The following is a 72,089-nucleotide window of genomic DNA, read 5'->3' as shown; positions in this document are numbered from 1 at the left end:
GGTTCATTGAGTAGGCGGGGTATGCGTGTCAAACGCAGCACACCCCATTCAAAATTAGCCAATACGAGGTAAGACAACCAATAGGAGAGCCATGGTTACATAGAGGACGAAGTAGTAAGATCAAGGCAATGTCAGGCAGGCGGCGCCACATTAAAAGGAGTACATCAATAAGCAACGGCGTAGAAAACAAGATAAAAAGATTAAAGATCAAAAAATAATAAGAACTTGATCATGGCTAAAATAAAGTCCATGTAAAATACGACGCACAAAAAATGTATATCTCACAGTTGTGAGAAAAATACAATGAAGTGAGGTAAGTAGTCATGAAAAATAGGTGATAAACCTTATATACTTATATAACACAGGTAAAGAGTATATAAATAAATATTGAAGATATCAAAGTGATAAACAGCAAATTGCTGAGTGTAAAACACCAGCCAAAACCAACGTAGATGATCCTGGTAAGAAAGAATATATAAAATGATGGGGTGTCCAACCAGTGAAAACAGTGAAATAATATCATGAAGCCGAAAAAATAGAGAAGCAAGTCACTATAGTGCGCAGAAACTGATGTATGGAAGGCGCCAGTACATACGTGCAACGGCGAAAACAGACTGGGGTGTGCTGCGTTTGACACGCATACCCCGCCTACTCAATGAACCGCATCAATCGTCCCATACTATGACGCACTTCCGGTCGAAACCGGAAGTGACGTCGCGCACCTCTCGCGTGCTGGCTTCACAGCTGAGTCGCATCAGGTTGCTGCCTGGGGCTATTTAAGGGCATCTTACTCATTACACCTTTATCCCCTGACGAAGCCCGCTAGATGGGCGATACGCGTGGGGTCCTCTACTCTCCCCTGATCTCCACCAATGGTAATGTATCGTGACCACTTGTTTGAGATTGTATCGTTTTACTATTTACCATCTGTATTTGTACTATTAATATTTATTCTTCTGCTTAAAGGAAACCTACCACTTCTGACGGTAGGTATGAGATACAAACACCGGGCACCAGCTCAGGGTGAGCTGGTGCCGGTGCTTAGTCTCGTTAGTGTTAAAACCGCGGTATCGCGGTTTTAACACTTTTGAAACTTTCTAGCAGAAACTGCTTCGGCGCTTCGTGCACACGATCGTGCGCGCGCCTACATTGGAAACGCCGCAGGCGTTGCGCGCGCACGATCGCGCGCAGCGCCGAAGCAGTTTCTGCTAGAAAGTTTCAAAAGTGTTAAAACCGCGATACCGCGGTTTTAACACTAACGAGACTAAGCACCGGCACCAGCTCACCCTGAGCTGGTGCCCGGTGTTTGTATCTCATACCTACCGTCAGAAGTGGTAGGTTTCCTTTAAACACTTCATTATTGGTTTACAATCTCTATTACCACTATACTTTTTGTACCTGGGGAGTTATTGTGATTCTATACCCTTGTGTTTTAGGGCTTTTAAATGTTTTTATCACTGCTCTTTTTGTAATTAATAAAGAACTTTTTCATCTATACACATCTACTTTCCTTTGTCTTCCTTTCGTCTACATACATATATATATATACATATATATATATACATACATACATCTCCTTTAAAGAGGATCACCTTCACCTCTTTGCATCTTTTTTGTTGCTTTACTGTTGAAGCTATCATCCCCATTCGCGAGAAACCAGTTGTGTTAGCTTCTCGTGCTATCTCTTTGACTTCAGCAGTCTCATCGCTTCTTCCTAATTGGCTAAGAATGTGCGCTACATGGTGAGATATTACACCTACGCATTTTCCCTCACAAAGATGGCGTCTGTCTGGGGCTGCTATTGCGATTATTTGCCGGTCTCCTCGCCGAAAGACTCACAATAGCACGGGACTTCGGCAATAGTATGTGCAGCCGCCTTGCGAGCCGGCGGCTGCACTATGTGAGCCTGAGATGCACATACCCTAGTGCTCATGAGCGCTCGGTGACGTCACCTGCTCTTGGGAGCGAGGAAGCAAGGGTGGGGGTAGGCGGGGACAGCACGCTACGTGCCTGCCCTATTATGCTGATGCCCAAGCGCCGATCGGCCTGTGTGACGCACACAGATGCACCGAGAGGGTGGTTAGCATAATATAAGAATCGATTTTATAACGAAGCAGGCGGTTTATGTGCTTAACCAAGATATGTTCCTGCATCTTCTTAGATACACCTATGTTCAGGTCAGAACGACCATTTCCAAATGGTAGGTTTCCTTTAAGTATCTTTGACACATAGAGGATTTGTAAAGAACTTCGGATACTACAGATTCTGCACCAAAATCCTCATCAAATCTGCTTAGGCTAAGTTCACATCTACATATGGCAGGCTTTGTTATGAACTACTGTTATAGCGGAAATAAAACACAGCAAAAAAACGTTATTTGTTCCGATATCAATAAGGGAATATTCCGTACATTGATGTCTATGAGGAACAAGATGAACACAAAAATTTCCTTTGTTAATTTTTGTTATGCAAAAAATGGAGAATGTGGAAAAGAAACCCCAACATATGGTAAACAAACTTGCTGAACTCAGCAGGTAGGTTCAGTTCAGCTTCTCTCAGTCAAGCTGGTATATATCTGGCAGACACTTGCTGTGAATTTGAGCAAAATCACTTGTGTGCAACCAGCCTAACATGACATCTCCAAAGCAAATGCATTCTGTGTGGAAAAGAAATAACGTATATACTTGTGTATAAAAATGTGCTGAAAAAAAACAACTCGGCTTATGCACGAGTGTATAAAAACAAAACTAACATACTTACCTTCCGACACTCCCCACTGCTCCTCTTCCTTCTATCTATGTGGTGACTCTGCAGTGTCATGGTGTGTGCACTGTATACGTGAAGAGAAAGAAAAAGGAGCCAACAGGTCATGATTAAGGAAATCTTCCAAAACCCGTAGACCCGTGAGCTGTGGCTGTGCGCTTCCCTCTGTCTTTTTGCATTCATGTTTTTTCAACTCTAAATAATAAAGTTTTCTACTGATTTTACCGACACTTTTGGAGTTCCCCCAGCTGGATATTTTTGCAATTTCTATACATCTTCCGGGCTTGGAACTTCATAGCTAATCAACAAGCTGTGCCCTTAGGTGAGCTGACTTTCCCTTTTCATATTATAGTGTCAGAAGGTTTTTTTTATACAACAAGGGGCTCCACAGGGCATTTCAGTATGGGGGGGGGGCTGCATGGGTCATTTAACTACTGGGAGAGGCTACTGTAGGGCATATCTTTATATCTTTACTGGGGGAGGCTGCATGGGGTATTTCATTACTGGGGGAGGCTGCTGGGCATTACATTACAGGAGAGGCTGCATGGGGGTTTTGTTAGTTGGGGAGGCTGTGACTAATGCATTTCCCACCATAGGCTTATACTCGAGTCAATAAGTTTTCCCAGTATTTTGTGTTAAAATTAGGTGCATCGGCGTATACTCAGTTCGGCTTGTACTCGAATATATATGTAGGTCTGAAATTTTTCTTGCCACCGTTTTGATGAACTATATGTAGGTCTGAGTTGTGTTTGACTTTCAGATCACCACTTAGAAGTTTCTGTCTGAGCGGCAGTAAACCCTGCGGTAACTTTTTCTTTGTCAATATTCTGCTTCCAGAGCAGCAACTCAAAACTGGAGCTCAGCCACGAGATAGGTGCAATCCCACAGTCTTTACCCAATCTTTTATGACTCAATGCTTAAGATTTCATTGCAGTGACAACCTAACAACCAGGCTTGAGACATTTCGGCATGAGTCTTCATTGTGACTATTCTGATTAAGGCGCATGCCAAAACGCGTCGATATTCTAGCTTACTCTCTGCTTTGTACCTTGCTTTGATGATTTTAAAGCTGCAATAAAGTATTGGGTCATCCTTTTCTTGGACGAGTGCTAGAAGTACTTCTCTAATATTACATCCTGAAGAAGGGAATAGACTCTTCCCAAAACGCGTAGTGCTGTTGTTTTGCCTTTATATATGTGATTCCTACATTTTGCATCTGATCATTCTCTAAGCAGCACTGAGCCAATATACCTTACCTGGTTTCCTTGTCTTCCCTTGTCTTGTCTTCCCATCTTTATGTAGAATTCTCTATTTACCAGCCCCTGAGAAGAGCTGACCTGAGGGGTGCTATGTGATGGGCCCCCTATCAATCTGATATTGAAGACCTATTCTATGTTATTCTGCTAAGCAAGTTTTCAACTTTTCTAACCTAAGATTACAGTGCCACACAGAGTTTCTACCACACAGTCTAATATATCTGTATCAAAAAATAAATTCCGGACTAGTAAAAGATGAAGCAATTTTTCGACCTGACCGTCCCAAGCAACATCCTTCAAGAAAACGGATCTGCTACCAGACTCCAGCCTTGTTCCTTACAATACAATTTAACACAAGTAGTTTTTGATAAATGCTTTGCGGGGAGTAATTTAGCAACTTTCTTTACAGGAAGCAAAAGCTTTGACTGCACTGATTGCTTTTTTATTACAAAGTAAATAACATTCTCGGCTACATCCATTTTACTATTTTACCCCGTAAAACACTTACAAACGGAGAAAAATGGTTCAAACCCAATACAGAACAGGGTAAAGTACATTTAATATTCTGGGCTAAGAGTTACAGCGCGCATAAAAATAATAAGGTGAGTGTTTCATATGGTTATACAGTGTAATAAATAACGGACGGGAAAGAGAACGCTCAGCAGAATGGAGGCCCAGGATTTCTATCATATAATGGAGGCCCTGGATTCTATCATATAATGGAGGTTCTGGATTCTATCATATAATGGAGGCCCAGGATTTCTATCATATAATGGAGGCCCTGGATTCTATCATATAATGGAGGCCCTGGATTCTATCATATAATGGAGGCCCTGGATTCTATCATATAATGGAGGTTCTGGATTCTATCATATAATGGAGGCCCAGGATTTCTATCATATAATGGAGGCCCTGGATTCTATCATATAATGGAGGCCCTGGATTCTATCATATAATGGAGGCCCTGGATTCTATCATATAATGGAGGTTCTGGATTCTATCATATAATGGAGGTTCTGGATTCTATCATATAATGGAGGCCCAGGATTTCTATCATATAATGGAGGCCCTGGATTCTATCATATAATGGAGGCCCTGGATTCTATCATATAATGGAGGTTCTGGATTCTATCATATAATGGAGGCCCAGGATTTCTATTTTATAATGGAGGCCCTGGATCTCTATCATATAATGGAGGCCCAGGATTTTATCATCGAATAGAGTCCCTGGATTTCTATTATAGAATAGAGTCCCTGGATTTCTATTATAGAATAGAGTCCCTGGATTTCTGTTAAAAAATACACTTTGGGTTGTCTGCCACCCGTATCTTAGTGCATCTGTCCAGCTGCTGTGAACAAGATTCAACAGACACAACTAACATGAAGTAACATCCCAGGACAGAGGTGTTATAGATGCACAACATTTATCAGACATCATTTGATAAAATTGGTGCACAATATGCAGTAATGCAGTCACCAGAAGGGCTGTGAAGTTGGAGTCGTAAAGTCAGTCATGCCCCGGAAGGAACCGAAAGGGGCAAAACCTGGGTCGGGCAACATGCTGTTGGCGTCTAAGACATCTGATTTTATTCAATGCTCATTTTAAACAAATGTTTGTGACTATATGGAAATAAAACTTCTTTTAATGATGATACTGAGATGATCTGCAATAGGTTGTGTATGTGCCTGTTTTTATAGACCTCTGCGGATGCTGTAAACTCTGTTGGAGGAGTACGTAGAAAACGCAGTGTGAATAACGGCAAAGGAGGGGATGTTTCCTTTTCCTGGAAAGTCTTTCAGGTCAGTTTCGAAGGGGGTGAGACCCGAATAATAGATCTACATCAATGTTAAGGAGAGTTGAGAATCTTTTTATTTAATACAGTATTGACTTGATGATTTGTGATTAATTTAATTTGTGATAAAGTGGACCTACAACGACTCCACAAGTATATAGTAAATTATAATAATTATGAAATTTACTTTTAAATATTTGTTTAATTACTGACGTAAGGATTTAGGCCATGGGTAAAAATAATTTATTGGTCCAAGGGCCATATTCTCATACTGCTCAACTTTATGGTGCCGCATCACTAACAAGTACCCTTGATGTTCTGTACACTATGGCCCAGATTTATCAATAGTGAGGCAACCTGTACAGGGTGCAGCAGATTATTGAATACTAGCGCATGGTATTCAATTATCTGGTGCACCCTGCACTACTCAGGAAGTGTGCACATTTTTTTAGATGCACCTTTAAAATACAGAGGTGCATTTACTTACCCATCCGGAGGAGTTCACAGAAAGTGCATTGTCCAACGATAATGGACTCTGCCGCAATTCACTAAGATCGTGCGCCCGATATCCTGCATGTGTCGCTTCCCCATTTGAAAGTTAAATCCTGCCCTCAGTCCGATTCAGTCGGATCGTCCTATGGCACACCCCCCAATTTCTGTTGCAAGAAAGCCAGCGCAGCTGCACCACAATCCGATCGCATGCGACACAATCCCCTGTTAAATATCTGTTACAGCCGCGCAAAACCCGAAAACGGTGGAAAGTCCGACAAAAGTGCGTCCGTGGTCCCTTAGTAAATAAGCCCCACAGTGTGCAACACGATTCGCTGTATTAAATGTGTCACAAACTCCACCTAAGCAGCAACTTAGGTGCAAGATTTTCCGTCTTGTCGGACATAGAGCAGCCGCGACACAAAACTGGCACAGACAATTCTCTGGACAATTCCAACTGGACAATTGGACTGGAGTTGGACAATTCCTTCTTTTCACTGCAAAGTCAGACAGAATAGATCTGGGCCACAGTGTTTGCAGATAATTAGTGTAACGATTGTAGACCAATTACACATGGGCTACCCCAAGGGTGCGGTCACGCGGTGTGTTCTTGGTTCATTCTTGGGGCATTCCTGGTGCGTTTTTGGTGCGTTTCCATTTTCACAGTTACTTACACTTCCAGGCACTGGAGTGTAATGAAGAAATACGGATTCAAACCAGTCAAATGCATGGTAAACATGAAAAAATGCAGTTTTGTAATGCCCCAAAGCATTACAATGTAATATATACAGTGTCGCCCCTTTATTTAAAATGTACAGTTGCTTCCAAATTATAATAGTGTCTGTCATGAATTATTATAATAGCAATTTACATACATAATTCACCAGACCTAAGCTTAATTCATAAATACAGCACCAGCATAGAGTTCAATACATTAGTACAGTACTTGAACTGAGCTTCATACAGAAACACAGCACCAGGACAAATTCCAGCTCCCTATATACATTAATATAGTATGCCAAATGATTTGACATATGTACAGAGCCCTCTAATTTACATGTATATACAATACCCCCACAATAAAGTAATACATGCATACCCCCCTTTTTATTTATACAGTCATGGCCAAAAGTTTTGAGAATGACACAAATATTATATTTTCACATGATTTGTTGCCCTCTGGTTTTTATGTGTGTTTGTCAGATGTTTTTATCACATACAGAAATACAAGTGCAATCATATTATGAGTAACAAAAGCTTTTATTGACAGTTATAAGGAGTTAATGCAGCAAGTCAATATTTGCAGTGTTGTCCCTTCTTCTTCAGGACCTCTGCAATTCTCCCTGGCAGCTCTCAATCACCTTCTGGACCAAATCCTGACTGATAGCCGTCCATTCCTGCACAATCACTGCTGCATTTTGTCACAATTTGTTGGATTTTGTTTCTCCACCCGTCTCTTGATGATTGACCACAAGTTCTCAATGGTATTAAGATTTGGGGAGTTTCCAGGCCATGGACCCAAAATCTCTATGTTTTGTTCCCCGAGCCATTAAGTCATCACCTTTGCTTCATGGCAAGGTGCTCCATCATGCTGGAAAACGCATTGTTGATCACCAAACTGCTCTTGGACGGTTGGGAGAAGTTGTCTCTTGGAGGACATTCTGGTACCATTCTTTATTCATGGATGTGTTTTTAGGCAAGACTGTGAGAGAGCCGATTCCCTTGGCTGAGAAGCCGCCCCACACATGAATGGCTGCAGGATGCTTTACAGTTGGCATGAGACAAGACTGGTGGTATCGCTCACCTGGTCTTCTCCAAACAAGCTGTTTTCCATAATGGTTCAAACAATCAGAAAGGGGATTCATCAGAGAAAATGACTTTCCCCCAGTCCTCAGCAGTCCACTCCCTGTACCTTTTGCAGAATATCAGTCTGTCCCTGATGTTTTCTGGAGAGAAGTGGCTTCTTTGCTGCCCTCCTGGACACCAGGCCTTGCTCCAAGAGTCTCCGCAGTCTCACAGTGCGTGCAGATGCCTCACACCTGCCTGCTGCCATTCCTGAGCAAGCTCTGCACTGCTGGTAGCCTGATCCCCAAGCTCAAACACTTAAGAGATGGTCCTGGCGCTTGCTGGTCCTTCTTGGGCACCCTGGAGCCTTTTTGGCAACAATGGAAGCTCTCTCCTTGAATTCCTTGATGATGTGGTAGATTGGTGACTGAGGTGCAATCTTTTTTCTAGCTGCGATACTCTTCCCTGTTAGACCAGTTTTGTGAAGTGCAATGATGACTGCACGTGTTTCTTTAGAGATAACCATGGTTAATGTGATGAAGTTTAAAAACATGATAATAATTCCCCCAGTATATATGTGTCCAGCACACTGCCCCTAGTATATAGGTATATACCATACCGCCCCCAGTATATAGGTAGCCAGCAAATTGCAGCCTCCTGGTATACAGGTATCCAGCACACTGCAACCCCAGTATATAGGTATACAAAACACTTAAGATAGGTAGCTAGCCCAGGGCCATCACCCATCCCAGAAGAAACAGGCCTGATGGTGTGCGTCAGATGTTCTTAAAGGGAACCTGTCACCAGGAGAGCCATTTTTAGCACTCCCCCTGTCCCCACAGAGCATAGTACATACACTGCCAAAGTGTTTTTGTATAAAAAATTGGTTTTACAGAAAAAAAGATATGTTATATTGTACCTTTCATTAGCATCTGCTGTGTGACTAGGCAGTTGTCTTTTGGGAGGAGCTGGAAAGGAGCAGTTCCCCCTTCACCCTTGGGATTCAGCTTCTCCATGTGACCTTTTCAAATATATGAAAACACCCATCACTGGGCTTAGTGACGCCCCCTGCTCCTCTACAGCCAATCCCGAGTGTGGAGAGTTATTTATATATTTGAAAAGGTCACATGTTTCCCAAAGGTGGGGGGGAACTGCCCCTTTCCAGCTCCTCCCAAAAGGCAACTGCCTAGTCACACAGCAGATGCTAATGATATATATATATATAACATATCTTTTTTTCTGTAAAACCAATTTTTTATACAAAAACACTTTGGCAGTGTATGTACTATGCTCTGTGGGAACTTGGGGGAGTGCTAAAAATGGCTCTCCTGGTCACAGGTTCCCTTTAAGTGTCAGGGTCCTACAGAGGGGACTATAATATTCATAGATTTTTGGCATTTTGGTTATGGACATTTAGTAGGTTGTGGATTGCTAATAATTATTGTAATAATAATTATGCTTCAAATCTTCTTCTGTGCCCAACATATGTACATTAGATCACAAGTGAATAAGATTATAGGTGAACCTCCAGTACACATAATATTAGAGCATTAATTCAGCCATTAATACTAAAAAACATATTATATAACATTTTTATGTTGCCCAATACATGGCAATTTTACATAGCATCCTATCTGCAGGCAGCATGTTAAAGAGCAGGGGGAGCTGAGTAGATACAATGGGGCCTATACAATGGGGCCTATTTGCAAGTAGCATGTTATAGAGCAGGAGGAGATGAGCAGAGTGTAAATAGTGTCCTATCTGCAGGCAGCATGTTATAGAGCAGGAGGAGCTGAGCAGATAGGGTTACCCAATGGACTCATATGCACACAATGAGCAGAGCCTTTTAAATGGGTAAATGACAAGTTGTACTGAATCTTTTCGCATAAAACTATTTCAACGTGACCGGTTCCCTTCAAACTACAGAAAATAAATTAAACAATGCATGAAATTCCATGAAATTAGACTTTTTCAGAAGTCATTGCATTTGAGCTGTCAGTCACATGTGACAGGTGCAGAGCAGTGATGATTTATTGCGTACTTTGTACTTTGTGCAGTATTTAGCAGAGTATACTGCCCCTTGCGCTCAGTAGCCAGTTCTTGTCTCCTATAGGTCATAATGCCCCAAAATAGCCACCTGCTGACTTTTTAGGTCTTTGGTGTTTTGTCCGATTTGCGTGACATAAGCGCTATTGTAAACGGAACGACACTGAGTTCTGCAAATGTAGTCTATGCTGCACTGATGCTTGAAATCAGGTACCATCCAGGGAAGCTGCTGTTAAAAATTTAATACACCTTCACTAATTATAGTTTGTGCGCCATTGTGTAAAGTTTGATTGCACGTTCCTTCCACTAATCGCTCCCACTCCGAAGAATGGAGAGCAGTCACCGGTTTCCTAGCCATGGATTCTTGGGTGCACCGCTCAACAGTCTCATTTGTATTCAGCTCTCTGAAAAACAGCGATAAGAAGCCAAAAACTCCCAGGAAACGGCACCAATGAAACCCGACACTCCAAAGGCGAGATATTTATAGAAACAAAATATCAGCATTTTCCACATTTACACACAGCAATTTTGCTTCTTTGTACGCTGTGAAAAGAGCAGTGGTGGCACGCATTCATTTACATCACGCCTCATATTCCAGTCCGGAACACAATGTCTGCGGGAAGCTTTTGAGTTTAGTCAAAATGACAGATTAACTAACCCCACTCCGAAATCCATACTGAACGTGGTGAGCAAAGACAATGAGCGGGGACAGAGAGGTTAATGAAGCGAGGGTTTTCTGGCTTCTTTAACAAAAGTTCGAGCCAATGACTGAAGGATATTCGCCGCAGCTAATATGGGCTCAGGCTTTATTCCTGGGATTGTCATTTTAAGATGAATAACTTATCCAAGGAAGCTGTAAATGGGCGAGAAACACGTAGGAAATAATGTGACCCAATTTCTTCTCTATAAGGATGTGATAAGGGCCTGGAGTTGAAGTGTAAACATAACGGTAAACGATACATTGACAAAGGTGACCAAAAAGATTTGATTTTCCCTTTATAATATGCATGATATGTATAATAATTCTTATGTTTTGGAATGTGGGAAGAAACCGGAGGACCCGGAAGAAACTCACACAAACATGGAGAGAACATACAAACTCTTTGCAGATGTTGACCTGGAAGGGACTTGATCCCAGGTCCCCAGCGCTGATAATCACTAAGGCACCGTGCTGCCCTATAAATATATAGAGGATGTGCACAAGTCAGCCAAAAGTGGCCCCTTTCTATAAATCCAAAATAATAAGATATTACCCGAGGACCACAAATTAATTTAACATTAAAAAAAAAAACTGTGAAATGGTTTAGTTTCCTGGGACATAAATGGTGCAACTTTAAATTATAGAAATTCCAACAGCCTCTGGCATGTTGTCAAAAATGCCTTTGTTGTGCATCTAAATAATTCCAGTACTTCCATTCTTTAACATTACCTGGCTCCCTGCCAGCAGCATGTGGTGAGTCCAGGGGTGGGCAGTTCAAATGAGAATTGCTTGTAGCAGTAACATAAGCAAGGAGAGAGTGTAGGGAAGAGGCTGAGGGTGGGGAAGGGCAATGATTGAGGATGAGAAAATGAGAAATTGAAGGGAAGATGACTCGTGCCATTTGAACTCCCCCCAGGGACTCACCACACACTGCTGACAGGGAGCCAGGTGATGTTAAAGAAACAGTTAAAAAGCTTTGGAATGATTCCTGACGACAGGTTGAAAAATTAAACTGAAGATTCTGTTTGGATTTGGGTACGGAACTGGAATACTCACCCCCACTGGTAACGCTATTTTCCTGATGACTATTGCTCCCTGATGGGCAGCATTTAAAGAGTTAACAATCAGTGCCAGCACTCATTGCTGCCTAAAATAAATTCTTACATGTGTTTTTTGAGCAACCTTTATTTCTATATAAAATAATAGACCTAAATAAAAATCACGCAGACGTCAATAAGCAATATCCAAATTTTTATGCAACTTTTTATAACCATCAAATTGTTTTTTCTTTTCGTTGAGTGAAGAAAAGCTTGACATTTCCCTCTAAATACAATCCATGTTGGATAATTAGCTTTTTCCTTTGATACATTTTTATCATCACTACCGTAGAAATATTCCGAGTTCCTTTGTCTCCATTGACGTAGGAGACTGTGAAAATTTTTAACATGAATGGCGCCAAGTATGGCTGCAGGAGCTATCTGAGATAAATCACTATTCCCCATGACGTGGTTGAGTAACCTTCAGGTGCAAGAAACCCAGCTATTTATATTTGTAGTGAAACCTAAAACCCCGCCATGTCTGTTTTTTCCAAACTCAGTCTTATGTCAGCAAATGTCCAGGTGGCTGAGATCTATAAAGAGGTGGAGAGTTACCCGTGCCAGCTGTTAGGGGACTATCTCAATTTTTGTTCTTGTTGAAAACTGTTATATCTTTAGAAAAGCACCCAGAGCAGGTGTCCACGAGCCGGCGGGAAGAGGGGAAGCTACATCCACATCACCGCACCTGGAGACCAGAAGAAAAGCATGCAAGGAATTAAAAACAGGGTCAAAGGGGCCCCGGATAACTCCTATCACAGGATATTGAAGTCCCGAGACTATGACATAGAGTTAGATCTGAAAAACCGCAATAAATATGTTTTTGTTTCTTTTATAAAAATGCCAAAATTATACAAAAACAGAGCCACAGCTAACCAGGCTATGAAACAAGTATTATATCATATTACAGGCGGTCCCCTACTTAAGAACACCCGATTTACATACGACCCCTAGTTACAAACGGACCTCTGCGTGTTGGTAATTTACTGTACTTTAGCCCTAGGCTACAATAATCAGCTATAGCAGTATAGACATCTCAGGTGTCTGCAGTGAAGGTTTATTGTTAATCCTGGTTTTTATGACAACCCAACATTTTTAAAATCCAATTGTCACAGAGACCAAAAAATCATTATGTCTTAGGCTACAATTTTAATATATATAGTTCCGACTTACATACAAATTCAACTTGAGGACAAACCTACGTACAGAACCTATCTTGTATGTAACATGGGGACTGCCTGTATATTAAATTTTTGCTCAATTTTAAAGGAAATCTACAATCATAATCCATCATGATAAACCAGGGGCACTTACTCATAGATCCAGGCACCGGGACTGTGGTAATCTTCTTATATTTGTTATACTTTGCCTCCTTCCTTCTACAATCAACTTTTATTATTATTCCAAAGAGCCTGAAAAAGGTTCTAGGGGGCTGTTACCAGAGCCCCTCCACTTTGCAGTTTCACCGGCTGTTTCCCTGTCTCCATTTCCTCCCTCTTACCACTTCCACGCCCTGCTGTAATCTCTACCAATGGGAAGTGGGAGTGTTGCTGCACAGTGTAGCAGCCTGTGAAGCTGCAGCGTGGAGGGGCTTTAATAACGCATCCAGAGCCCTTCTGGCTCATTATCTGCAGTTCTCAGTGGTAATTAATTAACTTATTGCTTATTTTTATCTATGATATTTCTTTCCTCCGTCTATTTTTAATCAGCAAGGTTGTATTGATTGCTGTAACAAGCATTTTATTTCCCTTTCACTGGGTATAACCACATATAATTATGGGGACATTCATCTAGGCAGAAAACTGACATACAAGCCTTGAAAGAATCCCTGCAAACTAGCAGGTATTGGGATTGAAGGGGATAGTGCAACAGAGTGAGGGGGTAAGTGGCGTTCCTGCCCGATGCCTGTTACCTGCTCTGGAGTGGGTTATAGTACAATTCAAAGCCACCTCCGTAATTCCAGATAGAGGAAAGTTGCTTATTTCCATCCTCCTCCTCTCCATCCAGGACTAGTAGAGGAGTATAATAAAAGTGGTTTAGTCGGTAGCCCGGGACCCAAGCCGTCCAGGTGGCCCATCGCCACCCCAACCATCCACCAAATTTAATACTAACAAACACTTTCATCCATGAATCCCTCCTACATCTGTTCCTGTTTTCAAGACACATGTACACAAGTGCCATTTCAGGACTTTTGAAGGTCCTCCAAAGGTCCTGAAACCACAAATTAAAAGCAGGCAGGAGGGACACATCCTCCATTCCCCAAGAAGCTGATTTTAGGACCAGATGTAGGAAGTGATTTGTAGGAGCTATAATATTCATACAGCCCAGGGTCCATGGCAGCCTTACTCCGCTCCTGTCCAGGACTGCATTTTGTCTGTGCTCTTCAGTCCTAATAGGAGGCAGCATCCCTGTGCGATACAACGACCTAGTGGACACAATAATTATCTCTCCTCCAAAACAGAGGGGAGATAATTATTGGAGTGTTCCCACTCGCGCTGCTCTACTCCTACGACTTTCTACACAACAAAACAGATTAGAGTCCAGCCACCTGCTCTGTTCTGCTTCACCCACATCCCTGGCTGGATCCAAATGAAAGCAAACCTATCACCAGGAATACACTAACCGATATTCCTGATACCTTTCTGTCTACTAATCCCTACACTGCCTTTACCCAAACTTTTAACCATAACTAACTAACTAAAAACTTCATGAAGATGAACTTCAGAGGCTACTGGGGCGTGAAGTAGCCCGGCAGAGCACCAGGGGCTCTGATGTCTTACCTCCGCGTGGCCCCGCAGCCAGGGGCGGACTGGGAATTTAAAATGGCCCTGGAAAAAACTGTAAAAGCGGCCCCATTTTATGGGCGGAGTCAAAGACAAGTGGGTGTGGTCAGACAATATGGGTGGGGTCATAACCGACAAATTGTTGGTATATATAGAATAACATATTTAATCCTGCCTTCTTTATACAAAATAAAACTACTAAAATACGTTTTCCCATATACAAGCTAACTATATATAATCCTGCCCCCTATGTACAAAAATAGAACTACCGTACTATAATACTGCCCAATATGTACAGGAATATAACTACTATAATACTGCCCCTATGTACAGGAATATAACTACTATAATACTGCCCCCTATGTACAAGAATATAACTACTATAATACTGCCCCCTATGTACAAGAATATAACTACTATAATACTGCCCGCTATGTACAAGAATATAACTACTATAATACTGCCCCCTATGTACAAGAATATAACTACTATAATACTGCCCCCTATGTACAGGAATATAACTACTATAATACTGCCCCTATGTACAAGAATAAAACTACTATAATTCTGCCCCCTATGTAAAAGAATATAACTACTATAATACTGCCCCCTATGTACAAGAATATAACTACTATAATACTGCCCACTATGTACAAGAATATAACTACTATAATACTGCCCCCTATGTACAAGAATATAACTACTATAATACTGCCCTCTATGTACAAGAATATAACTACTATAATACTGCCCCCTATGTACAGGAATATAACTACTATAATACTGCCCCCTATGTACAAGAATATAACTACTATAATACTGCCTCCTATGTACAAGAATATAACTACTATAATACTGCCCCCTATGTACAAGAATATAACTACTATAATACTGCCCCCTATGTACAGGAATATAACTACTATAATACTGCCCCCTATGTACTAGAATATAACTACTATAATACTGCCCCCTATGTACAAGAATATAACTACTATAATACTGCCCCTTATGTACAGGAATATAACTACTATAATACTGCCCCCTATGTACTAGAATATAACTACTATAATACTGCCCCCTATGTACAGGAATAGAACTACTATAATACTGCCCCCTATGTACAAGAATATAACTACTATAATACTGCCCCCTATGTACAAGAATAGAACTACTATAATACTGCCCCTATGTACAGGAATATACATACTATAATACTGCCCCCTATGTATAAGAATATAACTACTATAATACTGCCCCCTATGTACAAGAATATAACTACTATAATACTGCCCCCTATGTACAGGAATATAGCTACTATAATACTGCCTCCTATGTACAGGAATATAGCTACTATAATACTGCCCCCTATGTACAGGAATATAACTACTATAATACTGCCCCCTATGTACAAGAATATAACTACTATAATACTGCCCCCTATGTACAAGAATATAACTACTATAATACTGCCCCCTATGTACAGGAATATAACTACTATAATACTGCCCCTATGTACAAGAATAAAACTACTATAATTCTGCCCCCTATGTAAAAGAATATAACTACTATAATACTGCCCCCTATGTACAAGAATATAACTACTATAATACTGCCCACTATGTACAAGAATATAACTATTATAATACTGCCCCCTATGTACAAGAATATAACTACTATAATACTGCCCTCTATGTACAAGAATATAACTACTATAATACTGCCCCCTATGTACAGGAATATACATACTATAATACTGCCCCCTATGTACAAGAATATAACTACTATAATACTGCCTCCTATGTACAAGAATATAACTACTATAATACTGCCCCCTATGTACAAGAATATAACTACTATAATACTGCCCCTTATGTACAGGAATATAACTACTATAATACTGCCCCCTATGTACAAGAATATAACTACTATAATACTGCCCCCTATGTACAAGAATAGAACTACTATAATACTGCCCCCTATGTACAAGAATAGAACTACTATAATACTGCCCCCTATGTACAAGAATATAACTACTATAATACTGCCCCCTATGTACAAGAATATAACTACTATAATCCTGCCCCCTATGTACAAGAATATAACTACTATAATACTGCCCACTATGTACAAGAATAGAACTACTATAATACTGCCCCCTATGTACAAGAATAACTACTATAATACAGATTTCAAAAAGGTAGCGAAGAAAACATCAGCTCATCCCGCAAAAATTCACATCTTTACACAGTCCCGTACACCCAGAGGTCGCACTAAGATATTTCTAGAAGGGTAATAATACTCCTCTTACTACTTTTGAGGAGTATATTTGGCCGGGGAGGAGTATGAAATTTTCAGTAATACAAGTATATAACTCATGGCGGTATAGAATGTTGATAGACGCTATTTATATAATCATGTGTCAGTATCTTCTGTGTTTAAATTGAGGCAGTTGTAGTGATGTTACATTATGCATTGCCCAGACTGGAGCTGACGCCACCAACCCCCCCCCCCCCCCCCCAACCAGACTGGAGCTGACGCCAGTTTGAATTAAGATAATTGGTCAAACCTGTCAAAAACGGATGCGTTTTTTTTGATGGACTGGTGTTTCATCACCCTATTCATGTTTGCATATCTCTGTGGGTGAAGACACACATGGCGTTTTTGGGCCGTTTTTGGGCCGTTTTTACTAAGTGCGTTTTCAGATCGTTAAAACCGCATGCGTTAAAAAACGCATGCGTTTTTTAAAAACGCATGCGTTTTCCGAAAACGCATGCGTTTTTGTCAGTTTTTCCGAAATTGCGCAATGAAAAACGGACATAAACGCATGCGTTTTCAAAAAACGCACGCGTTTTTAAAAAACGGATGCGTTTTTTAACGCATGCGTTTTTAACGATCTGAAAACGCACTTAGTAAAAACGGCCCAAAAACGCCATGTGTGTCTTCACCCTGTGGGTGCAGGACTGTTCCAGAGCACATCTTTTTCTAAAGAAGTAGTGAGCTAACCTACTTTTTTTTTATCTCTTTTGATACAAGGATTCTCTTTTCAGTGTTATTAGAATTACTTGGTGATGTGCTTGGTGATCTTTTGGCACCTTTGGATAAGGCCCTGCACTATGCATAAATCATTGAAATGTGTAACAATTTTATATTTTAGCAAATAGATGACAGTGTTTCAAACAATGTTTTAAATTTTTGGTATTTTGTACAATATTCTGTCACATTTTACAATGTTTGTCTAATGGGAATATATTATTTTTGGAAACCTTCACTGTCAACCTATGTGTATCTAAAGTACAGCAGACCGGTGGAATTGCTGTGATACGTTCCTTCTACATTACAGCATGGAGGCAAAGACATACTCCCCGTAAGGCAGGCATTCTCCGGGACAGAAAGGGTTACACCTAAGACACTTAAAATAGCATCTGTAGCACATCAATTGGAGCTGAGACCCACAATAACATGGGCTAATGATATGTGTACAGACACCTGCTGCCAATAGCATCACTTCATTTCATGCTCAGGAAGCTCGCACACGGCAGGAATGAAAACATAAGCATTTCTGGCCAATTGAGCTGGCGGAGAAATACATTCAGGTAGCAAAAAGGAAATAGAACACAAACAATGTGCAAATCACTTGGACAATATTGTAATGTACAGTGGAAAAGTTCAATCTGAGAAAAAAATCAAATTAAAAGCTCTAAAAACCGCTGCCACTTGGTTGGCGGAAAGTTTGGCAAACTAGAAGTTGTTCCTGTAGCGGAAATGATGAGGGCTATGACAGCTTGTTATTGCTGGGATGATGTGGTGCTTGTATCCTATGAACGTGGTCGGTATATATACCGCGGGGGTGGGTGTTTGTTTCCGGCCTTCTACCAGTCACTATAAAGAATGGACTGGGGTAACCAGCTTTTAGTCTGGAAACTTTGCATTAAATAGTTTTTATTGTTTATAATAATAATAATTCTTCATTTATATAGCGCACACAGATTACACAGCGCTGCACAGAGCTTGCCAAATCAGTCCCTCTCCCCATGGGGCTCACAATCTAACCAACCTTGCAGTATGTTTTGAAGTGTGGGAGGAAACCGGAGGACCCGGAGGAAACCCACACAAACATCGAGAGCATACAAACTCTTTGCAGATGTTGACCCTGGGACTTGAACCCAGGTCCCCAGCGCTGCAAGGCTGTAATGCTAACCAAGCTAAAGCTAATTCTCTAAAGATAAAAGCCTTGGAGGATTGGAAGGTTCTAATCCCAGAGTTAAAGTAGGAGGATTTCACAGAGTATCATGTATCACCATCAGTGGATAATACATTTATACAGCTTTATAATGCCCATCAGAGCTACTTTACTCCCATAAGGCTCCACAAAATGGGCCGCATCCCCTCTCCTAGGTGTCATAGATGTAGTTTTTGGTACATGATTCGGGCCTGCTCTCATCTCCAATCATTTTAGGAGAAGGTTATCACTACTCTGTCTGATATTATAGGGTCCCCTATAGAATGCTCTCCTGAAATATGCCCGTTTTGGAATATCATACGAGGACTTTTCTTTGTGAATGTTGTTTATTGCGTGTAAAGCAGTGGCTATCAGGTGGATGGATTCAAGGTCACCTACCTGCTCACAATGGAAATCACTCATAAATGGTGTGGTTACCTATGAAAAAGTAGTATATCTTCACAGAAACCATCACAGTAAATGGTGTGACTCGCCCAGATCTGAGTTAGCTCCTGAGTGAGAGAAGAATTAAACACAAAACTGTCTGGTGGATGCCACACAACAGCTGAAGGAAGAGCAAGACAAAGTCACCAGGTAGGTACAGGGAGAGACCAAGAGGTCTACTATGCCAATTGTCTCTGTAGCTCCTCTAATCTTTTCCAAATTAAGATCCACACATCAGTTTTGTTTCTCATTGTCCATTGCCCAGGCATTTCAGAATTTTTGGTTAACAGAAAACCCTGCTACCTACAAGTCAGACCACAACCCCCTTGACCCATTCTAGATTTATTATATGCAAGGCAAGATTATGAATGGGGATGTGAGGGAGACTAATTTTAGCTAAAAGAAGGGCAGCATTTAGTTAATAGGGCTCTATGGGAACCTGACACTAGCTGTATTTGTGAAAATGTGGTGACAGGTTCCCTTTAATCTCTGCTTTTGTCTTCTGAAGTAAAAGAGATAATAGCAGGTCAAATAGAAATCCTGTTCCTGATATGGAGTACTTACTGCAATATCTACTTGAGAGTGGAAAGTGTGTTGGGATGTAGCAATAGACACCAGAAGGATATGGCAGATGGTTGAAAACAGGAGGCTGAAGCCCAAAATAGTTGGCTGATGGGGTTAGATGGCCTGTAGATGGCCTTCTCCACTTCTTATAATGCACAGGAGCTTCATGAGATAAGTAGGCAGTGGGACTCCACTCTGGGCCTAACTTAAGGTGATCTCAGTCATCAGATCCTATCTCTCTCTTGTTCAGTTGCTATAATTGCAGTATCTTTCAATTTACCACTATTCCCCAATATACAGCACCCAAGCCGACTCAGTCTTACAGACTTAGGCTACATTCACACGACCGTATGATTTCTCCAGTCCCGTATCTACGGGCCGTATATATATGTGATGTTTTTCATCTGTATGCAGAGCGTATGTAACCCGTATTTTATATACGTCCCCATAGACTTCTAGGGCATATGGAACTGAAATACGGGCGAAAATAGGACATGCTCTATATTTTTATACGGCTCGTATACGGTACGGTACGGAACGGAGTTAACAACGGCAATATAAATGGTCAGATGTATTGTCCATTGAAATGAATGTGGCCGTATGTAATCTGTAAAAAAACGGTATGGTACGGTACGGATACGGCCGTTTTCATACGTCCATGTGAATGTAGCCTAAGGCATATAGTAGCCCATATATTGATTTTTTTTGTGCTGATTGTATGTCACACTGTCCATGTTTTTTGTATGTTTTTATATGATGTATTTAATTGGGGTATATTTTAGGTCATTTTGTGTCTCTAATAAAATATTGATATTCTGCTATATGTGTGTATTGTATGGATTCAAATTGAATATATACCTAACATAGGGTCTGTGATTTATAGGTGATAAACTCACTAATTACCAAAAATAAAAATGGGCAAAAAAAAATGTTCAAAAATGGGGATATCTCCAGAAATACACATCGGATCAAAAAACAAAACAATATGTGACTGGTTCCCTTTTTTGCTGAAAAAACAATTATAAAATTCTGATAATGAGGCTCTGTCGCTCCTCTGGCTGCCCCGGTGCTCTCCTCACCCTAATTATGCACTGCTCCAGCCTTGTCCTGCTGAGAATAGTCATCACTATTTTGTTCCTGACAGGCAGAAGTAATCAATCGCTGCTCCATCCCCCAGCTGATGTGTATGAGTAATCCAGCTCAGGTTGATTAGTCCTTTCTGGACAGTTCAGGCAGCTCCCGTGTATGTGTACGGCAGCCAGCCTCCACCCAGCTTTCCCAAGGTCCTGAATTGTATAATTCTTTTTGAGCAAGACCACAGGGATTACACAAGATATGTTTCTGCATCAGTGTAGCTACAGCATTCTCAAGGTATGTTTGGCTCACAATGTATAAAAACAAATGGTAGATTTCTTTTAAGGTAAGTACATTTTCTCCAAAACAGCCATTCATAGTAAAAAGAACTAGATAAAATTATCATCAAGTCAACGGGAGACGACAAGTCAGAGATATTACCCAGCGACTTTTTTTTCCATTGGCATAAAATGATTTTAAGGTAATTTCCTTGGTAAAGAAGCGGATAATCTTATTATAAACCAACAAGTTTTAAACGTATCATTTTACATCCAAATGATCATGAAAAGCGACTGTGCCGGCCGCTTCATCACCCTGACAGGCTTCGAGCACTCTTCTGAATAAACACTCTATTTAAGCCACACAGTCAGCCAATCTCCAGGCTTTCCGAAACGATGCTCGACGCACTTTGTCATTCTTTTTCCTTAGTTCTACAATGTGTAATGATCCGTTTCATTGGATCATATCTTGAGGGAGCGGACCCTTAAATGTGTTAACTTTAATCTGGTTAAAGAGCATTTTGAAGATCATCACGGTCCCGTCCCCATCTGTTTAGAAAGTGTTATGTTCTGCTGCGACCATTAGTCATAAAAGTTGGCCATGCAATTAATCTTTCAATTAATCTTCAATTAGCTCTATCATTCCTTTAGCAATGAAAAATAGAAAAATTGCTGATGTACGGCGGAGTGGAGGAGTATGTAGGTCTCTGGACTCCAGCTGTCCCGAAAATGATGATTATACACTACAAATGACTTTTCAATAATGCGCTTTCAGTTTGTATGAGCTAAATTGCAATGCCAGCATTAACATTTGCAACATAATCTCTCCCCCCCACCCCCACCTACTGGGCTCGGGAGATTCGATGCATCTGGTTGCCCTGTTCCGTTCTCAGCAGCTACAAATTATAAAGTGCTCATTTCAACAAAAGCAAAACACAATTACACAGCAGATCATTCTGCCCTTTCCTTTTTCTACCTCCGACTGGGGTCTCTCTTAATTTTAAATCCAACTTTAATGTACCTTGACGGGATGTGAAGTGCTACAGAATGTGCAGCCACTCAACGCCGACTTACCTGGATATTTCATTCAACGTGGGCGCCAGACAGGTCATCTTCGTCACGCTTGCCATGTATCCGGAGGCCATTTCCACTCATTATTTTTTTGCTGATGGTAATTTGTCAGTCAGTATGAATTCCTTTGATATTCATGGTCCATGTAGGCTCAGAATTTGCAATTAAATGGGATACAGTTCTATAAAATAAAGTACAGTTCTTCGTAGTACTATATACAGCGTGTGGGTTACATATCCCTAAGTGAAATGACCTACACAAATTTATACTTTGTACTTACTTTGATGGGTACTTGTCTCTTGACCTATGCAAGGGCTCCCACCCGCTGCATTGAGCTAGGTCCTTGGATCTGGCCAGTACATGAGGTCCATTTCCATAGGCCGAACATGTTCGTATGCAGACGGCCTAACTTGTAGATAAGTGAAAAATGTCTTTTATTGAATAGTGTCACCTCATTGTCTAGTCCTGTATAAATTCTCATCACTGACTGTACAATGTTCTGTTCCCAAAATCACTGACCGATAAAAGGTCACATGACCAGACCTGTTCATCGATAAGACTCCCTCCAGTCAATTTCACTATTCCTTGTAGTGCACAGCTTTAGTCACTTTAGGACAGAAAAGGATGGATCTGGTCACATACACCGCCTCAATCAGCGGCCATGTTAGGATCGGAAAACTGTATAGGCAGCGAAGTTTTCTGCAGCTGAGAATCAGGTAGGTCGTGGACATTCAGCTGAAGAACAGCTTTGCTTTGCGGTTTTCAGTAAAATGTGGTATTCTCATCTTTTGACGGGAAAATATGGTTCATTGATGTAGTTCAAAATGCAGTTTTTTGTTCCCTTTGTGAGTTATATGCAAAATTCAACTCATTATTCTACTTGATCCTCTACTACCTACCTCATCTCTGGTGATCTCATCTCCACCATTACCTACCTACCTCATCTCTGGTGATCTCATCTCCACCATTACCTACCTACCTCATCTCTGGCAATCACGTCTCCACCATTACCTACCTACCTCATCTCTGGCAATCACGTCTCCAACATTACCTACCTACCTCATCTCTGGTGATCCTGTATCCACCATTACCCACCTCATCTCTAACTATCCTGTATCCACCATTACCCACCTCATCTATGGCTATCCTGGATCAGACATATACACCGAGCAAACCCTCCAGCTGGACAAAGGGTTTTACAAAGTGTAAAATACCCTGGCGCATATAGCATTTGTAGGAAAAAACAAAAATAAATAAAATTAAAAATCACATATACGCCCCTCCAAAAAGGATCTCTTTCCTCCAAATGTGCTACGGTCATCTTTTTTGTGCAGGCAATGGCTGAACCAATTACAGGCATCTGTGGTCACATGTGAAAGCCAAGGACAAAAACAATGACAGTCCAATAAGACCAGACTCTCAGGGACTGAAGGCAACAAGATGGACCTGGCGCTCTTTATTGGAAACCCTTCGTAAACCATGAAGCCCTGTCTACTAACTTTATTTATTAGACTTGTCTAGACAGATGCTATTCCTCATTTTCATTTCTAACACTATTCCCATTTTTATTTTCAAATTTTTCATGAAACAAATTGACGTAAAAAGTTTTATTTCTGGAATACATTGAAGCATGTAATGCAGAACCTGGCAATGAACATACTAAAGGTAAAGGCACTTTTTTGTAAACCCAAAATTAAAGATTTCTTATCCGAGTTACAAACAGAACACAGGACTCATTGACAGAAAGTGCTTTTTATATTCTTATAAATTGTGGAGGATTTAGCTTATCAAACTAATAGTTGTCTAGTGACAATCAATAGAATCCTTTGGTCAAATATAAAATCTAAACTTTGTTTGTACTTTTTAATAATGTAACAATTCACAATTGCTGATTAGAAATTACGCAGGCGAAGTGATGGGTTAAGTATTGCCAATATCCATCTTGTTCATTTAGTTTCCCCATATAGCCCACAATGAGAATCTCATTCTTACTTTGCTCTTCTCCAATCCACACTGTGGAAATTGGCAATACTCAACCCATTACTTTGCCTGCGTAATGTTTAATTGTGTACATGCTCACTTATGAATAGTTATGTACAGATAAAGGTTATATTTTATATTTGACCAAAGGATTCTATTGGTCGTCACTAGATAAGTATTAGTATGTAATGCAAAATTATAGACCCTGTCAAACCGAGTGGTTTAGGGCATACAAAACACTTTTTTTAAAGCCGGATTTAGCCGTAATTCGCATAATCACACATAATTCATGACAAGTATTGCAGTTTCAGTCCAGGTCTTCAGCTTCCACGTGCAGAGAGGCCGTCAAATCTTTGGTCAATTCTGTGATATCTTCGTCTGTAGTCGGTGGAGCACCAGAAGCTACAACCTCCACCGGCTTCTCCTTCCTGCATTGCCGAAGGCATTTGTCCAGTCTTTTGATGAACAGATCAATATCTTGCTTTTTAATGCCAATGGCTGATGCTGCATTCAGGTAAGCGCAAGGATAGTCATTGCTGTGGGACATGAAGCCCTTAAAAACATGGCCGCTGACTGTTTGGGATGTTCCAAGTGGCACGACCCTGCCGATAAAGTAAACAAAGTTACAACTGCACAAGAAAGAAAAAACACAAACACAAAACCCAAGGTTCAACACTTTACAGCACATTCATCCAGGCATACCCAGGCAAGTGCCGAGGTCCAGAGCTTCTAGGGGGCCCCCACAGCCAAATCTCAGCCCAGCATTATTTGGAGAGTGAGGCTGTATATAAAATAACAATGAGGGGGCTGTATATAAAATAATAGAAAAATTAATGTTTAATTCCGCCACATGAGTTCACTGCAAAGATGCCCACTAAAGTTCTGTTGCCCAGGGGCCTACTGAAACCTAGAGCCGACCCTGCAAGCGTCAGTCCTGTATTAATACTAAGCATGATATTCTCGCACTCTGGCGCGCTCACACTAAAAACAAGCAGGGAAATCCTTCAAGAGCATGGGACGAGATTATAGGACCAAACTCGCTTGTAGGTAACAGGCTCTAAATTAAAGACTAAATACACAATTATCGTGCCAGCCAGTTGGCTGGGCAGGTGGTGCACAAAAAAATAAACTTGCACTTATCCAGGGGCATGGAAGCTCTGCTCAGAGAACTTCCAGATGGCCGGGTGTGCGGACTGTTAGCATGTCCCTGCCGCCAAGAATATAGTAAACAAACGAGGGCACTATCGCGCGGGACATTGGTGCCGGATGGGGTAAAGTGCAGCCCCTCCCGGGCTAACTTGCAATTTTTTTTGTTACTCTCGGACAACCCCTTTAAAACCATTGCAAAAATATAATAAAGACACTTCTGAAGAAATCAGAAGCCCCTCCAGTCACCGTTACTGGTTATGTTATTGATGCGCTATTTATTTTTACATCAAAAACATAGAAACATATGGCTTTTATGTTCGCCAAAATAGTTATTAGGTTTATTATGCTGTTTGTAGACTTGTGCAGATTTATCAGACATTTCCAGTGCTTTACTAGAATATTCTCGGGAAACAATGGCAGGTCCTAGCGGACGTGGCTTTATTACAGCAAGAAATTAATCACCGGGGCTACCCCCAGTGATGAAGCTCTTGCATACCAGCTCTAGGGGATAGACAGCCACTCCGCTCACATACTGCAGCGCTGTAGATAAGTCCCCTATTGCTAGAGTCAGCATTTATTAAGATTGTATGATTACTGGGAACAATATATATTACGAGCCCGACCATGGGAGCCATAAATACTGTATGTTGTATCATTAACGTGGGACCCTCCTTATATGATTGCATATACAGCATGTATGATAGTACTCCAATGGCACATCACACACACACCACCAGGTGCTTGGGCATCTATAGCAATATTATACTGCCTTTATACCATTATTAAATAAATCTGAAGGTTAAAAACATACTACGGGAGTGGAAAAAAAAAAAGACAAATCACCTCTTTCGGTGCTCTGTATCTGTTTACTAGCGTTGAGGTAGGATGTGGATCAGCTGCTGTACTTCCCAGCAGTACAGAGACATTACCGTCTCAGCTGAATATGATCCTCCGTGAGGCCGCTGACGTGTGGATACAGCAGTTTTTACCTCTAGGAGCTAGTCAAAAAAAACTCAATAATCCAAAGTGAAAATGCATTCAGAACTTAAAGGGGATGTGTTCACTTCTCTGATCGGAATACACAGATCTATTTCTACGGTAAATATTCTTCTATACTCTAGAGCATTTTCTTATAGCTCCAAGTCATTCCTCTACTACATGTCGAAATTGTTTAATTTTTCAAAAAGGGGCGTGTCTATGACACTGACCAATTACTGGCAACAATGTCAAACGGTATAAGGCCCCACCCATTAAACGTGGAAAGGTAGGAGTGTATTCCCCATCTAAGAAACTACTTACCGGGCACCAGACACTTGTCTTGTGAAGAGCATCGATCCAAGCTGTGTGATGGCCGATGCGCCCTTGTCATTCATGTTCTTCAAAGACATTGCTTCATAGTTACAAGGAAGAAAGAAGAAGAAAAGACTGATATACAAGATACATGTCATACAATATTAAAGGATAAAAATGAAGAAAGTGAAGAAAATCTTTAATTTAATGCATATAACACAGAACTCAGATCCATAGAGCGTCCAGGAATCCTGGAAATCCAGGTCAAGGGTAACTAAACATCTGTGGATGCGCCATCCGGGGTCCTGTGACCCTAGTACTTTCCTGCCCTGTCGACAGTGCTGAAGAATAGGAGCCCAACACAACTTTGGTTACTCCTCTCCGGCTACCAAGGATTCCTGGAAAACCACTTTAAACTATTAGACAATGATATATTTTCCTGTTGATATTTAACAAGATTCTCTCCTATTCAACAGGATAGGGTGTAACTTGCTTATCAGTTGGGGTCTCAGATAGGGCCTAACTTGTTTGGTGGGAAAACCCCTTTAAAGGAATTTTAGTAAAGAGAGTTATGTAACCTACTACTAATCTACTTATCATTTCACAATCAGTAAGATCTCTTCTGGTTGTCAATGGGAGTAAACATCCTTGTTTACACGCAAACCTAACAATTGGAACTTTGCATTAAAGGGGAATCTGGAAGCTGGAAAGGGTAGCTGGAAATCTGTGAAACCATCTCTTTGTGTATGTTGTAGCAGCAGGACTGTGAGAAGTGAAGGTATAATCCAGCAAGGGCTCTGGGTGGGACTTTCAGCCTGAAGAGCTTTTAGCTCTTTGCAATGAATTGTTCCTGAGCCCCTCCCCTGTGGAATCGAAAGCTGGGCTGTGGAGCAGAAAGCTCTTCAGACTAAAATAATAGTGTTCTGCAAGGGCTCTGGGAGGGTTTTCCAGCTCTCTCTACTATTCTGCTCCACAGCCCCTCCCCTCTGTTATGGGTAGAGAGGAGGGCCTAAGGAACAGTTCATTACAAAGAGCTAAAAGCTCTTCAGGCCAAAATGGATTATAAGTTCACTTTTCAGTAATGCTGCTGCTAACTACATGCAGGTAATACTTACCTAGCACTGTCTGTAGTTTGTTATAGTTGAAACTGATGATGCATTTCCTTAAATTAAAAAAAGCATCTGTGTGGGCATAGCCACTCCTTGGGAGTGTAGCCACTCATGTCCTTTGCTTTACCAATGTCAACACTTGTTGACTCTTCTGGTTAGACCCCCACCAATAGAAGGTGAAAGTCCCTAGTGTCAATTTAATGATTAACTATGGTGATTTTGGTCAACAGTATAAATTAGATGGAAAACCCCTTTAAGAATGAAGTCATGGTGCTGGATCCCTGTGTTATAAATGATGGCACGCAGCGGGAGATGAAGGATTTACAATTTGTATACATATACAGATAATTTAATGTACAGGAAAAAAAAATATGAACTACGTAAATTGAATCGCAGTCCTTGCATCTTGAGGCACAATCAAGACATCTTAAAATGAAAAATGTGTGTGGCGGACTGCAGAATCCCGGGAGGCGCTGACAACCATCTCCTTTCAGCCGATTCTTTTCTAGTATTAATAGGCTTAATGTCACATTGCACAAAGGTAAGTACCACAGAGCATTTGTGCTCTGCGCTCACACAGCACCATAAAGAAATGGATCCATTGATTGTACTAAACCATTACGTCCGGTCTAAGTGCTTGCTGTAAGTTTCCCTTTGTGCTGATAATACAGATTCACCAGTCACAGTCAGCGAACAAAATGTCTCCGGGATCCTTATTTTACATCATTTTTATCGGAATATGAAGAATATTATTTAAAGAGGACCGGACAAAAATTCTATAGAACCACTTATTTCCCCTGTAGCGCCCCCTGCAGGTGAACAATAGCATTTCATATGACATATAAATGTTAATGGAGAATTGTATTATACATAAAAGCATAGAGCATCCCACAGCAGGAGCTAAGACAAGAACTATTTATCCGGGGGGATGAATTAAAAGGGGCTTTATAAGACCTCAATCAATAACAATTGCTTAAAGGGTTGTTCCCAGCTTCAGTATTTATGTCACATCCACGTGATCATAAATACATGACAGGTAAAAAAAACAGGAACCCCTTTCCTGCATTGAAAACTTTGGCCCGTTTCCCACATCTGGCCCAAACAGAGAGTTTTCCCAACTCTACATTGGGGTCTATGGGAGCCCCGGGTCTATACACTTGAGTACTTATGGCGCTCCCATAGTCTTGATGTGCAGCAAACTTTCCATTAGCCCAGCAGCAGGAAGGGAGTGAGTGGACCCTATTATATGGCTGCAGACCCACATCCATCATGTTTTTATGACACATTCGGCAAAGATGTCAAATACTCAAGCTGGGAATAACCCTTTAAATAGCGGATATCTCATCAAACTTTGCATGTTGAATAATAAGATCCTGGAAGTTCTGTTTTTAGCTTGAAAAAGTATAGCTCTTGGTTGGATGGATGACCGTCCTCCATCAGTATCCTAACAGAAGCAGTTGGTGAATCAGACTCCAACCTATGAAAATATAGTCTACATACATAGGGGCTACCTGGACAAGCTTCAAAAGTTGTGGAGCCCCTAGTGCTTTTTTCCAGTGACCCTGACAAGCTTATGTCAGCGCATGTTATAATGTTATATACAAAAAAAAAAAAAGAGAAAAACAACTTTATTGCTGTATAGTACCGTAAAACTTTTATATAACTTACCCAACGAAATGGGATTATGGGGGGTGTCTAGTAACCTTTCGTTGTGCTTTGCTGCCAAGGTCTTCAGTTCATTGGCGAGATATGCAAATAATTCCTACGAGCAATTATCAGAGGTGCATAGAAAGATTAGAAAGCGATGATACAAACTGATATATAGACAAGAAATACATTTATAATTTGAAAGCTGAGCTCTGATTGGTTGCCATCAAAACCTAGAACAGTCTGCTCTCAAACACTTCTGATAAATATCTCCCAATGGACGTAACAGGACAATAACTAGTACACATATCCATATAGATCGATAATGCCATTAATGACAATCACTGTCCATGCATGACAAATATTGATCACAGCAAGAGAATATATAATATATCCCTTCTTCCAAAAATAGGTATACGGTATACAACAGTCAGAAAGTGATGCTAAAGTCTATTTTTGTTCACAACTTTGACTTTTTTTGCCATTGTAGTGCAGAATCAAGAATCGACCCCAGACTGAGGCCCGACAGATTTGCCCTCACCTACATAAGGTCACTGCTGCTGTTCTGGTGAAGGGGAATAGCTCTTAAGAACAATTTTTAACAAAATGTTCACAGTATCCACAAATTCCCCCTAGCTTCACAGTTTTTATTTGTACTTTGAATCAATTTTAAAGGAAACCTACCACTTGTAGTGGCAGGTTTCCGATGGAAATACCGGGCACCAGCTCAGGGTGAGCTGGTGCCGGAGCTTATTTTAGTTAGTGTTTTAAACCGCGGTATCGCGGTTTAAAACACTTTTTAAATGTTATAGCCGGCGCAGGCAGGTACGCGCTCGGCGCTTACCGTGCACGCGGCTCTCATTCACTTCCTATGTAGCCGCGCGCACGGTAAGCGCCGAGCGCGTACCTGCCTGCGCCGACTATAACGTTTAAAAAGTGTTTTAAACCGCGATACCGCGGTTTAAAACACTAACTAAAATAAGCTCCGGCACCAGCTCACCCTGAGCTGGTGCCCGGTATTTCCATCTGAAACCTGCCACTACAAGTGGTAGGTTTCCTTTAAGCATGTATGGAAAGGATTTAGCGTTGACACCAATCGCAGGTGTGGTTAAAGGGAACCTGTCAGCAGATATTGACCTAATAAACCACTACTGTATGTTGAAAAGCAGCTGAACACCTTCCAGATCCTGTTTCTTTCATGGTCCAGTGTGGTGGCATCATCGAGAAAATGTAATTTGAAGTGAGATGTAAATTGGTTATATAAAGTCAAGGACGTGGAGATTTTAACACTGAAGTCAAGCTCTCTCCCTCAGAAAGCCCCTTCTCTGTAAAGGTTTGTTCTGCACAAATATAGTGTAGCAGGTTAAGTAATACCAATCTCCAGTAATGTACAGTACGAAACGCATCTTGATGGACTGATGACGTATCGCGTCTCCGAAGTAATAATACATTTTTACTGTGATTTAATCATAGTTTATTTTTTACTTGTTTTTTTTTTATCATAATTAATAAAAAAAAAAAAAAAAAAAAAAAGGTGAAAAATCCAGAAACGGGCGCCAAACGGCATGAGCTATATGCTCACAAACTTCTATATGAAAGATAGAACTAGAAGGTATTACTCTGCTTGACAATATTCTTTAAAAGCACCAAAGAGGGCCTAAAAATACGTAAAAGAACATTTAAAATGACTTTCTTTTTCTAGAACAAAAATAAAAAAACAGAAGACAGAACAGTTAGTTATCACAGTGTCCAAAAGTGGGCAATAAATATGTATATATAACGCCCAAACTGTAAAACTTATTATTATCCTCTGCAGTGAACCCCACAACAGAAAAAAACCAAACATCCAAAAGCCACTTTTTGCCATCCATAAAAATTTTTTAAAAATGATAGAAATGATCAAAAAGTCGTATAGTCCCCAAAATCTGAGCAATGAAAAAGTCAACGCATCCCGAAAATAATGTTATGTTACACAGCAAAGTATGAAAAAGTTATTGGCCTTAGAATATAGGGAGGTGGTGGTGGTGTTGGGGGGGGGGGGTTACATTTCCCAGAAGATTCCAATATTTTAAAGCTATTAAAACATAACCGAAATTTATATACATTTGTCATACAATTAGTTATAGTAAGTATGATGTGATTGGCACTCGGGAGGTTACCGGCGGGTTATCAGTGATGTAAATCTCATCCGGGTAAATTAATAATATGCTACATTTAATCAGATAGTGAGAGGATAACGGCATCGCCGAGGCTTCTCCTTCAGCTGACCGCAGATCTCAGTGATGATGGTTGCCCTTGGTCTCACCCATCAATAAAATGCATTACATATCAGCAGTTTTATCAAGGGAAGGGAATACCACGAGACTCGTCTCCATCAATCACTATGACTTCTTTATAACTTCTAGCTGTGAATATAAGTTTCTACCTGACCCCCGGCCTCTACCATACACCGAGGTGCACATCCGGTTTGTTCGTACTAATATATAAATTCTATTAAAGGCAAATTAATAGACCTTTTTGACACAGAGGATTCTTATTTTCAGCGGTCAAATCAATAACAGGCTTTTTTTTCCCCAGAACTACTTCAAAAGGGAACGTAATAAACCTCTAAGCTGAGAGATGAGATGGCGACGACATTGATTTTTACATATAATATGTGACCAAATTTCAACCTTTTTTTTCTGATGAACAATTGGAAATTTCTGAACACTAGGATAGCACTAAATAGCAAGCAATGGACATATGTATCCTGTAATAATTACTGTATATATTGGAGTACAAGCAGCGTTTTTCTGAAAAAAAGAGGTCCTGCGGGGGGCATCGGAAAGACGAGTACAGTATAGGCTTGGCATATTCGGGGCTGGCCGGCTATATACTTGGGGAATGGGCTGGCTATATACTTGGTGGATGGGCTGGCTATATACTTGGTGGATGGGCTGGCTATATACTTGGTGGATGGGCTGGCTATATACTTGGTGGATGGGCTGGCTATATACTTGGTGGATGGGCTGGCAGGCTATATACTGGAGGGCAGGTGCTGACTATATACTAGGAGAGAAGGGGCTAGCAGGCTATATAAACAGGATCCTTAGACTCTCAAAGAAAACATGTTAACAAAATAAACGATGAACGGGGGAAGTGTCCCAGGCAAGTGCCCCTACCTACCTAACCCTGCCCATAACGGAGACGATTCTCAGCAGTAAAATACAGACATTACAAAGAACCTGCCGCCAGATTTTACCCCATTAAACTACCATTAATGTCCTAGAATGTTCTAGAATTTCCTCTTATATGAAATCTTACCTTACAGGCATGGTAAATACTTGCCTATAAAAAGAAAAATAATTTCTCCAGTCATGTGAAAATAAACAGAAATTAGTCAAATTTAGAGGCTGTTGGAGGAGTTTCAATTCAGTTGCCCCTATCTTCAGTTCTATAGTACCAAAAAACATGGTGTCATATTAAAGATAAGAATCTCATCTTTCAGATGGCATCAGACTTGTGGTTCTGAGAGGTACAGAACCAAGGACTCAGACAGATGGAGACATAGTTGGATAATCCTGCTGAAGAAAAGATTTGGTTCCTTTGTGTTTGTTTAACTATCTTTATCTCTGGTTCTTTAGCTCCCAGATCCACTAGTGGATCTGAAAGATGAGATTCTTATCTTTAATATGACACTTGACGCATGTTTCTAGGTCCTATAGGACCGAAGATATATACATCTGAAAGGAGAGTCCACCTGCAGCCTCTGGTGACAAGGTCTCTTTCAGACTTCGTGTGCATGAGGGCTAAAACATGGCTGCCTGCAATGACAGAGCAGTTTGGGTTTCATGTCATTGTTGGTGCGGGCATTATGGGGGTTTCCAGGAATTATTTTTTATACATGCTTGTAGTGGTTGTAAGAATACACAGAGCTTGTACTTCCCAACTTCGGTGCTCACATTCTCCTGTGGTGCTGCCCATCACTGCTAGGCCTCGGTTTGTTTACATAGGCCGGAGCCCCTGCCCCAACCACTACCGTGTGCCCGCGATACACTAAAGCCAATTAGGACTAATTTAACATCTTGACTAGAGATGAGCAGAACACAAATTTCTGTTCAGGTGCCTTCTGTATGACCTGGACATATTGTCAGATTGGCGGCCGAACAGGGTTACTGGCCATGGCTGGTTGGCAGGGTGTCAATTTGCTGGACTGGCCGTCCGGCGCCAATCTGGCAATGTGTCGGATCGAGTGGGATGCACCCAAACCCAAACTAATATTTTGGTTTTGCTTATTTCTTATTCTGACAGAAAACACTTCTGCCACTGATAGGTTGTGCGAAGGTTGGAGTCATGTGGTTTATTACTAGCGGGTGATAGGCAATCCCCCATATACCACTGCTTCTGATTCAAGGAAAGTACTAACCACAAAGGGTAATGGGTGCTGCATTACCAACAACAAGCTTATATTAATGACCAATCCTGTGGAGAGATTTATCATCAGTCTCTTAGAGCACAACCATTTTAGTTCCCTATGGCAACGAATCGGAGCTCAGCTTTCATTTTCCCACAGCTGTTTATAAAATTAAAGTTGAGTTCTGATTGGTTTCCATTGGCAATTAGAACAGTTTTACCTCAGAAACTTGATGATAAATCTCCCCATATGTTTGGCCTTCAAAATCCATTTAATTATATCTATAGGCAACTTGTTCCACTAAGGATTTTGGACTCCTGCATATACTGAGATGTATGCAGGCTGAGGAATTGGCGTTTCATTTCTGGGATTTTGTAAGATAAACCCAATTAAAAAAAGCAAAAAAAAAACAAAACAAAAAAAACCACCACAGAAAAAAAATTACATAAAAGTACAAAAAAAAGAGATCTACACGATACCTTCCTTTCTGTCAATAGATTCTTATATCCACTTGCACCAAGTGACAGCAGTGTTATCAGGACATCCAGAGACGGAGAGGCCGACGCTCTCCCTGGATACATCTTGCTAATTTCTTCAAGGAAAGAATCGTCAAAGCCTGCAACAACAGCGCCACCTACAGGAACCATAAAGTTCTTGTCTAAACTCTGCACAAAAGCATCAATTCTGCCCCGACGGGCCCCCTAGAAAATAATAAAATAAGTTGTCATTGTAGTTTTTAAGGTTTTTTTTCTTGTTTAGTTAAAAAGGTTCCTATGAGATGTTAGTTTCTTGGAGATTGACTCAGGACCTGGGTGTTGGGTGTCACACAGATCAGCTAATCACAGCACTATGTATGGAGCAGGAAGCAGACGGCGCCGTACACTGTGTAGTGGCCGGGCTGCGGTACTGCATGGCAGCTCCAATGAATATCTATTCATAAACTTACAGCAGATCACACACAGTACCTGCTGGATAAGATGCATACATTTTGAAGACTGGACACCGTAGGCATTATTTACTATGTGAGGAATATCATACTTGGCACAGATCTCCGCCAGTTCTTCTAATCTAAAAGGAAAGACAGTAGATCTAGAACACGCCACAAATGGATTAAAGGAACAAATCCACAAAACTTTGTAAAATTTTACCTGTCGGGCACACGAGGAGCAAAGCACGAAGTGGTTGAGTGAACGCACAGGATATTCTCCGCTCCCAGCTCCAGGATTCTAGATTTTACAGCGTTCAGGTCAGTGCGGAGCTCGTCCCCTTCCAGAACATTCTCTATCACCACTGGCTCAAAACCTAGAGATAGTGGGAAAGCAGAGAGGGTTGTGTAGTAGCACAAAGCATTGACCAAACTCATCTTGGGTGGGACAGAGTGTTACAGTGAACTATTAGCAGTTGTCATACTGTGGATGCACTGACTAGACCTGATATAGGCTGTTAGGAATTGGCGGTGGAGACCTTGGCTGTGTGTTAGTTGCAGAAAAATGCATATGTATTCCAGGTTTGTAGCTGGACTTGGGGCACTTTTGTGTGGGAGGTCCCTTCATTGTACTACTGCACAGCCCCTCCGCTCTGATGTAAAAGCTTCTGTTTGAATATTGCAGCAGTTATTCATTGGGGGGGGGGGCTGTTTTGTGTTCAGTGAAGACAATCTTAAATACAGTGCACTAGAATGCTCCAAGTCCAGCTACAACCCTGGAAATTTAATTTTTTTTCCACAATTCTGCTGCTAATAAGGTATGGATACACAGAACTCCACGGCCAATATGATACAATAGTACTTTATAATCCCCTAGGTGGAAATTCTTTTGTACATAGTGTTACACACAGTTAAAGACATGCTTAACGTTACACTTACATAGATACCTAACACTATCTGCAGCTGTGTATCCCATTCAGCCAAACAGTTACTACAGCAGACACTTGCCATATTACTGGCATGACAGTTTTAATGCCTCCCAGGGGATGTTAATTTTGTTTGAGTAACCATACCTCTGTAGCAGATGGACTATGAACACTGCAAAACTGTGGACTGAAAAACGCATTTGTATTCCAGGATTGTAGCTGGACTTAGAGCACTCTGGTGCACTGGTGTTTAAAGTCTCCTCGTTGTTCCACTGCATAGCCCCTCCCCTCTACTGTTGAATCCTCTGTTTGAATACTACAGCAGGTATACAGGGGAGGGGCTGTGCTGTGTTCAGTGAAGACATCTCACAGAGGAGTGTGGTCCAAATTAAGCTATAATAATGGGGTTGTATATATATATATATATATTACACACACATTTAAAAACACACTTTTTTTCCTTGCAGTTTACCCAAAATTTGAATGCTCCCTAAAGGGGGATTTTACAAGCAGAAGTCTGATGCCCATAAGAAAAAATAAAAACTCAATCCGAACCTGCAGTGATCATGGACTTGAAGCACGACTTCTGATCTATCCGCGGCCAAAGAATGTATTTTGCCTTTGGTCGTTTATGTCGCAACGTAAGGAAGCAAAGAGTTAAACTCATTCCAGTTGCCATAGGAACAACAAAGCAGCTTGTTGCGGTCCGCACACCTGTAACGAGAAGCCAACGAGTACAAGGACTCATTTTTCATTGCATTGTGTTAGGACGTGATGTGACAAGTAATTGATGAGGGCACCTGCCTGCGGTCCGGAGGATATCCAGCACCACAGAGTTGGTTAATTTATTCAGGAGACTGGAGCCGGCAGCTTTGGGTTGCACAGCAGATATATCCCCCGACCTTCCAATTCCATGGATAAGTCTGCAAAAGAATAAAAGTTACAAAAACACCCAAAATTTACTTACTGACCAGATCTTAAAAGTCTACCATCAAAATCCATCATGATAAACCAGGGACACTTAGGCTACATTCACACTGCCTTTGCCCGCCATACCGTAGCACAGCGGGCAACGGCAGCGAGCGGGGAGAGGAGGAGGAGGTGAGTGCAGCTCACCCACGCCCCTCTCCATAGGAACATATGGTGCACGGCGCTGTACTACGGAGAAAGATAGGACATGTCCTATCTTTTTCCGGGGTAAGGAGCGGTGCGGTGCTGCACCGTACCGCTCCCGTAGGGTGCCGTGCACCCATTGCCATCTATGGGGGACATACATCGGCCGTATATACGTCCCCCATACGGCAGTGTGAATGTAGGCTAACTCACAGATTCAGGCACCGAGACTGTGGCAATCTTCTTATATTTGTTATGCATGCCCTTCTTCCTTCTAAAATCAACTTTAAAAAGTAGGATTATAAGCATGAAGGGCTCTTGGGGGTGTTAACAGAACCCGTCCATGCTGTAGTTTGACAGGCTGCTTCCCTCTTTCACCCTCCACCTCCCACAGTGCGAGATTACAGCAGCCAGAGAGAAAGCTGGGGGAGCAGGAGGAGGGGGAGACAGTGTAACAGCCTGTAAAGCTACAGCACAAAGTGGCTCTGGTAGCATCCCCTCCATAGTCCTTCTGACTCATTAGCATAATTATAAAAGTTGAGTTAAGAAGGAAGGAGGCCATGTATAACAAACATAATAAGATTACCACAGTCACAGTGCCTGGATCTATGAGTAAGTGTCCCTGGTTTATCATGATGGATTTTGGTTGTAGATTTCTTTTAATATAAAAGTCCAGTATTCCAAAGTCCTTGTTTTTGGATCCAAATTTAAGCCTGAATTATATGTTAAACTGTTTTGGCAAAGCAAAAATGAAGAGGATGAAGCAGCACTCCAATTTAGATGAAAAAAGTGAAGATTTATTCCACCATAAGAGCGACGTTTCACCTTATCAATAAAGGCATTCTCAAGAAATCTTCACTTTTTTCATCTAAATTGGAGTGCTGCTTCATCCTCTTCATTTTTGTCTACAGTTCAGGGCCATGTCGGGCCCTATGTGAAGACCTGCACCCGCCTCTCACACGGTGCCGTTCCACAATCTCTTTACTTTACCTGTTTTGGCAAAGCAAACTCTCAGTACACAAGTCAAAAGATAAAATTTGGAATTCCTAAAGCCGCCACTAGTGGGAGCATAGGAGCTAACTGCACACTATTACCTTCATAACGACATGTAGCGCTCCTATAAACAAAAATCTGATAACTTCAGCACACTGTATACGATAGACACCAACAGAATAATTATTTTAGGGTCTCATCTCCCTTTTATAGTGAGGTATTCAGTCTGTGAAGTATGGACTGTATGATGGTAGATTTAAATGCAGACATTTCCGTTCACATTTACCCTGTGTAATGTATTAAAGAGGATCTGTCACCCTCAAAAACGGCACTAGAAGCTGCTTACTAAGGTAAGCAGCTCCTAGTGCTACATCAGTGTTACACTGCTAGCATTCTCGGAAGCCTCTGATAACGCTAACAAACACTGCTGCGCTGCCTCTTCCCCGGACCGCCCCGCTCACTCCATAGGCTGGCGATGACTGCCGCACGTCATGTGGCAGTCACCGCCCCTAATCCTGCCCCCTCATGAATACGCTGGACCGCTCTGAGAGCAGTCCGGCGTTTCCAGCGTATAGTGCAGCAGTGTTTGTTAGCGTTATTGGAGGTTTCAGTTTTTGAGGGTGACAGGTCCTCTTTAAGCATCCTTAGTGTCGGCTATGTGTTTTTCCGGGACATCGCCTATATGGAAGCTCTGCTACAGCAAATGAGTGGCCTCCTCAGAGCACAGGACCTCATTTGCTTTTTCCATGAGACCTTGCTTCCTTTAACTTCCCATGGTCTGAGGAGGCTCCTCATTGGCTAAAGCGGGTGCCATGAACCCTGATGACAGAGAGTAGTGGCCCACGTTTTACTTGAATACAACTTCCCGATTTTACCGATAATGCCGCCGGGAAACCATGCCGCAGGCCACTCTTCCTTCTCGCTCTCCTACTCCACAATTCCCGAGGAAATTATTACTGTCCATCACTGCCAACTCATGAAGGAAGAGCTCGATGGTGCTCTCGTCCCAGGCATCCTGTGGACATTTACCCTGAAACATGAAGAACAATACATGAAGCGGCTTGCTTGCTAGAAATACAACCAAATGGTTTGTGCAAAACATCAAGGGGCTGAAGCGGAAAAGTTCCATCTTAAAGGACATCTATCACCAGGATGAAGGATTGTATACACAGAACACTGACATTCTATGTCCTTGTTTGTGAGCAAGAAAGGCTTTAAAATTATGCAAATGAGTCTGAGGGGATGCAGTCTTTTTTAAAAAAAAAAACCACCAGGGCATAAGAAGCTAAAAAAAGAGCGGATCCTGCCAGAGGGGGCACACACCAGTATGTCAGTGTGTTCGGTTTACAGTCATTCATCCTGGTGGTAGATCCTTTAAGCCCGGTTGATTGTGAGCAAATTTGGTCCAAGAAACTCGCTCTGTGTGTGGGGAAGGGGGTTCTTGGACCAAATCTGTTCATGGACAACCGGTACAATGTTGCATCTCATATCCATAACATGGGGTCCTTAGCCTGTAACCCGCACCACTGTGTGCCTCTCCTTGTATATGGCGGTGCACATGATTATACCCATCTTCTAGGATAGGAGATAATGTATGACAGAAGGTCGCCATAACTGCACCATTATATACCGCCATGGCTGCCTACGTAACACCTGCAGTATATAAAGTGACCTTCCGAGTAAGTGAAGTTATTTGGACGGAGTTTCCATTTTTCATTCGGGCAGAACCCAGGACCAGGAGTTGAAGACTGAACTGGCGTTAATGACAATGGCCATAATCACGTGGAGGACACCCGCCTCCTGTGCTCCCTCCTTGCACTGCTGTGCTCAGATGCATCATACAGAATGATGATACATTTTTAAAAAATGTAATTTTTTTCCAGGAGTAAAACACTAAAGCCCCCTGCATCACAATGCACCTAAAAAAATCAGTACCAGAACTGCGCTGTGTGAATGGGTCACCGGTTCTGCTCTCAGATAAGAGATGGAGCTGTGTATCTATGGTCAGATTTCGGTGGAATAATTAGGGTGACCTGTGTCTATAACCATCTGTTTTACAACCACAAGTGCCACCATCAATGCGTCCGCCAGAACTACAAGTCCCATGATGCCTCGCGACGGGCGGTCATGTGACCGCCGTGGCTCAGGCCTCCCCGCAGGCAGCCGCTCACCTTCTCCAGCAGGACCCTGATGAGCTGCTCGTGGCCGCGCCGCGCCTCCCTGCCCTGGCGGATATACGCCGGGGACACGATCTGCTCGCCCGCGCTGAAGCTGTCTCCGTTCATGGCCGCGGGACATAAGCGGATGATCGCTCAGTAGCCTCAAGGCTCGGCGTGACTCGGCCACAGCTTAGCCCCGCCCACACGCGTGAAGTTGGCCAGTCAGAAGCGAACACCGAGGGAGTGAGGCAGCCTCAACCAATCAGCATCAGCATGGGGCAAAAGTCATTCCAAGCAGATTGCTCAGCATTTTTGACAACACGCCCACCATTGGGCAGGGAAACATGTCAGAGAATCACGTGCATGGACGCCACATGGAAAGTGTGATCCGCCCCCCCTGCACTGCGTATGGCCGGTTAGCTCAGTTGGTTAGAGCGTGGTGCTAATAACGCCAAGGTCGCGGGTTCGATCCCCGTACGGGCCAGAAGCTTTTTTTTTTCCTTAAATTTATTAAATGCAACTTTATTTTTCTGCATCCTTATAACACGGGTTACAATGGTCCCAAATGTAACAGAGCCCATAGGTTCCTTCATAGGTTGCCTGCTCCTTGTATTGCATGTAATGCCCTAAACCTACCCAAATATTACACCAGTCATATATATTAGTACAGTGATAGTATATATTCTCTGTAGGGTCTCCCCTCTAGTTGCAGTAAAGCTTGGTCTGGCAATGATGTGCGCGGACTGAGCGACCAGCTGTCACCAGTTGCCACCTTGAAACCCACAAAAATTGAGATTTTTGGATGCAGTTTAGTTTGTGTTTTCGGATACAGTTGTGAAGCACCAGTGCTTCTACTGTTACAATGATATTTTAACTGTTTCCCCTCCAAGTTGCACACTCCCTTTAAGCAGTGGCTGGTCACATGACACATTTCTGGCCCCTCCCAGTGACATCAGCAGAGATCCCAGCATGGAGGAGGCAGGGGAAGCGCTGCAGAGGGAAGGCATCAAAGTGCTGTTGAGTGCCCGGAGCGGAGAGCATGTCCCCCACTGCCCACATGGTGAGACGCACAATAATCCGCTATAATACCCGCCGTATCCTCCAAGTATTGCCATACACTCACATGTATATCCCAATATCCTGACATCTGCCCCTCAAATCCAACTGAAAATCATCTTACGTAGCAAAACTCATGCCTAAACTTGGTTTAACCCCTTTAAATATTGGGAGGTGCCCAGTAGTGGATACATGTTCCAAATAGTGCCGATCAGAACCGTATTCGGGACCTCCGGTTAGTAATCACTTTGACTAACTCTATGGTGGCCTGAAGGAAGCTGATAACAGAGAGCAATAGCTTGAAGTCAGCTGCAAACATAAGGGCGCATCCACATGTTGTGTTTCCCTCCTGATCGTTGGTGCACTTAGATCTAGACACTTGTGTTGATGTCATCCATGTGCCGCTGTTTTTGTGGATCCATTGACTTCTATGGAGGTCTGTGGTCTGAATATGAAAGAATAAATTGCAGCATGCACTATTTTTCTTTCTCATCTGTTAAAAACAACGGACGTGTGAACAGACCCATGGAAATCAATGGGTCCGTAAGCTATCCACACAAAAACAAAACAATAGCTTATGGGTATAAAAAAATGCCTGTCTGAATTTGCCCTTGATTTCGACTTGACTCTGATTGCGACCAAAATTTTGGACTTGCAAATTTGGCACTCACCCAGTTCACTGTGACAGAATTGCAATTTTTTTTTATTTTAAAAAGACTAAGGCTACATTCACACGAACGTATGGAGGACGTATATACGGCTGCTGTATATATAGCCAATATACGTCCCCCATACACTCCTAAGGGCGCACGGCACCCTACGGGAGCGGTCCTATCTTTTCCCGTAATACGGCGCCGTGCGCCATAGGTTGCTATGGAGAGGGGCGGGGGTGAGCTGCGCTCACCTCCTCCTCCTCTCCCCGTACACTGCCGTTGCCCGCTACGGTACGGTACAGGCGGGCAACGGCAGTGTGAATGTAGCCTAAAAAAAAAAAAACAAAACAAAAAACTCATGTCAGATTTATAACCCTGTAAGATAAATCAAGCAAGCCTAAAACACAGACACACACACAAAAGACAGGGGCAAGTTCCAGACAATTGCAAGCTTTTAGGTATAAACGCAGCTCATGGTAGAGATCATCATATTTCAGGTTGCTCTAGCTATCCCTTTGGACCTATCTTTCTCCCGGCTACGGAACGGTACAGTGCCGCACGTGTGCTGCACCGTACCCCTCCCGTATGGCATTGGCGCCGATTGCCGTCTATGGGGGCTGTATAAACGTTGGCCATATATACGTCCCCCATACGGCAGTGTGAATGTAGCCTTGGTGTTCTTTCTCATCTGTTTCCCTGTCTCGTATTACCAGTCTGTCAGTTGTTACTTGTAGTTATAATAACTCTGCGTCCTTATATTTCCACAGGCCCAACGCTATTATTTGTGAAGGTGTCTCAGGGGAAGGAGCAAGGCAGAAGGTTTTTCGCCTGTTCTGCCTGTCGTGACAGGAAAGATTGTCGCTTTTTTCAGTGGGCAGATGAAAAGGTAAACATAATCGTAATATGTGCGAAGAGAAACTATAAAAGGGGTTGGTCAAATCACTCCTTCTCTATAATGGGGCATATGGATGCCACAGAAAGACCCCTCTCCTAATATATCTATATATATATTTTATTAAAAAATGTTATTTGGCTAAAAGAGCAAAGGAACAGTAACAGTGTGAGGATTGCAGTCCCAGCGAAAAGAAATCTAAATGTCATAGTAAACTGTAGAACGATGTACAGCCATACTATGAGTAGACAATATATACAGGCGGTCCCCTACTTAAGGACACCCGACTTACAGACAACCCATAGTTACAGACGGACCCCTCTGCCCACTGTGACCTCTGGTGAAGCTCTCTGGATGCTTTACTATAGTCCCAGACTGCAATGATCAGCTGTAAGATGTCTGTAATGAAGCTTTATTGATAATTCTTGGTCCAATTACTGTACACCAAAAATTTTGAAACTCCAATTGTCACTGGGGCAAAAGAAAAAAAATTGTCTAGAACTTCCATTATAAAATATACAGTTTCGACTTACATACAAATTCAACTTAAGAACAAACCTCCAGACCCTATCTTGCATGTAACCCGGGGACTGCCTGTAATAGCCCAAGATCAGATCAGATTAGGGTTAAGGATGAGACCACCGCAGTATTTCACGTGGCATTGCTGTAGTTGGTTGTTTGTTCGAATGTCTTCCAAGGTTGCCAGGTTTTATAGAATTTCTCATATGATCCATGGAGAGGGGTAGTCACGTCCTCCATATACAGGACATATACAAGTAATCCAGAGAGAAATCTTCGGACCTAACTGCATCCATCTCCTCACCTCCGCAGCTCACAGCCTCTAGCAGATGACGCTTTTGGTGCTTATAGGGAGAGCAATGATGTCCTAAAAGTCTAAAAGAAATAAAGATAGAATTAAAATATTACAAGCGCTATAATAATACTTTAATCTGTTGCAGTGCCAGCTTTATTACATTCTGGACCCCCTAATATTACGACCTGTCAATATTGATGAGCAGACCCGAACCACAATACTTGGTTCTGTGCAGAATATTGTGGGTTTAGGTCCCCGGACACTAACACAGACTTCAGTCCACAGCATGTAAGGGATAAAACCTGTAATAGGTGCCAGCACCGATCGCGGGTGTTAACGAGTGGATCTATTTTAAAAACCACTGACAGGTTTCCTGGCAGCATTTAAAAGGTTAATACATGTGATCAGAGAATTATGGTCTATGTCTGTTTATTTTTATGGGGGCACTCTGCTGGAGATTATATTAATTAGAGGGATTATTGTGGACATTTAATTAGAGAGTAGCGGCTGCATTTCCCACCCTAGGCTTATACGCGTGTCAATACGTTTTCCCAGTTTTTTGTGCTAAAAATAGATACCTCGGCTTATACTCGGTTCGAGTATATTCGGTAGGTTGAAAGCTTAAGGGAAGGAGCTCCAAGGTGGTATTTTCGGACACACATACAGTATAACAAGGCCCATTTTGAAACCTATTCTCACCACTTGGTGTTGGTATGGTATCATGCAGCCGAACTAGGAGATTCGGGATAGTCATATGGATGCTGGGAATAGAGAAAAGGGCCTTATTACCTGGATATCTGAATTGGGGAAGCCTAGTGGGGTGATCAGTACCACTGTATCCCTTAGGCAAATACTTCAGGGACCAGATTTTATAGAGGCCAAACTCCAGGACATCACACACAGTGTAACAGCCTGTGAGGCTGCAGCATGTAGGGACTCTGATAATACCCCCACCCAGGGCCGGATTAAAGGAGGGGCTCCCGGGGCTTGAGCCCCTTGGCCCCCACCACTTTCACTTTTAAAGGGGCTCCCACCAGTTTCCGACTGAGGTTGGCAGGCTATATACTACAGGAGCTGAAGGGCTATATACGCAGTCTGGCAGGCTGTATACTACAGGGGCTGGCTATATACTTCCTAAAACATGGTTGGAAGGGCCCCCACCAGTTTGCGCCCAGGGGCCCCCACCACCCTTGATCCGGCCCTGCCCCCACCGCAACTTTGGGCTCATTAGCATAATTGATCATGTGGATTTTAGAAGGAAGGAGACCATGGCTAACAAAGATTACCAGAGTCACGGTGCCCGGATCTATGAGCAAGTCTCCCTGGTTTATCATTCGAGGGCAGATTTCCTAGTTCAATAAAACCCCCGTTATAGAATATTTAGGCTACGCTTTATATTTTATTGGACATTTATATTTCACTTTTCTTTGTTCAATGTTGGCAGGTCTCACAAGCCCGACTTCAATCACGAGAAGAGTATAATCGCAGCTGTCAGCCCCCTATGAGCCATCAGCAGTACATGACAAGGTTACCTGTTACTAATAGATATATCTTTAATAAAATTATATAAATGTGCATTAATATTAATTTGTGTGTAGATTATAATATATTATATATTATCTTTCACAGGTTTCAAGAGTTTGTTGCACTCCCATTGGCCAAAAGGAAGTTTTGCAGAGACTGTCAGCAGCTGTTGCTGGAGGGCGACTGGCAGGAGCACTCGGGGCACCATGTTCTTGGTGATGTCTCTATATCTCACCTGAGGAGACCTAGTCAGCTCCTGCATCCTCTGGAGAATAAGAAGAGTAACGCCCAATACCTGTTTACAGATAGGAGCTGCTCGTTCTTCCTGGATGCAATTACCAGGCTGGGATATAAGCGGGTGCTGTGTGTGGGCACCCCCAGGTATGTCTACAATTAGCGTTAGGGGTGCACCCCTGACCTCTACAGTACAGTATACTAGCTGCTGGAAGTGCGTTAAATAATTTCCCAAGAATGGGGAGGACAGATAGAAAAATAATATATCATATATCCCATTTTTTTCAGGTTACACGAGTGGATAAGATCAAAATCAAGCCTCGAAGAGTCACAACGGAAGGTGAAGAGTCTGCTGTTAGACATTGACTTCAGGTAGGGGGGCAGATACCTGTCCGGAGCACTGATACTATAGTGTAGCCATTACACATAATGTCCGGAGCACTGATACTATAGTGTAGCCATTACACATAATGTCCGGAGCACTGATACTATAGTGTAGCCATTACACATAATGTCCGGAGCACTAATACTATAGTGTAGCCATTACACATAATGTCCGGAGCACTAATACTATAGTGCAGTGATGGCGAACCTATGGCACGGGTGCCAGAGGTGGCACTCAGAGCCCTTTCTGTGGGGACCCAGGCCATCACCAGAAATGACTCCAGGTATCTTCCTGCAGCCCCAGACAGCCCAGGACTTGCTGTGCACAGATCTATTTTAAAGTGACAGCTCTACCTGGGACTATTTTCTGCTTTATTAGTGTCCTCAGGGTGTTGGTATCAATGAAAACTGTGACAGAGAAGGGAGTATAAATCACAAATTACATTTCTGTGTTGGCACTTTGCGATAAATAAGCGGGTCTTTGTTGTAGTTTGGGCACTCGGTCTCTAAAAGGTTTGCCATCACTGGTATAGTGTAACCATTACACATAATGTCCGGAGCACTGATACTATATAGTGTAACCATTACACATAATGTTAGCTGTACTAAGCCTGAACGTGCCCCTTTAATATACAACCATTATTAACTTTATTATCCCATCATTACTAAGTAATTAAACCAATGTTATTCATTGCTATAAAGATAAGAATAAAATCTATTGCTTCTATAGATATCAACCACTACTAGAGACTAATGCTATAAGCACCTCCACTCCTGTAGACTAGGGGGCACATTTATCAGGGCTTGTGCGCCAGAATTTTGGTGTACAAACCCAGAAATAGGGGCATTTCCCGGTATGTGACTACCTGCTGCCCAACAGGATATATCGAAAGTCTGGGGCCTCCTGATAGATCCAGCGGGCAGCAGGGGCACATATCACCAATGTTTGATAAATGTGCCCCTATGACTTCCTATGCCACACTTCAAGATATTATAAATATTACATGTGACCCCACTCCTATATACAGTGACCCAGACCCTACCATGCTCCCACTCCTATACACTGTAAAGGCACAGTCACACGGTGCGTTTTGGTTGGTATCACGGCCTCTGTGGCTGGACGCCCGAGGCACAGGCCCTAATAGCACATGCAGCCCATGCAGATCAGTGTCCATGACTGACCGAGACTTTTTTAGCAAAGTTTCCTTATAACAGTAATGTCTTTTACTTGTTTCAGGTATTCTCAGTTCTATGGCGAGGATGAATTTGGACATTACAACATGTTTAACCACCACTTTTTTGGCGGAGAGGTAAATATTCTCCATCTTGGTCATACATCTACAGTATAAGGGAAGGCTTGTACACGTTGTATTCTGCTCAGTGTCACATCCTGATAATGTATTCCAGGCCGCACACAACATGTGTCAGAAGTTCCTGCGGGAAGATGGCGGGCGAGGGGTCATCATGGTGACTGATCCACCGTTTGGAGGTTTAGTGGAACCTCTGGCTTTCAGCTTTAAAAAAATTAGCAACATGTGGAGCCCGACATCAGACCCAGGTGAGTGGGAATGATGTATATGTGTATTGCTTTGGTCCCATTTTGCTTTTACTCGTTATATCACAGAGTGTAATGAGAGCTGTGTGATATAAGGAGCCGTGCACCTGTGTGACATCACATGACCAGGGATATAACGAGCCGTGCACCTGTGTGACATCACACGACCAGGGATATAACGAGCCGTGCACCTGTGTGACATCACATGACCATAACGAGCCATGCACCTGTGTGACATCACACGACTAGGAATATAACGAGCCATGCACCTGTGTGACATCACACAACCAGGGATATAACGAGCCGTGCACCTGTGTGACATCACATGACCAGGAATATAATGAGCCGTGCACCTGTGTGACATCACATGACCAGGAATATAATGAGCCGTGCACCTGTGTGACATCACATGACCAGGAATATAATGAGCCGTGCACCTGTGTGACATCACATGACCAGTATAACGAGCCGTGCACCTGTGTGACCGCACACGACCAGGTGTGGTTGTACAATACAGCGCATCAAAGGGTTCGTTAGCACAATATATAATATTTGTATTGTGGAGTACTGGAGAAACTAAAGAAATGAAAAATAATTTGTTTTCTGAAGTATCAGGGACATATGATATGTGCCATGTAATATTCCTGCTTATAGTTCTGGCATATTCCTCCTGCCAGCTCCGACATATATCTCTGCAACAGAGCCTCCCCCAGGAGACAGAACGGCTTTCCTGCGGACCAGCCTTCTCATTGCAGAGCATACATCTGTCCACAAGGGGGCGTGCCATACCCATCTTTTACCATTTTCCCAGTGACAATACACGGACATTATGTTGGGGACAAGCAGGTTTTTCCCCGTCATGTAAAGAATATATGAATGTGTTAGAAATAATAACATTACCATTGTGGGCCTACAATACCAGGGTTTCTTTTAGTTTTGGGGTTTTCTATTTGCTTGGAGGAGCTTTTGCTAATATTTCTATCCCTATAAACATCCCCCATAGTGTCACACTTGGTATATGACTACTAAGCAGTAAAATGCTGTGTTACAGGTGATTCTGCCGAGCTGCCCATGTTCTGGATCTTCCCCTACTTCTTTGAGACTCGTATCGTTCAGTGTTTTCCGGGTTTCACCATGTTAGATTATCAGGTGAGTGACTTGTGCTGGGGGTCGGTCAGGTCAGACTCTTGCAAGCAAATTATATACAAAAAAGGTCCATAAGGACCTCACTGAGACCCATGAGTCTAAAACTTAGCTTGTATTGAAAACAAATGATAAAATACTGGTGTATTAGTGCAATTGCTACAACACTTGATTGGTGAACTACAACTAACGTTAAAAATCTTGTGGTGGTGTGGACCTGATGCATATGTCTAGTCACCTACTAAGGACCAATACAGATTACCCTCATGAACCACCAGCAGGGGTCACAAAAGTAAAAATGTATCTAAAACTCAATCAAGAATACACAACTATGTAGCAAAGTGTTTATAAATAAACTACACTTGCTTGTAGAGGCTAGGTAACCCACGACCTGCCTGTACAGCGGTGCCTAGCTATAGCTTATAAGCCAGAAGCACCAAGTTGGTAACTTGTCCCTATCTATCTATCTATCTATCTATCTATCTATCTATCTATCTATTCTATATCACATCTATTATATCTATCTTACTCATATATTGTTTTTTTTTTTATATATAAATGCCTAAATTGCTGCATTCTTTCCTCCCTCTTATTTTGGGTGAATATTAGCAGTACTGTATATATATATTACATATCCCTGTGTATACAAGGCAATGCACTGCCAATGATGCCAAAAGCGGTGACTTGTATGGAGGACATTTACTTCTTCCTAAGAGCTCTTGTACCTGACGATTGCCCATGTGATAAGCCGTCTGACCCTGGGACTATCTTCTTCTACCTCTCCAGGTGGATTATGATAACCACACCATGTATAAATATGGCAAGACAGGACGGAAGCAATCGCCTGTCCGCATATTCACCAACATTTCCCCAGAAAGGATTGTCCTTCCAGAAAGTGAAGGCTACAGGTAGAGTATGGCGGATACATGTATATGCTGATGTCAGAACACTACATGCACATACAACAATGAAGAACAATGTCATGAAACAATAGCAAAATATCAGTAAGATTCTAAACAAATTTTTTTTTTTTAATTCTACTTGACTGAGCATGTACAGGACTAGTAGTGGGTTCCTGTCTCCTCAATTAGATCAGCCAGGACCCTGGGGGTCCCAGCACTTGACCTGGTTTGTTATATTCTATCCTATGATATCTATGTATAGTAACTGAATATATACATGTACACATTATATGATTCACAAATTAATTTTGTAAGCAGATTATTCCTATATATTCCTGTACAATGACTTCCTATTTGACAATCCAGGTTCTGCGCAGTCTGTAAGAGATACGTGGCTTCTCAGAATATACACTGTGACATCTGCATGTCCTGCCCCTCTAAGGTAATGGTCCTTCTCTTGCTTTTTTTGTACAGCTCAGTTCACACCTGCCTCAGGTGCTTTCTGGGACGCTTTCCATTTTCTGTTCGATAAGCTTTATTGAAAGATATAACATACATAAAGAAATAGGAAATGCACGGTGCACAGTATTTCGTTCTCCATAGAAAATCCATTGTTATGGTGGGAATAAAGACACAGACTGCTGCGCTATATTTTCCGCTATAGATAACAGAATGTGTGACTGGCCGTTGTGAATGAGTGTGTGAATGTAGTGCTACTGTTATGCAGTCTGATTTTTTTTTTTGAGAGTTTTGCACTTTTGGTGTGTGTTTTTATGTGTCCTTGCTGGATGCATTACTGTAGGTCTCCCATGTGTCAGTGTTTTTCGCTTAGGCTTCACTATTTGTATATTGGCAGCTGTTGCAGGAATTCCTTCAGACACTCCACAATGTCCAAAATGTCTTGAAATTGTCTGTTAGACATGCATTTCTCGACTAGTTGCCCACATGGGTGTCATATTGGCACCCCCTGTGATACCATATAATGCTTGAAGAAAGGGATTTGTTCTTTTGGGTGCGGTCACATGCAGTGACACCCGGGGCGGACACCATGGAACCGCAATTTAAGTGCCGCGTCTGACAACACCCACAGACTTGTACATCCATACACTGGTAGACACTTTGTCCGATCACATTTTACCCCTTAGGTGGGCTTGTGATTATTTCCAATTTGCCTGCATAGTCAGGATCCCTTTAAAGTGCAGGGGTAGATTTATAGCTTTTTTGCATTACATGAGACACAACGTAATATGTGATTGTTATATTATAGGACGGCAGAGCGTGGAAACACTGTCCTCTGTGTAAGAGATGTGTAAAGCCGTGTAAGTACCCACCTAAAATTTCCCTGTTAAACTGTAGTAGTTATAGGTAACCAGAAAATTACCTTGATTTATAGTTGACATTTGCTTCTTATAATGCTCCATAATATATTGTCATCTATGATGGGGAAACCTGGAGATGGACCCAGTGACCGCTTTGCAGATAGAAACATGTAGATAGAAAAGTGAAAATTATTTTCATAAGATTTTATCATTTTAGTAATGAAAAACATGGTAACCCCCCCTATGGCATTCGCTATTTTAAATAAATTCCAAATTCTGATGCTAAAGGAATTCTCACTCTTGGCTAAGCTCCTGATATCACAACAACTGCACCGGACCGGCGCCTTCGATTTGTTTGTTTATGGCAGAACTATTTTTGCCACAATATAGACCACGCCTCTTTGCCTATTTTTTTTTTAAAAGCCACTCCCCTTTGTCACATGTCATAAAAGTATTTGAAAACATTGATAAATGTAGCATGGGATACTTTTGGTTATTCAATCGGCTATTGTTTGTTTACATGCCTTATACTGTTTGCTATACTGACTTTGCATCTAGTTTACTCGTTGCTGCTGGACTGTACCTACATTTACACCTACTCAAAGAGCTTCTCTACCAGTGTATTTGCCCTGTGTGCAGACCTGTATGGGGCGGTATATTGAAGTTGGCACATAATTGAGAATTCTTCACCACAACTTTTGTTCTGCTTCTGTCACATAGTTGGATCGCCTCACTGAAACTTGTATATTTGCGTTATGGTTATACAATACAACCATTATCTAGACACCTATCGGTAGTGTTCAAGTCATCTCTTTATAGACGCTATGGAGGAGCAGTATTCTAGGAGATACTGTCTGTCCATATGTTACTGTTTTCCAATTGGCTTCTTCTAAAGATTTTGTAATGTATCTGTTCCTATATATTGTTTCCATTCTGATCTGTTGTTCTACTCATTCACTGAAAATTGGTCGAGTTTTTGTTGTCCTATTTACTGGGTAGAAACTCTGGCTGCCTAATGACAATAGAAACCTGTTGGAGAAGAAGTAATACCCAGGAACAATGAGCCGAGCTCCGATGTAAACTTTGGATTGGGGCCCCCATATACCTAAAATCAAACTGCCACCCCATCCTACACATTGGGGCAGATTTATCAAGCTGTCTGAAAGTCAGAATATTTCTAGTTGCCTATTGGCAACCAATCACAGCTCAGCTTTCATTTTACCAGTGCTCATGAATATTTTAAAGCCGAGCTGTGATTGGCTGCCATGGGCAACTAGAAATATTCTGACTTTCAGACAGCTTGATAAATCTGCCCCAGTACATTTGAAAATACACATATATGCTACTCCGACATATACTCATAGCACCATACTCATATAACATATATAAAATGTCCAGAAGCAGCCTCGACCCATCAATGAAATGTCAGGCAGCGGCCTCTCCTCACTAATGAAATGGCCAGCAGTGCCCCCTCACTAATGAATTGTCTGGTAGCAACCTCTCCTCATTAATAAATTGTCCATTAGCCGTCACAGGGCCCTTGTTGTATTAAAAAAAATGTACTCAGTACTTACCTCCCATGCTCCGGCTTCCTCTTCTCCCTGGTGTGTCCCATAAGAAGATAAATGTCTGTGCGCTCTTCCCGCGCACACTATATGATGTCACATCAACATGCTCCTGCCCAATAATAAATTGTATGCATGTCTTAAATAATTATCGGTTATCTTCTCCTTCCATCCCCAGGCCTGGATGCAGTTGCACCCTTTTGCGACTGCCATCTTCCTGGTGCTAGACACACAGTCCCACCTGGAGACCTGTTGTTGTAGTCAATCCTGCTCTTAGGCATGGTATTGTTTCTTTTAGGTAGCAGGATAGATTAGGGTTCATTAAGGTAGAATTGGGGTAGATTAGGGTAGCAGAATAGATTATAAATATTTAAGACCAGAAAAAAATGTACTCTAGTGATAGATTATCATGTGACACAGTTGAGCCTGGCTCTGCTTTCTTTTCCAGCGTGGAGCCATTGTTCCTCGTGTAACCGCTGTGCCCTTGAAGACCATTCCTGCGGCAGTACTGTGAAAGGCTGTTTTCTGTGTGGAGATGAAGATCATAAACGCAGCAGCTGTCCTCGCCGTCTCGTCTCCGCGATCCACAATAAGTGAGTTATTACACTGTTACGTGGTGTGATTTTTCCCGGTACATTGTGCGTCTTTATTGTGTCACAGATAAAATGGGGGAGATTTATCATACACCGGCATACAAATCTACAACTGCATCACCTCACATGCTCAGCTGTTCAGCTTGAGCAGTCACAAGCTATAGCGAGTGCAAAAGCCCCACGCTGGCTGCATCTCCCTTCATCCCCCTCCACGCTATGACTTTGCACCTCCTAATAGTTACATATTGGGGCAATTTAGGGTAGCATAGGCCAAGTCAACTTTCCCTGAATCTGGGTTCCCTGAACCTGAATCTATTACGTAGGTAGTACAAATACTTACCTACGCTTCTCTTGATGTTGATCCCAGCGGTGTCCTTCTCTAAGATTGAAACACCGGATTCACCTAAGAAAGAAATTTGTATTAGCAGCATGGAGCACAGGGGACAAGAAGTCCGCTGCTTCGGGCTTCTAATTCTGCAGGTCCCGGCACCTCCCTCTTCCTGCTGCATAATTAGGCGTGCATAATTAGCAGCCCGGACCACCGGACAGCTCATCCCCGCGCTCCGTGCTGTTAATTATAAGTTTCTTTTCCAGGTGATACCAGCATGTCAAGACTAGAGAAGGACACCGCCGGGATCAGAAGAGCGGAGATAAGTATTTGTAGTTAAGTAACTTAAAGAGGACCTGTCACCAGAATTTGCCACCCCGACTAACAATTTTTGCTAATAAAACGTTACAAGCCCTCCCTTTATCACCTAAAATTAGCTGCCGGTGGGCCCTGTACCTTAATTTTTCTAATATGCAAAGTAGCTTTTCTGACTCTCCTGAGAGAAGAGAAGAGTCAGAGATACCAGTGAGCCACGCCCCATTATTCTGACTGACTGCTCTGTGTCTCTTCACATCACTGCCCTGCCTCCTTGTACTAAGGGGTCGTCTGCTAAAATTCAACTACAGATGTAAAGATAGGAAATATTGTGTCAATCTTTTTACACGGTGCCTTGTGTTACATTGATGACATGTGACCAGTGACATCATTGCACGTCATTCAGCCTTCTAAGAATAGCAAACTGTACACCATGTATGTGATTACATGAAATCACAGCAGCCGCCATGGAGGATGGAAAGGAGTAGAAGACCATGGAGGCAGCTGTGACTTCATGTGGTCAGATTCATGCATGGGGTGCAGTTTACTATTATTAAGAGACTGAAGTTCCTGAGATGATGTCACTCTGGTCACATGACTTGAGCTGTGACCAGTAAGGAGACATAAGACATGGGGAGGATTAGATGGGAGGGGCCTACCAAGCAGGACACACACCCCTCTGATGCCAGGTAATATAAGATAAAAGGTGATTTATGTGGATGTAAGCGGAACAATTTTTAGCTAAAAGAAGGGCGTCAGTCAGTTAATAGGGCTCTATAGGAACCTGTCACTGGCTGTATGTGTGCAAATGTGCTGACAGGTTCCCTTTAAACGCCTCTTATTTGTGGTGTACAGCAGAATTTTGACTCATTTTGTTTAGTATATCTCCCAAGTTTTGCACGTCCTAACTATGTGGCATATTATATCATATATGGTGCCTTTTACTTTTTTTTTTTAATGGAAAAAAAAATTCTGTTTTTATCCATCCAGAGGTCAAAATCAGAGCAAAAGAAAACTAAAACAATGTGCAAAGAAAGGTGCAAGTGTTCCAGCCGGATGGAAGAAGAAGAAGAAGAAACAGAAGAAGAAGAAAGCGTCATCCGGCACATCATAGGATAATGTGCATAACATCACAGATGCAGACTATATATTTTTTAGTACAGTCTGTCGTCTTGTTCCTCTTGTGTTTTTTTTTTTTTTTGTATTTTGCCACAACTTTGTAACAAATAAATCAACTTTACCTGTTACTTTCTTGTGACTCGCGTGTACCGCACCGTGATTAATGCTGCAATATTACATCAGTCATGGGATATTGTGATGTATGTGGTGTTTTTTACTTGCTTCTGGTTTAAGTGACAGGTAACACATCCCGTTTGGCTTTGGCATTCCATATCTCATCCCTTTTCCTCGCTCCCTAGTAAGTTCTCTAGTAGGGAAATGTTCTATAATGAATAAGGTGGCTGCAGCAGAAACTGCAAGAACACAACACCAGGGGGAAATTTATCATTAGAGCGACTCCTTACGACACTTCTATCTCTGCCTTTGAGGTTTAATAATGAATTTGGCACAAGCAAGGTCTACGTCAAAGTGACTTTGCACTGTCCTATGTTCATTTGGCGCAAAAAGGCATTTGTACTGCAATTGCTCCAAAACAATGCCAAACATAGACAAAAACCCCAATGATAAACAAGATTATAAAGTATTGTCTGCAGAAGTATCCCAGAAGTCTCACAATAATTCACACACACCGGTGTGTAAGTGTGCTTGGTTTACAATCCTTCATCCTGGTGGGTAGTATTTCCTTTAATACTTAAATATAGCATTTTTATTGCAAAAAAAAAAAAAACCTTCAATTACAATATACTCAAAGAAAATAGATTTACACAGCAGTTGAGCCCTTCTTCTACATCGAATTTCTAATGTTGATTTATTAAACCAATCCTTTATTCACTAAAAATACAGGGTGAAGTGAGAGATATTTTCAGCCATTCAGAGCCCCCTTGGTGTGACCATAACAGCTGGCGCTCTGCTATGGCCGCTGCCATTTTGTGCCAGTGGACCTAGAGCTTGACTACCTACGATATATATTTACCTTGATGCAAGGCCCCCCATCAGTCCAGGACTCGTCACCAGAGCACCACTATCCCCTGCCTCAGCCCTGGAGCTGTGAGGGGACATCCGCCACCAGATCGGCCAAATTATTCTCCAATTGGGTGAGCGATATTTATAAGCTGTGACCCTCTAAGGAAGGACAATCTTTCAGCCATGAGTTCCCTAGAGGTTTCCTGCACAGGGGGTCTTTTCCTCTCATGAGACGAGGGCCTGCCATGGGATTGGAATTATAAATAAAGTTTGGCCATTTAATTCCCAATGATGTGTGTTTATTGAGTCTTCTTTGGTTTAATTCATGTTTCTTGAGAATCTGGGTCTGTACACATCACAGATCACACGGAGAAATAACTGCCCCATGGAGGCATCTGCGCTTGAAGAAGCCATAATGCATGAGTATAATGTGCACACCTGGCTACACATACCAACCAATCACAGTCCAGCTTTCATTTCAGATAGAAAAATGAAAACTGCTCTGTGATTGGTCAATCATCGGCAACACAGTACTATGTGGCAACGTTCTATTACACAAACCAACGGGTTGAGTCCTCTCAATACAGACTCCGTGTTTGCTGCATTTTGCAGTGGACACCCAGCACTAACACCCGTTATCGAAGCTGATGTTAACCTTTTACATGCCGTTAAATAAAATTGGTGAACGGTTTAGTTCTTCATGTTTTTATGCAACCCACTGAATTCTAGTTGAACGTGTAAACTTCAACTGCATCTAGATTGTTCTGTTTGCAATTTTTTTTTATAATGTACAAAAAAAAAAAAAAGAGAAAAATGTTCTCTCTGTCCACTGGGGAAACCCAAAACTCTCTGCTGCCTGAGGTGAGCTATAGCATGGAGCCCCCTATGCCCCATCCAGTAGTAATATATCAGGTTATTTTTTTTAGTAGTCATGAGCACAGACGGTTCCAAAAAAATTACACAAAACTTTATTGAGAATAAAAATCAAACACATTTATATGTGAGAAAAATATGATATCTAGTCCAACTGGACATCATCAGACATGATAAACTTACATATCAACAAAAACACTAGAGGCAAGGTTTGACCCAAATAAAGTGCAAGTGCTAACTATCATTAGATCCCTTCTATGCCCCAAGTTTATCGACTTGCATAAATATACATAAGTAGTCATAAAGTCTTACCCATAGTGATGAATTAGGCCAGGTGTCCAACTTACACTTGGTGTAGCCCTGACCCATATATATCATTGTTATTTTGGAATGATTTGGGTTTTAATATTTGTTTTAGTAATTTAGATCTCCATGCTGCTTCTCACACCAATGCTGACATCAGGTATGAAGAGATATTATTTTTAAGTGGCAGGTCCTGCTTTGTATCAGATAATTACACCCTTGATGCTGCCCCCCATCTTGCTGTAGGTGGTGCCGCCTGAGGCAAGAGGCTCAACTCGCCTCAGGGCTGGTGCACCCTGTCTAACTGTATTTATAAAGAAATTGTACTCCAAGTAGATGGTATTTCACCTTTTCGTCAGTCGGTTTAGTCTTTACTGGGCTTTTGATAAAAACATAAAATTTGCTGATACTTTAGTATTTAGAAACAATAGTATTTTCTACTAATACAGGAGACGTCTCTACCATTCCAAACCTTGAACTGTAACGTCATTTGCTGTACACGGTATAAACATCATGATTTCAATGTTAATTTGGGTCACGGTTAACAATAAAATGATCGTGATATAATTTTTCCATCTGCTTTTACTATCACATTTTATCTTTTTAGTACACTATAACTTCAATTAAAAAAACAACACAAAAAAGGCATAAAAAGATAATGAAGAGCATTAGATGCCGAAGAAAAACATTTATATCGCTTTAACCTTTAACCTAGCTCTTATGTTTATGATATGTAGCACTAGGATGGTGCGGATGATAATGTTGAGTTGTATTTTATGCCTTAGTAGATGTTACGCAGTGTATGAGCACAGCCTTGGGATACTTTAGGAATACTTGGCTTACAAATGGGGAATACCAGCACAGAGCCCGTTGGTTCATGCTACTTTTAAAGGGAACCTTTCGCCAGAGACCCTTTTTTAGCTTCCCCTTGCCCCTACAGACAATTATTAGCATATCCCCAAACAGTTTTTATCTAATTTTTGTCATTTGTGGATCAAATGATAACTTACATAAAGTTTTACCTGGCTCCCTGCCAGCTGTGTCCCCTGTGTCCCTGGGCATGTTTTCCGCCCCTGCTAAATGCTCCTCTTCCTTCACTTTGAAAAAAAAAAAATTCCTTCCTCCCCCTGAACTCGTCCAGGGGACACAGGAGACACAGCTGACAGGGAGCCAGGAAAAGTTTAAAATAAGTTATTATTTGATCCACAAATGACAGAAATTTGATAAAAAAAACTGTTTGGGGATATGCTATTAATTGTCTATGGGCCTAAAAAGCGTCCATGGTGACAGGTTCCCTTTAAATATTGCTGGTTGACAATGATATTTTCCACTGCTGTGTGTCTGGATTATACCGGCAGGTCTCCTGACATAATAACAGGGTGTGTTTACAATGATGTATAAATCCTATATTATAAACCTGGAAGCAGATAACACAGAATCCACCACAGCTATAAGGTGATGTCCAAGGTCACCTGTTCCCTTTCCATGAACAAGGATCTAAACACAAAATCATTGAGTCATGTGTAGAGACTAGTTTCCTTAATGGCCTGTAAATGACAAATCTCAGACATTGTTAAGGTTTTTTTTCTCAGGTCAAAACCATCAATGGATAACCCTTAAGAAAGACATTTTCAGAGGTTTCAACACTAAGCTCCCCTATATATCGGAGTGCAGTGCTGCCAGTGGCTACAACACTTGACATGAGATGGCGCCATCTTTAGTGTAACGGCAGTGCCCAGCTCTTCATAAATCCTCCTTTCTCCTATGTCTCTCTTGTATAGGGCAGTCCCCGGGTTATATACAAGATAGGTTCTGTAGGTTTGTTCTTAAGTTGAGTTTGTATGTAAGTCGGTACTGTATACTTTATTATTGTAACCCCAGTCAAAAATTTTTTTGTCTCTGTGATAATTGGATTTTAAAAATGTTGGGTTGTCATAAGAACCAGGATTAACAATAAATCTTAATTACAGGCACCATTGATAACTGTTATAGCTGTTTATTGTAGCGTAGGACTAAAGTACAGCAAATTACCAACATGCAGAGGTCCGTTTGTAACTAGGGGTCGTATGTAAGTCAGGTGTTCGAAGTAGGGGACCGCCTGTAATCTCTCTTGATATCTGAGGACTCCTGTAACCAGCCCACAATCCACCAAACTGACACCGGAGATAAGTTGATCATCCTTGTCCACCTGAAGCTATGGAGGTTACTCCAGAAAACTTTTGTAGTGGCCCCTGTGGGTCACTACACAGAAACCACTGCTGATTGGTGGAGGTACTGGGTGTCACAACCCCACCAATCACAACAGATAGGTCATTAATAGATATCCACCTGGAAATTTCCTTTAATAGACCAAAGCAAAACTCAGGCTATAATCATGTACAAAAACTTAGAAAGTCTAAAATGAGAACTACTAGTCAGGTTATATGAGTCAATATTATTCATTCTTAAATTTATGATTCTCTAAAATCCTCAATGTATTCTGTATCCATGTTCATTGTAAACATGTATCATTTAGTATCGAGAGTAATCAGCTTGGAACGATGTAGAGCTTGTGTGGTGCTCTAGCGGGGCGAAGAGAATCCAAGGACTGGGGTCAACTATACTTTAGTGCAGTGGTGGCGAACCTATGGCTCAGGTGCCAGAGGTGGCACCCGGAGCCCTTTCTGTGGGCACGCAGGCCTTCACCCCAACACAGTTTGCCAGACAGGACTCAAGGCTTCCTCCTGCGGTCCAATACAGCCCAGGACGTGCCACATTTTAAAGCGACATCCTTGGCTACCAGGTCTACAGGAGGAACGAGAAGGTGTGGATAGAGAGAGATTATTTTTGGAGCTCCTGCTCTGGGATCCCGGATTCTTCCTTTTCAGGGGCCCCAAGAGGGAAGCTACAATCTAAATTTCTTCATCATATTTCTATTGTATTGGTGAACTCACGACGCCAATACGATTGAAACCTGTGATAGAGCAAGGGGCAATAGGTTACTGCTTAAATTGTCATGTGGCACTTTGCGACATATAAGTGGGTTTTGGTTGAACTCTACCTCCAAGAGGTTCGCCATCACTGGTTTAGTGTAATTGGTAAATAGTAGTGATGACCATACGCGTCAAAATTTTAAAAACTGGTTCAGGTGCAGAACCCAGAATCCCCAGCAGTGAAAGCTGTTGGTAAACTCTCTAAAATGCTGTTGGTAAAGTCGCCAGTGGTATTTAGATTACCCCAGCCGGGCACATCCGGGCGCTGCATGTCATCATTTTGAAATCCGACAGAAAGCACCTCCCTCCTTTTCCATTTAGCTTGGTTCTGGTACTGTATGTATGCAATAAATGTCAAACCATTAAGAAAAATTTTACTTTTTGAATTTTCATACATCCCAGGCCCCATGTTATTCTTAATAATAGGACATCTCACCCTTAGAACAGCTCACTTTAATAAATGGACACATTTAGCTGAGGTTTTTTTTTCCATAAAACCTTGTTATTTCTTCACATATTGCCGTTATATTAATTTATTTTTACTTTAATATATTTATTTTTCACAGGTGCCCATTAAATCATTTATTATATATTTTCAATAAGGATGTTAATTGGGACAAGGAAGGAGTTGATCAGAGATGAGTGTGTGTGGGTGTGAGGCAGAGGAATGTCAAAGTCCAAAGTTATACAAAGATTTGTGGTATATGAGAATGTGGATATGAGAATTTTTGTGGTTGTAGGTGACCTTTGTGCCATCGGCTGTTTTTATTTCATGTTTAAGATTTTCCTTATTGATACTTAAAGATTTGGACATTCAGTAGGAATGTTGTTTCTTTGGAATAGTATTGCTTTGTCGATATCAAGAAATGAATGAAATGGGATGAAATAAGGTAGATCAGCCTAGAGAAATAATACTAGAAACAAAGGTGGAGGCGTCTGGTGTGATGCTTTCTCTGCAGCCTCACAACTTGACTCATTTTTGGTAAAATATGACTCTTCTCTGCTCATTTTCACATGATTTTGGAGAAGATTTTATTCTTATAGGTAAACGGATGAGATTTCACATAAAAGAGGGAATTCAAAAAAAGAAATGTCATACTCTACCTGAGTAGTTTATTGGGGTAAAATCTGGTAACCGATTCCCTTTATTATTATTATTATTATTATTATTAAAGTATGTTATCCCAGATATAGTGGCATTTAACGAGTGTTAAGTGGACCTGAACCGAATATTTTGGGTCTCTGCCGAACTTTTCCTATTCCAGTCCCACAGACCCAGGGGTGAACCTAAACTCTCTGCTACCTGAGGTGCTCTATAGAATGGCACCCTCCTCGTGCAACATCTAGTAGTAATATATCATGTACTTTTTTTAGTAAGTGGGTCCTCCATGGAGTGTTTCACACTCACGCTTAAATGAGGTGTGAAGAGACACTGGGGCTCACTTACTCACCTGGTCCAGTCACGATCCCGCGGCGCGTTGTCCGACGCTGATTCGGGTCTGCCGGGATTCCCTAAGGTCCATGCGCCCGATATCCACCAGGTGTTGCTGCTGCGCCGAGGTCCTCCGGAGTTCACCTTCTTCATCCCGGTGCATGTAAGTGCTGATCTTGCGACACAAATTCTTTTTAAATTCCGTGTTTTTTCCGAATCCGTCGGGTTGTCCGATGACCACGCCCCCCCGATTTCTGTCACGTTGCGGCAAAATCCGTTCGCGTGTGCCAAAATCCCGGGGCAATTAGGCGCAAATCGGAAATCGTTGGGAAACCCGACGAAAATGCGCGATTTGGACCTTTAGTAAATGAGCCCCACTATTTTTAAGAGTCAGGTCCTGCTTTGCAGTAGATGACTGCATCTGTGATGCTGCCCCCCATTTTGCTTTAGGCAGAGCTTCCTGAGGCAAGAGGCTCAACTCATCCCTGCTTGCACCCAACTCTAAACTTTATTAGGTTTGGGTCAACACCCACCAGTAATGCCCACAATCTATTCCAGTACCGAGAACGGGAGTTACCTGTGGGGTTTCAGGTCCAAGTCCAAACTTTGTTGGGTCCGCTCATCACTAAACACAACTTGTCTAGAGAAACAACAACCCTTCATACAAAAAAGCCCAAAGAAAAAATAAGCATGAGGTGTAAGCTTGGCTATGGCGACATTTTTTCATTAAATCTCTATTTCTAAATGGGTTAATAAGTGGCTCCTATGAATCCAGTTTGTTAGTTATGTAGAAGTGAGGCCCCTTTCACACTTGCGTTTTTCACGCGCGTTTTCTGTGCGTGCTTTTGACGCGCAGAACTTGCATTGCACTCTGACCCATTGTAATCAATGGGTCTTTTCAGACTTGCATTTTTTTCACACACACGCGTTTTTTTTTTACGTGCGTTTAAATCTCAGCATGCTCTACTTTTGCAAGTCACGCGCGTGAAAAACGCACCATACAAGTCTATGGAGACGCATCAAAAACGCGTTGCACTCTGAGACACTTGCAAGTCCAATGCAAGTGCAGTGCGTTTTTCACGCATCAATTGCCATAGAAAAGATAGAGCTCAGTCCTGAGTCCATTTCACGCGCATTTTCTGCGCTTGAAAAACGCATTGAAATTGCATCAAAAACACGCGTGAAAAACTGAGACACTGAACAAACTCTGACTGAAAACTGATTGCACTCTGATGCTAAATGTCAGTTTTTCACTGACCAAACCCTGATCGCACCCTGATCAAACTCTGACGTGATCTGCAACGCAAGTGTGGAAGGGGCCTAAGAGATCAGGACTCGGTGTGGGTGTTTTTCAAGAGACATGCGGATGACTGTATTGTGGCCAGAAATCCTCCGCGTCTCTGAGTCACATACACTTCTCGTCACCTCAGTTAAGGTCAGTGTTCTTGAAATAACTCGCAATAAACGGGAATAATGATGTGAGGTGTTTACGGCTTTACTGCCCTAGACACATTAACGCTGCGGTGACTTACAGAAGAAAGGTGATAAACTTACTGTACCGTGCAAAGTGCAGCAGATTAAAAAAGAATCCCGAACATTTCCACGGCTCTGGGAATTTGCATGTTCTTTCTCTGGACTACGACTATAAAGATACCAGCCGGGGTGCGGAGAAGGGAACGGGTTCATGCGGCGTGTCATCAGAGGCGCAGATAACAGGACACCGCCACCTCTATTACCCACACACGTCTCCTCGTCATTCTTCTTCCATCTACAATCTCCCAGGTCCTACATATTATTTTTTTAAAATACAGGCGGTCCCTACTAAAGAACACCCCATTTATAGACGACCCCTAGTTACAAACGGCCCTCTGGATGTTGGTCATTTACTGTACTTTAGCCTTGTCTACAATAATCATCTGCAACAGTTATTACAGGTGTCATTAAGCTTTATTGTTAATCCTGGTTCTGATGACAATCCAACATCTTTAAAATCCAATTGTCACAGAGACCCAAAAAAAAATTCTGTCCGGGGCTACAATTTTAAAATATACAATTGTGACTTACATACAAATTCATCTTAAGAACAAACCTACAGAACCTATCATGTGCGTAACCCGGGGACCATTGGCGTAACTAGAAGCTGCTGGGCCCCAGTACAAAGTCAGGCCCCCCCCGACTATAATGTAATGTTTATAGTAATAGTCTTCTCATATGGGAAAGTGACACCTTATGGGCCCCCTAAACCTCTCGGGCCCTGGTGTGATCGCAACCTCTGCACCCCCTCAAGTTACTGCCTGTATCCGTAACCGGATTTGTTGCAGAAATTATTTTAGGAAGACCATTTTATTTATTTTTTTAGACACAGGTCTTCCTCCAAATAACTCCAACTAAGTCAAAATAATAGCCGCAGCAATAATTGAATTCCAATTTTATTACCTCTGTATTACCTATGAAAATTTTTTTACACAAATTAAATGAAAAATAGAAAAAAAATGGAATCTCGAGTTGGAGTAATTCAAGATAAAAAATATTTCCTCAGTTGCATGTCATCATTTGTGGTCTATTAAAGGGGTTTTCCAATGAAACAAGTTAATTTGCTGATTAATGGGATCACGAGAACGGGGGTCTGATGGAGTCCGATGTACCCCAGTCGCAACCCTCATCATTCCCACAAAGCACATGGTCGGACTGCCCCGTTCATCGCTGAAGTTAAGCTGTATCCTGTGGATACTTGTTCCGTGGAAAACTCCTTTAACTTGTGACTGCAGATTACAATATATCAGTAGGTAGAACAATGAGACTAATGGTGATGCCACACGTGGCGTTTTTGGTCAGTTTTTAAGTATGCATTTTCAGTCCGTATAAAAATGCATGCATTTTTAAAGCATAACCATTTTTTACCATTTATGATATGTTTGGCTACTCTGAACCTGTTTATCTATTCAAAGCGGATAAACAGGTTCAAAGCTGCCAAACGATGGTAAACTGAAAAAACGGATGTGTTTTAAAAATGCATGCATTTTTATGCAGACTGATAATGCATACTTAAAAATGGACCAAAAACGCCACGTGTGGCGTCACATATGTGTTTCAGTTGGATCAAGCCCCTCCCTGTTGAATCGCATATTCAATCTGGACATGGCCCTCCCTGTTCCAATTGAATTTCAAAATGCAATTCAACGGGAATGTGTATTCCCATTTCAACAAGTAATTGTTATTGTTTGTATAACGAAAATTTATACAAATTTCCAATATATATTTTCTGTATCAATTTCTAGATCTCTGTTTGCCGTCCTTCTATAGGAAGCTTCTATGTCTACCGTATTTTCCGGGCCATTAGGCGCACCGGAATATAAGGCGCAACAGTCCGATGCGCCTTATATATGTAATAATTCCATATATAAGGCGCATCGGACTATAAGGCGCAGGGTCGGGGCGTGACGGAGGTCCAGGGGCGGAGCGGAGACCCGACGGGACGCGACGCCAAGAGGAGACGCGGAACGCGGGGAAGGTGAGCGGGGAAGGTGAGCGGGGAAGGTGAGGGGGAGGTGGAGAATGGAATACTTACATAGATCCCCGCTACCGGAGACAGCAGATCTCCAGCGGGAACTGCAGACCACGCGGCAGAAGTTGTTCGTGCCGCGTGGTCTGCAGTTCCCGCTGGAGATCTGCTGTCTCCGGTAGCGGGGACCTATGTAAGTAGGGTCCGCTGCCCTCATATAGGGCGCACCGGACTATAAGGCGCACTTTGGATTTCCAAGGAAATCCAAGGCTTTTAAGTGTGCCTTATAGTCCGGAAAATACGGTACTTCCAGTGGATAGAAACGTGACCATGGTCACACAGGTGCACAGCTCGTTATATCACACAGCCGTTTACTCACTGTGATATAACGAGCCGTGCACCTGTGTGACCATGGTCAGATTTCTTTCCACTTGAAGTAAACATAGAAGCTTTCTATAGAATGAAAGCAAGCAGAGATCTAGAAAACAGTGAGGAATTGATACAGAGGGGCAGATTTACTTACCTGGTCCATACGCGATCCAGTGGTGCGTTCTCTGCGCTGGATTCGGGTCCGGCCGGGATTTATTAAGGCAGTTCCTCCAATGTCCACCAGGTGACGCTGCTGCGCTGAAGTTCCCCGGAACGCACTGGAATACACCGAGCCGGGCTGAGTGAAGGTAAGTGCAAGCTCCGCGACACATTTTTTGTTTTAAATGTGGCGGTTTTTGCTAATCTGTCGGGTTTTCGTTCGGCCACGCCCCCGAATTCCATCGCGTGCATACCAAGATTGTTCTTTTATAGAAATTTTATAAAATTCCATATTTCAAAACTGGACTTAAGCTACTCACCCCTTCTCAAATTTACAATTTAGAGATTCACTTCTGCTGTCAGGAGACGGTGTGTCGACTTATAATGAGTCTTTTAGGATTCTTAAAATGGGATTCTTACTTCTTACTTTAAATGAAGATATGTAACCGTCATGTGTTGGTTTCTATCATATGCTATGAGCAGTATTTTCAAAGATGAAGCTGATAGTGAATCGGTTAATACTCCCTTCTCAGAGCTGTTTAACCAAACACTAGGAGATTAGATGTGAGCTCATGCATAGACACACAGGCTGGAATACGCATATTTATGGGAGAGAGGAGCTTTATTTTTTTACAAACTAAGATGAATTTGTTAATGAAGTATATTAGAAAAATGCCACCCCCTACCCCCACAATCGTAAGAACAATGGTTACACTTTAAATATGATTATGATGATTTTGAATGCTGCTTCCTCCTTTGGATGTTTTGCATAACAGACTTGGAAACTTGGGTCACAGATGCTTTACATATACATAGGATTTATATTTCTGTACCACTATACAGGTATTTGTTAATCTCCAAGGCTAATAGGCTCAAGGAGTTAGGCCGTGCCCAATGTGTGGGATAGACTATGGCACTTTTGATCCTTATAACAGCTCAGTTCCAGGACACTAATACCTTTGATGCTAAATTACCCCCAAGTGTCACAATAGATAAACACATGTAGTAATATGAACGGATTTTTGGTCCAAAGCCCAGTCCTGAAATAACATAGCGGCGATGACATAAGACTAGATGCAGTGTCTGGAAGGATCTCGTTAATATTTTGGCATCACCCCAATGGTAAAACATTTCCTGGTTTGAGCCTGTCAAAAAAATATTTTGATGCTTCTAAGAGGAGGGAGCGCTCGTGTCGGGTCCCTGTCTGTGACCCAATTTTGGTTGGAGAAAGAAGACTTTGAGCAGAGTCCTGACAGTTTGATTTGTTGTGATCTCATCATTAACGGGATTGTTCACGTTAAATCATTTTAAAATTTGGTTCCCAAACGCTAGTTAGTAACAGAGTAATGTGTACCTACCTCTTACACTGTACACTTACAGGTTCTCTTCTGTATCCTGTTCCGTCTGCTTCAATAAGTCATATGCTCTTATATGAATAGGTATGCGAGAGTATGGAAAGCATTAAGGGAACCTGTCAGGAGCCGACCAAAATTCAACAGTCCCAGACCTGTTTTTCTCACCACTGCAGTGAAAGTTGCTGGGAATTTGCTCAGTAGGGTCCACTTTACATTTCTGGCACATGTCAGGCAATCTAAGGTCACGACACCTCAATTTACTACACATGCGCTACATATTTGGGGGCCTCATTGGACAACAGTGTTTGAGGCACCTTTCACCTTGGTTATTTCCTAATTCAGATGCTATTTCATATTTCAGATCAGTAAACAAATTCAAATAATAGACAAAAGTAACCAAACGTTTAGTAAAGTATCACTAAATGCAGTTTATAGGTAAAGGTCTATTTTTAATAAAGTTAATCTACCATCAAAATCAAGTATGAAAAACCAGGGGCACTTACTTAGAGTCAGGCACGGTGACTGTAGTATATATTATATATAAGCCATGGCCTACTTCCATCTAAAATCAGCTTTGAAAATTATGCTAATGAGCCAGAAAGGGTTTGGGGGGATATTACCAGAGGCCATCTGTGCTGTAGCTTCACAGACTTTTACACTGAAACTTCCTTTTCTGACATGAGTTTACATCAGGTAGAGGGAGGGGGGAAGTGGAACAGTAGGGAGGGGGATATAGTGTAACAGCCTTTGAAGCTACAGCACGGAGGAGCTCTGGTAACATCTCCCCCACCAGTGCCCTTCTGGCTAATTAGAAGGAAGAAGGTCATAGATGACAAATACAAACAGATGACCACAGTCACACCGTGTACATTGAAGCTGCAAATAATTCCAAAAAAGAATAAATTGGGGAAAAAGAGTTTGTGGCATTTTTTTGTTGGCTCTGTATTAGACAGCTTTCACTCAATGAAAACATCACATCATCCTACCAACCAATGGCACCTTACACAACTCTGTATAACAAACTATAAAAAAGTTAGAAAACGGTAAAACAGATATTTTCAAATTTTTTTATTATTTTTGTGATTAAAGCTACCATATTAGAAATCTATCTGATGGTGGATTCCTCTTGTCTGCATCTGCCCTAATCTCTAATTTAAAAATCCAGGAACCTAACATAACTTGATAAAAACTTTATTTTAGTAATATGTAAATTATCTACAGAAGCTACTGGGGCGTGGTGTAGGCTTAGCTCCCAGTGCCCGGCCAGGCTAAAACACGCCCCAGTAGCCTCTGCTACACATTAATAAAATAAAGTTTTTAACAAGTTAGTTTAGGTTCCAGGGTTATTAAAGGGTTATTAAAGATTAGGGCCAGAGGCGTAACTACAGCGGCTGCTTTGGGGCCCCTAGTGTCAGGGGGGCCGTCATCTAACCTTAATTATTATACCTCTGACACTTAATAAATACATTAGTACATTAGACTTTATTTTTAGTGCAATGTTCGCAACCAGAGTAATTTATCTGGTTGATTGCAATTGAAGATCATGGTTGGAAATATATATATATATACTCGAGTATAAGCTGAGTTTTTTAGCACAAAAAATGTGCTGAGAAAACCTAACTCAGCTTATACTCGAGTCTATAAAATAAACAAAGTCTGTACTTATCTTTCCGATGCTACCGGCAGCTCCTCTTGTGTCTTGCAATGCTCCGGCTCCGGGTTTGCGATGGCAGCGCGGGGACACAGTCGGAGCCTATGTTCTGGCTGGCTATATACTGGGAGCATGGGCTGGCTGGCTATATACTGGGGGTATGTTCTGGCTGGCTATATACTGGGAGCATAGGCTGGCTGTCTATATACTGGGGGTATGTTCTGGCAGGCTATATACCGGGGGTATGTTCTGGCTGGCTATATACTGGGGGTATGGGCTGGTTGGCTATATGCTAGGGGTAATGGTAATGGCCATATACTGGGGACAGGGGCTGCTGGCTATATACTGGGGGTTATGTGCTAGCTATATACTGGGAGCAGGGGTTGGCTGGCTATATACTGGGGTTATGGGCTTGCTGGCTATATACTAATAAATTCTCTTAGGCTACAGGAACATGTCGAGCAACAGCAGACGTGTGCCGTGAGCTTATCCGTGAGTAGTGGTGAAAGATGAGTGCTTTTCACCTCTCTGGAACAAACTCTGGACACTCATCTCCCAGTGCTGCAGTATCGCGGTAACAGACTTATTGTTTATTTGTTGAATTTGCTTGTAACATCACCTGTACTTTGCATCTCTGCCCACTGTATGTATATATCTCTACAAAAGGAGGTCAAATGAGCTGATCTCTCTCACTTACTGAGCCCCCAGAGCCAGTGTGTCCAAGAGAGCTGACCTTACATACCTCTAGGGCAGTAATGGCGCACCTTTGGCCCTCTCTGTGAGCACCCATGCTGTCACTCCAACACCAGACAGGACTCAAGGCCTCCTTTTGAAGTCCCAGGCTGCCCAGGATGTGCTGCGTTCGCGCCATTTTAAAGCGTTCGCGCCATTCTTCTATGGACACCATAAGTGGGTTTTGGTTGTTGTTTGGGCACTCGGTCTCTAAAAGGTTCCCCATCTCTAGGAGGTGTGAAACTTTTCCTTCGCTTATGTAGGACTTTACAGTCTGCTATCTCAAGTACAAAAGAAAGTCAATAAAATCATGTGACAATGAATATTTCATTAACATTTTGTTACTAATTCTGGTCTCATGATCACATTTCTGTGATTAAAGGTTATTTTTGGGAATAGAATTTATTTTTGGGAATGTAAGTTGTCTGTAACACTTTACCTCAGTAACCTCAGATATCTCAATGAAAACATTCCCTCCCCGGCATGTTTATTATATCCGAAAACAACATTTTTGAGCTCAGTAAATCAATAAAATGCACTTATTTGCAGGAAAAAGCGGAAGCTAGATGTTTGCCCATCACATCTCACAGATAGCAGCCATGTTGCGACATTATTTATTCAGCGCTGCATTGTTGAACTTCCACAATTTCATCATGGTTTGAGCTGATAAGTACCAGCTGAACGGCATGTACCGCAATCTCTAAAGCCAAATGTCTTGTTTTTAGAGAGAAAATTACACAAGGTTCTTGAATTTGCAAAACCATCGTCCCTTTACTGATCAGATAATAACACTGGTCAATTCCATAACCAAAAATGTAAATGAAAAAATAAAGGTCGTAGATGACCTAAAATCAGTTATGACATCCTCATGACCAATGCAGTCAATGATCTTCACCGTTTCATCACCACAGCGTTGTTATGAATGTACCATCACAATAAGAAAATACACTGGCGTAACAAAGCCTTTGTCAGGTCTCTATAATGTATGGATTATAATAGAAGTCTTCTCAAATTGGAAAGAGACACCTTATGGGCCCATAAGCCTCTTGGACCCGGTTGCAATACACCCTCTGCACCTCCTCAAGTTACACCCCTAGAAGAATATACATAATGTTGTTGATACAACCATAGCATTGGTACTGGAACTTTTAAGGATGCAGCTCTTTTCAGTAAAGGCGGTCCCATACTTAAGGACACCCGACTTACAGATGACTCCTAGTTACAGACAGACCCCTCTGCCCACTGTGACCTCTGGTGAAGCTTTCTGGATGCTTTACTTTAGCCCCAGGCTGCAATGATCGGCTGTAAAGTGTCTGTAATGAAGATTTATTCATAATCCTTGCTCCATTACAGCAAAAAATTTTGAAACTCCTCTTTAATCTGGTGCACCTTTAACATAAACGGGCTTATTTACTAAGGGACCATGGCCGCACTTTCATCTAATTTTCTGAAGTTTTCGGGTTTTGTGCGGCTGTGACAGGTATTTAACAGGGGATTGTGTTGCATGCGATTGTTTTTTGGTGACAGAAATCAGGGGGGAGGGGAGCATTGGACTATACGACTGATTTGGATTTAACATTCAAATTGTGTCGCAAGATCAAGCACTTACATGCACCAGGAAGAAGAATGTGGTGAACTCCGGTGGACCTGAGCGGGGAAGCGAGAGGATATCGGGCGCAGTATCGGGATCACAGTGCATTATCGTCATTATCGTCTTTCTGTGAACTCCTCTGGACGGGTAAGTAAATGTGCCCCACTGTGACTTGGTCTTGTCGGCGCAGACACTTTTTAAATACATGTGCAAGATCCAAAGACTTTCTTTTCAGTGCAAAGTACAACAGAAAACTGGTGCCACCACTTTATCAGATCTGGGCCTATGTGTTGGTGATTTGGAGGTTGCCATGCATGGTAAAGACTATATGAATAGTTTATTTCAGGACCCCCATGAAAAAGTAAACATTTGAGCACATGCAGATTACACTGCAGCAGGTTGTGCCATATTCCTTTAGGGACATGATATGGAATGGGAATGACCACCCAGCAGTATTGCAAGCAACAGAAACAACTGAAATAGGATGGTTCATGTTGCATTTATATGCTCATTTTTTATCACTGTTTTATTCTGCAGAATGAAGGAACAATGCACCAAAATCTGCAGCAAATAGGAGACATACCTATTCAGATCGACTGCAGAATTTTTATAAGGATATATCACGCTGATACTGTGCTATGGCTTTTTCATACATCTTTTCGCTTTTTTGTGATTTTTAAGCACAGCGTGCAAAACAACAAAGGTTTTTCAATGGGTCAGTGGAAGTACAAAAAAACACCTAGGTGGGCATTTATTATTTTTGGCTCTAATTATTGTTTTTTTATTTATGAATAAAATTGACAACAGGGTTTTACTATTCTACTTAACAAAAGGGAGCATCCCTATACCAGCAGCTCTTGACCACACACTACTTGGACAGTATCAGACGGTCTAGCTACTACATGCCTCCAAACTGGAAACAACCAGTTGTTAGTTTATACAAAAATTATACAGAGATGTAACGAAAAAAACGCTGAAGAATTATTATACTACGGGAAATTATTTAATAAATCACCCGGGTCAGGTGAGCTGACTGGTTATCTTTAGGTGACTTTAATCCAGCTCTGATTTGATGCGGTGCCTCCGGGCTGTGGTTAGGGAGTGCAGACAGAAACCTTTTTCAAGAGGGTGTATTTGGGAAAACCTAAGAGGAAATGAATCTGTGACATTACTGCCACCCGACCTTAATTGTTCTCTGCTTCTAGTTTACTAACCTGATAGTGATCAAGCTGGGCATAAAATGGTGATACAAGATTTTAACAAGCTAAATATATAGCAGTGCTAACCGATAACAATCCTGAATCTGCTGTAAAACATGACACCTCTACTCACACATCGGTACAAAACAGCGCCTCCCTGGCACCTAAAGTCCTAATTATCCTGAGCTCCATTGGTTCTGAATATAATGCAAGAAGAGCAGAATGACCCAGGCTACTCTGACACAAAGGTATAGTAACAGGAGACACCATCATGGGGATGTAATCAGAAAATACATGTTATTATTTATGAAAAATACAGTAGCATAGTAGTGTTGTAGTGTATGGAATTTATTGCAAAACACATTGGACAACATTTATTAAGGTGTTTGCACCAGTTTTATGTCTGACTTTGCAATAGAAAGAACATAATTTATAAAGTGTCTGCGCCAGTTTTGTGTCGTGGCTGCTCTGTGTCCGACAAGACCGAAAAAGTGTGCACCAAAAGGGGAGTGTTACTGCTTAGTCTGATGTGTACCACAATTCTGTACC

At 41.9% G+C, this 72,089-nt stretch overlaps 2 protein-coding genes across 4 annotated transcripts; one reads left to right on the top strand and one right to left on the bottom strand.

The window, feature by feature from the left end:
* Nucleotides 1-23,951: 23,951 nt before the first annotated feature.
* Nucleotides 23,952-40,270, bottom strand: SEPSECS (Sep (O-phosphoserine) tRNA:Sec (selenocysteine) tRNA synthase). Of its 2 annotated transcripts, none has more exons than XM_072125991.1 (10): nucleotides 40,056-40,270; nucleotides 38,760-38,914; nucleotides 36,583-36,701; nucleotides 36,334-36,492; nucleotides 35,076-35,229; nucleotides 34,893-34,995; nucleotides 34,407-34,628; nucleotides 29,556-29,649; nucleotides 26,788-26,878; nucleotides 23,952-24,941 (listed from the first exon to the last, which is right to left on the bottom strand). In XM_072125991.1, exons 1-10 carry the CDS (start codon nucleotides 40,167-40,169, stop codon nucleotides 24,647-24,649), a joined length of 1,506 nt encoding a protein of 501 aa, XP_071982092.1. In that variant the 5' UTR covers nucleotides 40,170-40,270; the 3' UTR covers nucleotides 23,952-24,646. The 2 variants fall into 2 exon arrangements, with proteins under 2 accessions (XP_071982092.1, XP_071982093.1); XM_072125992.1 differs by lacking the exon at nucleotides 40,056-40,270 and adding an exon at nucleotides 39,820-39,913.
* A 224-nt stretch (nucleotides 40,271-40,494) lies between these two features.
* Nucleotides 40,495-54,578, top strand: ZCCHC4 (zinc finger CCHC-type containing 4). 2 transcript variants are annotated; one of them, XM_072125993.1, is made up of 13 exons: nucleotides 40,495-41,103; nucleotides 42,520-42,638; nucleotides 44,903-44,985; nucleotides 45,088-45,363; nucleotides 45,505-45,588; nucleotides 46,838-46,910; nucleotides 47,008-47,158; nucleotides 48,207-48,304; nucleotides 49,085-49,206; nucleotides 49,567-49,642; nucleotides 50,468-50,519; nucleotides 52,533-52,677; nucleotides 54,311-54,578. In XM_072125993.1, the coding sequence occupies exons 1-13, from the start codon at nucleotides 41,013-41,015 to the stop codon at nucleotides 54,432-54,434; spliced, it is 1,494 nt and encodes a 497-aa protein (XP_071982094.1). In that variant the 5' UTR covers nucleotides 40,495-41,012; the 3' UTR covers nucleotides 54,435-54,578. The 2 variants fall into 2 exon arrangements, with proteins under 2 accessions (XP_071982094.1, XP_071982095.1); XM_072125994.1 differs by lacking the exon at nucleotides 54,311-54,578 and adding an exon at nucleotides 53,272-54,256.
* The last annotated feature ends 17,511 nt before the right edge of the window (nucleotides 54,579-72,089 follow it).

This window comes from Engystomops pustulosus, chromosome 1 (assembly GCF_040894005.1).
Source record: "Engystomops pustulosus chromosome 1, aEngPut4.maternal, whole genome shotgun sequence".
NCBI lineage: Eukaryota > Metazoa > Chordata > Amphibia > Anura > Leptodactylidae > Engystomops > Engystomops pustulosus.
The sequence above is the reverse complement of the archived record's forward strand: the minus strand, read 5'-3'. Positions and strand labels throughout refer to the sequence as shown.

Coding starts and splice junctions, on each gene's coding strand:
- ZCCHC4 (XM_072125993.1), top strand. CDS start 41,013: ATGGAGGAGGCAGGGGAAGCGCTGCAGAGGGAAGGCATCAAAGTGCTG. Junction 46,911..47,007: donor ACCACTTTTTTGGCGGAGAG/GTAAATATTCTC, acceptor AATGTATTCCAG/GCCGCACACAACATGTGTCA. Junction 52,678..54,310: donor GTCTCCGCGATCCACAATAA/GTGAGTTATTAC, acceptor TTATCCATCCAG/AGGTCAAAATCAGAGCAAAA.
- SEPSECS (XM_072125991.1), bottom strand. CDS start 40,169: ATGAACGGAGACAGCTTCAGCGCGGGCGAGCAGATCGTGTCCCCGGCG. Junction 36,702..38,759: donor GTTTCCCGGCGGCATTATCG/GTAAAATCGGGA, acceptor ATTCTTTTGCAG/ACTTATCCATGGAATTGGAA. Junction 35,230..36,333: donor CAAGTCCATGATCACTGCAG/GTTCGGATTGAG, acceptor CACTATCTCTAG/GTTTTGAGCCAGTGGTGATA.